Source organism: Zea mays, chromosome 6, assembly GCF_902167145.1.
Source record: "Zea mays cultivar B73 chromosome 6, Zm-B73-REFERENCE-NAM-5.0, whole genome shotgun sequence".
NCBI classification, from domain to species: Eukaryota; Viridiplantae; Streptophyta; class Magnoliopsida; order Poales; family Poaceae; genus Zea; species Zea mays.
In genome coordinates, this window is record NC_050101.1 from 11286453 (window position 1) to 11358541 (window position 72089).

General features: G+C 48.6%; 1 protein-coding gene across 1 annotated transcript; it reads left to right on the forward strand.

Annotated features, from left to right (window-relative positions):
* Positions 1-16864: 16864 nt before the first annotated feature.
* Positions 16865-47692, forward strand: LOC103630852 (replication protein A 70 kDa DNA-binding subunit B-like). Its single transcript, XM_008651900.3, has 8 exons — positions 16865-16913; positions 46065-46144; positions 46308-46581; positions 46658-46760; positions 46881-47011; positions 47077-47158; positions 47252-47375; positions 47633-47692. Exons 2-8 carry the CDS (start codon positions 46124-46126, stop codon positions 47690-47692), a joined length of 795 nt encoding a protein of 264 aa, XP_008650122.2. The 5' UTR covers positions 16865-16913; positions 46065-46123.
* The last annotated feature ends 24397 nt before the right edge of the window (positions 47693-72089 follow it).

Below are 72089 nucleotides of genomic sequence, written 5' to 3' on the forward strand. Positions count from 1 at the left end.
ATATAAGTGTACTGAAAAACTGAACGTTTGGAAGTCTACAACAACTTTTGGTAGTCAGAAACTGAAAAAGCTGAAACAAAGAGGCGGGCTTGAACGCACCGACCGACATCGCCGGGAAGAAAGCCCGCCCGTCCGTCCTCTCCAATCCACGGTCTGGTCCGGAGGTTCCGGTCTAGATGTCTGATCGTGACGATGTTCACATGTAAATCATTTGCGGCACGGGGAAGCGAGCTTCTAGGCATCCAGTTAGACCTGTTTGGTTCAGCTTTTGGTCTGATTCTAGTGGCTAGAAGCCGCTTTTAGATGTCAAATGGACTAGGCTAGCTTCTACTGGCCACGCTTTCCTGGAATCATCCCTTCAACGACACCCTGGAATCAGACGTCTGGCCGTGTCTATTGGAAGTCGCCTCGAATTCTCGGCCTTATGTTGTGTTTAGTTTAGCTGTGAGCTGTAAAAAGGCTGTTGTGAGTTATATGCTGTGAAAAGCTATTGTGAAAAATAAGTTGAAAGTTGTTTGGTTCAAATTATTGTGAGTTGTCCGGTGTAAACAAATTATATATTGTTTATATGCACTCTGTTTAACTGTCTTTTAATCAATATATCTCGTTAAAAATGATTTCACATTTGTGTTCCTAATATTTTTTACAAATAAATAATTGTTTAATTCCATTTGTAATAAAAATATTTTTATTCCATTTACTATTTAATCCTATTTTAGTATCAGTTTATTGTATACGTTTATTAATATAACGAACTTCGATAAACAACAGAAGCAGGATCCAAACTGTTTTCAAATTTGTACTAAAGAAAAGTTGTTTTCCAAAGAAACGGCCCAAAAGCTGAACTCCTTTTGTCAGCTTCTACTTTTCCAAAGCAGAAGTAGGTTTCAAAAACATAACCAAACACACCCTTAGGCTATCTTCAACAGATCCCCTATCAAATCTCCTATCTCATCCTCTGATTCAAACTTCACTCTACAAACAGTGTCATCTACAGTTCTGTGTTCCTTATTTTACACTATCCGCTGGAAACGGTCTTAGACTTGAATACTGTAATACCCTAAAATCCTATTTTGGGTAATTTAGGATAATTCATCCCATGAAGCAAATAATTGTGTTTTCAAAAAAAGATTAAATAAGAAAATTCCCTATTTGTGTTAAATTATCCTGTGTTAAACTATTGAACTATATATTTAAATCTATTCTCTAAAAGAATTAAGTTAAGATATCTCTTAGTTAAGATTTTAAAAGTATGAATTATAATTCCTTAAAACAATGATGTAAGGGGATATCTCTTAGTTAAAAGCTAGATATCTCCAAGTCTTTATAATCATCACCTCGATAAAGGATACAGTGATTTCTACACGCGTGGATCTTCTCCACACCCATAGTGAGCGGACTGATTAGTTTCTTTGCATAGTACGTGTTAGCAGGCACTTTGTTCTCCTTTGGAAGCATGTCTGCGATAATACTCAAGAACGCATCGAAGCCAGCATCAGACACACCATATCTAGCTTTTAACATCAACAGCTTTAGCATAGACCGGAGCGTCGTGAACTCTTTGGTACAACCCTTAGACTCGTCGTACAAAGGCTCTTCTGCTGCCTTCTTCAGGGACTCCATACCTTTCATGAAGAACATCGATTGATCTGTATGACGACGCAACATTGCCTCTAGCAACTCTGCATCTTCCTCATCCATAACACTTGGCAGAACATGAGGTCTATCATGTTCATTTCCTCCAGCGTAACCATGATCAGTAACATTTTGCACTACATGTTCGCTCTGTGGAAGAGGTTGGTGTGTCTCGTGAACGAACTGAAATCTGTCGTCGATGTTCTCAGGGTTTCCAGTCGTATAAGGCGAAGAGCTACCCTCTCCATGCTTTGTCCAAATTGTGTAATCCTTCATAAATCCTCGGCATACCAGATGAGATATGATTTGTTCTGTGTCATTAAATACAATAGCATTTTTGCAGTCCATGCATGGACAATATATGTGTTTTGTCTTTGTTCTCCAAGCATGGTTCGTAGCGACATCAATAAACCTATGGACCTCGGATATGTATGATGGATCTAGCCTTGATAAGTTATACATCCAGGATGTCCTCTCCATCACCACCTGTAAAAAAGTAACATAAACACACAAGAACCAACCTTTCTTAGCAACCTTCTTCCAAAATATGGCTAAAATTGAGCAAAAATGAATAAAAATTGACATTAGCAACATAAACCAACCTTTCTTAGCAATCTTTTTCCAAAAAATGAAGATCAAAACCTCTCCCCATGTATTTTGTGAAATCTGGACCTCCAAAATCGCCTTCAATGGAAGTTGGCCGCGAGATACAGCTCCTGTCGGCAGGAAGAGGGAGTATTTATAGTACTAATTTCACTGGCGGGTTGCTTAAGAAACAGCCAGTGGAAACCTTTTTTCACTGGCGGTTATCCTAACACAACTGGAAGTTGGGCTGCGAGCTATAGTTCTTGTCGGGAAGGATGAAGGGGTGAAACCCTATATCCAAAATGTGGCTAAATTTGAGGAAAATGAACAAAAATTGGCAAGAGGAACATAAAACCAAACTTTCCTAGCCATACTCTTCTCTCTAACACATGGTGAAGGCCTAGTTCCAAAATTGAGCAAAGATGAACAATAATTGGCAATTAAAACATAATTAAACCAACCTTTCATAGCAACTAATAAAAACAATCTTAATTACCAAACCTATCTTCTTCTCTCTCCACACAACACATGAACCATTCATTAAACAACTTAATATGTCATGGATAAACTGATTTGAGAACTAAACATGAAAAAGGAGAGAGGATAGACAAAATCTAACCATATTAAACAACTTTATTTGAGGGAATAGAGAAAATAACCTAGCTATACACTTTCTCTCAAATGGTGAAACCCTAGATCCAAAATGTGGCTAAAATTGAGCAAAAATGAATAAAAATTGACATTAGCAACATAAACCAACCTTTCTTAGCAATCTTCTTCCAAAAAATGAAGATCAAAACCTCTCCCCATGTATTTTGTGAAATCTGGACCTCCAAAATCGCCTCCAATGGAAGTTGGCTGCGAGCATACAGTTCACTGTCGGGGGAAGAAGAGGGGTATTTATAACAGACAGTTCACTGGCGGTTGGCTTTAAAAACCGCCAGTGGAAACCTATTTCCACTGGCGGTTATCTTAACACAACCGCCAGTGGAAATAGAATGTTTCCACTGGCGCAACCGCCAGTGGAAACATTCTATTTCCACTGGCGGTTGTGTTAAGATAACCGCCAGTGGAAATAGGTTTCCACTGGCGGTTTTTAAAGCCGGGCCCACCTGTTTCTTTCACTGACGTTTGATAACGGAAACCGTCAGTGAAAAGTTGAACGTGCCGCAGGCTTTGAGCTCTTTTCTACTAGTGACTTCTAATTTAACAACACATTCAAAATAATGTTTTCTTTAAAATGAAGAATATGTGTATGGCATATTTGAAGCAATTGGCTAAATAAATGAATTATATACATAAATAAATTACGCCTTGCATCCACGCTAGACTTTTTGACTGTGCATAGAATTTGACATATGAAATTTGGAAACCTAACTCAGGTTTGAATTTGGATATTTCAAATAGAAATTAGAAAAAGGAAAAAAACAAGGAAATGAAAACAAATGGGAAAATGGGTCATCCGCTTGGCCACCCCCTTGCACCAAACCCATTTCCCTCACTCCCTCACGTTTAGCCCAGGAACATATTTGCACTCTAGCTGGCCCGCTTGATAACATTTATTTTTTTTCTTGCTATGCACGTACTTGCATCCTGCATCCGCATGACGCTGGCTGGTAGAGCCTCTACAACAGATACCTCTTCTATCGGAGCTCGTAACAAACTCAGCGCGGATGCTGCGAGTTGCTGCAACCACCATTACCGGTCGTGCCGAAAATCACGCTAGGAAGGATAATCCCTGCCGGACTCATCCAAGTCCAGGCATATATATATGCACCACAACGACTTCTCGCCTCATCCAAGGCCCCGTAAAGTGCTATCGTTCAGCCAAGAACGCCTCGTCGAGGCAAGCAGTGGGAGACCGCCGCCATAGATGAACTACGCTCCCCACCTGGGACCACACCTTGTCCACGTCGCGCGTGCTTGTGGCGTCGTCGTGCAGGGGGAGCATCAGGGGAGCCTGATATGGTTCGTCGGAGACTAGCGAAGGCCACGGACAGCGTCATGCCCGTCTTCGCTTCACCTTCGGTGAGCCGCCCTCTATTATTCTTGCTATTACATCTGCTCTCGATTATGGGTATCGGTGTTCAGATTGGGGCACAGGGTAGTTAGTTCACCTATTGCCGGTGCTGGCTTCGTCGTGGTCTAATGGCGCCGCCCGGCTGTCGATATGGCTAGGGGTAGGGGATGATGCACCAGTCGTTCGATCTGAATGGACGGACAAGATTAGATAGCCAGCGAACGCTTCGGCGTTTTAAATCCAGTTCACTGACTTGATCATGAACGACTGGATTAGCGTCAGTGTACCGGTTCGTTGCTGGGAGACTTCAGCCCTTGATCCTGGATCAGACGGCTCCAATCCAGTGCACTTGTTCAGCCAATACAGTTTTCTAAAGACGTCCCTGTGTTATAGGGAAATTAACCCGCCATCTGTTCCTATTTAAAGAGTGTAGCAGCCAGGTCCATGAATTTATAGAATACACCCTGACCTTATAGAAAATAATGTCCGCCATCCAAAGGGTTCGATTGATTATGAAATTAAATCCCGAAAATATTTTTTAGTATAAAAATAAATCCAAAGACTTGTTTAATTCATATCTAATCTATTTTAGTTTCTTTTTGATCCATTTTAGTTGCAATAAATTCATGATAATATTGTTTACCATCTAGTAACCTCATTTTAGTATGAAACATATGGTTAAATTTATGCGCTCAATTTGTTTTGGATCTGCCACTTAAAACTTCGGAAAATCATAACTTCTTTAACCGTAACTTTGATTTTAGTAGTTCTCGATCCCACGATCTCGTAGCGACACGTAGAATATTCTTATACAATTTGTTCATATGTTTGGTGTGATGTTAATTTTGCCTATACCATGTTTGTTTGTATTGCTACGACTAGTGCGAGGTTACGAGTCACCTGAAGAGCAAGTTGATACCTGGAATCTCAAGTCCCAGACAAGTTGTGCCCTTGATCACTTCTTTTTACCCAGTCATGTTCTGATTAATCATAATGATCTGCATAGGTTAATTTTGATGGGACTCAATAGGTTACCCCAGTTTGACTATCTTTATACTTTGATTACCACTGGACTTTGTGGGTAGTACTTGCTATTGTTTTATGTGGTTTTGGGTATGGAGATACACTATTCATGATTACACTTTTTATTATCTGTTTATTATTTACTGTTTATGATAAGATCATTATGTTAATTGGAACATGGAGAACCACCCGGGAAAACAGTGCTACCACAAGGGTTTATGGACGCCCTTGGCTGATTAACTAGGAAAGCTAGTGGATGATTACCTTTCCCGAAAGGGGCAAGGGCAGTAGGGGAGTGGTCAGTGTAGGGAGGTCCTTGGTTGATTTTGCTGCGATGGCGGTCAGTCGAGGGACTCATGCACTGGAGCTTCCTATAAACTGTAGCGGGTTTTCTGAAGCTAGTGGAACTTTGTAAAGGCCTCGTAGTGTTACCCTGCCTCGCCTCCTCGGTAGAGGTGTATGGGATTGGTCGTCTCTTGGCAGATGGGTAACATGACTTGTGGGTAAAGATGCGCAACCTCTGCAGAGTGTAAAACTGGTATACTAGCCGTGCTCACGGTCATGAGCAGCTCGGACACTCACATGATTAATTTATGAAACTAAATTCAATTTGTCATATGCATTGCATCGCAGGTGATGTTGTTACTTTTGTTCTACTACTTAATTGGGTTGGTATTTACTTATACTTAGTAATTGCTAATAAAATTTTGACTAACTTTAAAAGCAATGCTCAACTCTAGCCATCCTCTTTGGTAAGCCTTACACTTCACATGAGCTCCCACCTTTGGCGAGTTCATGCACATTATTCCCCACAACTTGTTGAGCTATGAACGTATGTGAGCTCACTCTTGCTGTCTCACACCCCCCACAGGTCAAGAACAGGTACCATAGGATGAGGCGCTTGGAGGATGCTGTGACGAGTTCGTGAGAGGTCTAGGTCGTCGTCTCCCAGTCAACCTTGGGTTGCTGGACCGTTGTCTCCTTATAATGTAATTATTTATTTTGTATAGAACTCATGTTATGTAGTAAAGATGTGACATTCGATCCTGTGCCATGATTCATCATATGTGTGAGACTTGGTCCTAGCACACCTGGTGATTATGTTCGCGCCCGGGTCTTTGTGCCCCAAAACCCGGGTGTGACAAATACCCATTCCTTGGTCAGCAATTAGGCTATTCTGTTGTTTGTGTGGTGCTAAAATAATTTAGGGGGTGTTTGGGAGTGAAGTTTTTTTCACAGTTTTGGAAAACTACTACAATATTTTTTAATATTACAATATTGTATAGAGAATGGTGTTTGACAAGCTACCTAAAATCTCAATTTTTAAAACAGAAGTATTGCAAATACTGTAGTTGTTTTAAGGTATTCTAAACTTAGGTTTGGACCTCAGTTTTAAAAATGCAGCATTTTAAAATGTGGTATTGTCATGACTAAAATATACTGTAGTATTTTAGAAACTGTGGTTTTTAAAAACTTTGTTTCCAAGACCTTAGTCGTCGTGAGTAAGCTTCGTTAACATGTGTACGTGTGCAAGTACACAGTAATCTGGTGACATGACAGACTATTTATTATGAGAGAGATGAAATGAGTTTCACGGGGATAAAACTAGATATACACGGTTACCTAGACATGTTGTGTCTTGCATGTTTCCTATGAAACCATATCAAATGAAACTGTACACTCACAATGGAAAGTTTCATCCATGGTTTCGTTTGTTCCATGCTTATGTGGCACTTAGGAAACATAAATACGGAACCTTTCATTCAGAATGGACCTTAGGTGTGTTTTACACTTGGGAGAACTGTGTCGTGGTATCTATATTGTACATGCCCTTGATTAGTAAGCGGATCGCAAAATATGCGCACGTATGTATTGTGCAGTGGACACTTGAAAAATGCATGCTTGAAACGATTGCTCGGTTCAAAGGCTCTTAATGAAGTTTTTATTTAATTGTCATGGATAGGGATTTGAAAACTTAATACTAACCAGTTTGCGAAACATACCACCTGGGTCGCTGACAACTCAGAGTTCCGACAAGCTCACTGCCTCGCCTGCACTGCACTGGTGCGGTCATCACAGGACGGTCGGCCTGCCCTAGTCCTACCCACGGCATTGCGGCAAAACATTAGGTTCCTTAAAACCCGAAGCCTTTTCGAGCTCCCCCCGCGTTTCATGGTCTCTCGGCCTCGCGTGCGCGGACGCGTGCCCAGGCCCCGGAGCGGCCTCACGCCCACGTTTCACGCGCCTTGTGTCCCTTCGCTCGCCCTGAACACATGCATCTCAACTCCCCAGGGACATCATGTCCTTGTCCCGTCCATCGCCGCGCGAGGTATGGCCGTCCCTGCCCCTCTGGTGAGGCCGAGCATCGCAATCCGCGGACAGACCCAGCGTCGCGTCCACTCTGACCCATCACGCTTCATCTGCCGCACTGGAGCCACCACACCTTCGCCCACCGCACGGGAGACGCTCCATCGCTGCTATGGTGGGCTCTATCATCGAGAGGACCCAGGCACGGTTGTAGGCTTGCAGCGGGCAGACGACACGGTCCGCCGCATGGCCGTCATCGTCGTACCCACCACCCGACGGCTGCGCACGGTCTCCAGATCTAAACAGGGAGGCGACCCAACGGCTACGCACGGTCTCCAGATCTGAACAGGAAGCGGCATGGTCGCCGTTGGCTGGCACTGTTGCCCTGCTTCGACCCAATCGTGCTTCGTCCACCATATGGGAGCCGCATGGGACCGATCCACCTTCACCTTCTGCATGGGAGCCGGTCTGCCGCTGCTATGGTGGCCCCTGGCTCCGTGCGGACCCACGTGCAGCTGCAGCAAGCAGGGGATGCAGCCCTTTGTGTGATCCTCGTCGGTGAACCCGGCACCCCACGGCTGCATACGCTTCAGCACTGCAGCGACATAGTCGCCGACGCTGTTGTCCTCTCCACAGAAACTGGGTTAGTACCTTCCTTCAGTTTATTATTAGCCGCCCTACACCTCGTCCCTACTTGACATTTTAGAGACCTACCTCTACCGTCGTCCTCAGTACAGCTCTTCTTTATTTTGTGGTTCTTGCCGGACACCATTCTCAACACTCCCGCTTTGCCGCTGATGGCGTTCGCGACCTAGGTGTTGTGAAACCTTCGTGTATCCAGGTTAGTTCACCTATTGACCTCTGCTTGTTCATCTCGTTGATCTGGTTGTTGGGAACCTTATTACTTGTAATCTAGATTTTTCTTATTTGCATGTCTGCAATCAGGTTCACACTCTTCACCTATCCAGATGTGCATACTGGTGTTCTGCATATTCTAATCTCGATATTTAGGTCCATCGCTTGTCAGTTGCACATTGTGGTTTTCTGTCTTTCATATTTCACGCTTGCACTGTACCTGCTATTGATTAGAGTTTTCTCCATTTGATGTTATTGATGGGTTATCCTTAGGACCTCCAGGGCCCATGTCCATGTTACTAGGTAACCAGGGACTAGATTGCTTTGTTGAAGTCGGATCCATCTGCCATTCGTCCATTGCATTATTGGCAACAGACTTGGATTCATGGCCATGTGCTAATTTCTCACTGGACTCTAGATCCTCTATGGCTACACTATAGCCTTCAACCAAGACATCATGAACCTTCAAGACAATTTTCCACTCCAGCTTTGTATCTTTAGAATCTATATACACTATGATGAGTCCTCCGTAATTTCCTCAAGGCACTAACAGAGCATTTTTACTGATATCTTCTAGGGAGGGAAAGGAATAACAAATCTAAGACCTAATCTTCAGGTATGTTTTGTCCATAGTGTTCTTATATAATTAAAGACATTACCTGAATCACATTTGGTGCAAGAACCGTAGGAATATTTGCTCCATTTCATTTGTAGCGCAACACCATTACATAAATTCGCTAGGTCTCCTACCAAAAATATTTTCCAAAGCAAGTTAATCTAACAATATTTTACAGAATTTTGAAACTTACATCTCATGCATTAGTAGCTCTGGACCAAACATCTATAACTAATGGGTTGATGCTTGGACATGCAGAACCATATGTAGCAACAAGGAAAGTTGGCAGCATTATTTTTCCATAAATATGACTATCAATAAGGTAATCCAGAACCAAAAAATGTGTAGAGCTGCGAGACCCTTGAACGGGTACAACAACGCAAGTTATAGCTACCTAACTCAATGTTGTAAATTAAGGATCTGGTTACCTAAGATTCATCCATAGGGGTACCATTGATATCAGTCTTTCCATTTGATGGTTCAGTTTCATTTGAAGATGGATTTCTGTCATTAGCCTTGTTCTCATTGTCAGATTTGGTAGATTCTTGTCTTTGCTCGTCCATTAAATAAACATGTAATATTAAGGTATTTGGTAAATATCCGTTGACAAGATATGAATAAAAGTGAAAAAGTCGTCTGTTCCAAAAAGAAGTATTGCACAAAAAGTGAACCTATCAATCATAGATAGTTTGGATTTTGATAAAAAGACACTCTAACCTTGTTGGTTTAGCAAGTTTTATCAATATTAAGAAATCACAAATTTGAAAGGCACACTATAATAATGAATGATGAACTATGCAATGAGTGAAAGAACAAAATAGATGAAATCATACCGGCAATCCATACACATGAATACTAAAACGTAACAAGTATCCACCAAAAAGGACCACTAAAAAAATAGTGTAGACTGTACAACTTATATATGACAGATGTAAGAGGTAGATAGTCTACTGACAGCCATGTAAAGCAGTAATCTTATGTTGCTGGGAAGCTGATGGACCATTTAAACCCTTCTATATCTCTTATTTCCTTTAGTTAAACCACCATTCTGCGTACCAACTGAAGCAGTCTTCAGTTGCTGGAAAGCTGATGGACCATTTAAACCCTTTGGAGAGCGTCCACTTGATTGCAATGCGGCATGCATTTCTAGCCTTGTTCTGTGTAGAAGAGAGAGGATGTGATAGTGAAGGGCCCGAAACAGAGGGTGCCATTAGTATTTGAACTTAATAATAAAATTAAATAACAGAAATGCCAACCAGAAGGTAACCTAGGCTGGCCAGGGCCATATAGCACATTAGAAGTCAGAAGGAACCGCGGACTTGGGATTCCCCTGCCACTGCTGATCAGATGCCGCCTCTGCACACTAATTACCTCCAAGTGTACAAGTTCAACAATTACAACCTCACAGTCATAGTGCTCATTATGTTAGCAATCAAACAGGCTGCGGGCAAATGTGTTATTGAAATGAACACCAGCACAAACAAGGTCTGCCTTGCATCATTTGCAGAAAGTAAAAATACAGCTGCAATAGGAAACTAAGTAATTTGTTAACCCTTGAACGCTTATTCACCGGATGACACTTCCCCACGTCGTTTGCAGAGAAAAAATAAATAGAAGATCCTTTCATATGGCGTAACAGAATTGCCAATTTGAAAGAGCATGTTCACAGAATTCGATGCAATGATGCAAAAAGAACTCCATGCCAACACCACGGCCTCTAATTTATGGTAGCTTATAAAGGGGTGGGGATGTGTGTTTGTGTCGCTGACTATTGGGGAAAATGTATATCCACTTTGTTTTGTGAAGTTGTTTACCTAGAACAGGTGCTATTTCCAGAAACAAAATACATGTAGTCATCGTTTGTAGCGAGTTTTTTTAACGGCAAATTCAGCTTAACGCTCAACTCTGATGAAGAGTACATTTACCCTTGCATCTTATTCGTTGCATGCAGTGTTACACCATCTAATTGATTTGGTGCCTTTGTTCCTTCCTGCGCAGATAGCTTTTGACAGAGTTCGCAGAAGGCTGCTCGTCGCTGATTCCTTTTGGGAGGTTAGTTCCTTGTCGTGCCTTTGCACTCCTCCCTTGTGGTTTGTAGACGGCTATGACTTCTCTTGCTACACACACTGCGCTCAGATTATGTCAGTGATATACTTGTTTTCAGTGGTATAGTATTTTGTTTATGTTCTTCTACACGCTGCACATAGGGTGTGTTGGTGTTGTGCTTCTGTCGTTCTGGTGCATTATTGTGTTTTCCTTGAAATGGTGGAGTCAAAACTGTGAAGTGTATTGAACCCAAATCCCATGTGTGGCTTCTTTTGGGTACCTTCACATAACTATTTTTAATTAAGTGAACTCCGTTATCCACATGTTGATCACATTTCCTTGGCTTCCTACTCGGATATTTCAGGAACTTCAATTTTTTTATGCTTATGTGCAGTTAGGTGCTGGGTGGTAGCCTCTGATTTAGGTTCACTGCCAGTTGCCTAGCCTGCTTAGAGTTTTGTAGTTTTTGGTACGATCTAAATATTTTGTAAATAAATTCTGAATTGTATTCTAGCGTATTTTCTAGGGTTGTTACTTAGTGTTTTTACATGTTCTTGCTTCATGAATTTTATGCGTATGTGGCTAATTGTTTGCCTAAGTTTGCTATATGTTTTAGTATGTATATGATATAGTTAACCATTGATTCAGTTTCCTTGCGTTTGTTTGAAAGGCGTATGGTACGTGTTTTTTTATGTGGGGGCATCTCTATTACAGTTCACGTGCGCGCTATTCATGTTCTACAAGTGCTAGGTGTGTGTGTCACGTGGTACATGTCGCGGTGTGCCCATGGTTGATGCTCCATATGCACGTGTTGCCCATTCGTATGAAACAAGGCGACGCAGGTGGCTTGCAAGCGCACGCGGTATGTCGTCTTAATTGTGTTACATTATTTGGTCGACTTGCCGGCACACGCTGACCGGAATTGTGTTGCTGCTTTTAAATATATATTAGCAATAATACCCGTCCCAAAGCAGGCGATAGATCCATAATGGACTTCCCTTCATCGTTCGCCGAATCGAATAGACACTGCCTCCGCAGTAGGCTGCACTACATGCGTTCTGCACAACACACACATATCACAATTCCTCTCGAAAAAACATACATTGATGCCCTAAGAGGTATGTGCTTCCCTTCCTTAGCTGGTTGTTTCTTGTGTTTCACTACTTAATATCCATCATTCTTATCTGTTCTTCGTTCTGTAGACGCCTACCCGAATAGATCGTACTATGGTGGCCCCGAGCACACCTGTCGATACTGTGGTGCGGTTTTTTTTGTTCCAGGAGCATGTAAAAAGCGATTCATCTATAGCACAACGAAGACTTGCATACAATCTCTGTTGCAAGGGGGAAGATCAATTTGGAGCCTTACAAAAGGCCACCATATGTGCTTGCTGATCTCTTGTCATTTGATGGCGATGCACGCTCGAAAAGATTTTTGAGGCTTATTCGCGCGTACAATTCACTCTTTGCCTTCACCTCCATTGGTGCCGCTATAGACAAAGCGATAAACAATGGTACTGCGCCTTATGTTTTCAAGATAAATGGAATAGTACATCATCGTATCGGCACCTTGCTTCCATGCCGTGGAGCGATGCCTAAATTTGCCCAATTGTATATTCATGATACAAACCACGAGACACAGAATAGGCTAAACATGTTCGAGGTCGATGATGGTGTCACTGAACAACCTGAACGTGAAATAACTATGGCTTTGTTGGCCATGTTAAATGACAATAACAAACTTGTCAAAGTGTTTCGATATGCAAGGGAGCGATTGGAACAAGCGGGTAACCAGAGGATAACACTCAGGCTGTTAGGCTATGATGCTAGACAAGATGTCCAATACAATCTTCCATCCAGCGGCGAAGTCGCTGCCATCGTTGTCGGCGACTACATCGCCGATGAATACACATATGATGTCCTTGTGCGCGATAGAAATTGCGGGCTATGATGTGTCTCATGCTTGCATTCGTCCTACATGGCTTTGCAGTACCCTCTATTGTTTCCATATGGTGAAAATGGTTACCATCTTAGCATTCGGTACTGCGTTGATGAAGAAAGTGTTGGGACCAAACGAAAATACGTAACAATGCTTGAATTTGTAAGAAGACATTTACATTACAGATTACATGAGTCAAACCCGTACACGTGTTATGGTAGGTTAAGTGCTCAGGTCATTGTCGACGAATATTCAACTATCAAGGGCTCTAGGTTACAATTCATAGTCGACCATCAAAAAGACATGCGGTCTGAATCAGTACAAGGAATAGCTGATGCCGTTGACAGAGGGCTAATTAGTGCGGACGCTGTTGGCAGTAAAGTGATCGTGCCTGCGAGTTTCATTTGCAGTAGGCGATACCATGTTATGAATTACCAAGACGCGATGGCTATTTGCAGAGTGTACGGCCCACCAGTACTTTTTTTGACTTTTACATGCAACCCCAAATGGAGGGAAATTGCGGATGCGTTGTGCTTCGAACCGGGTCAGCAACCATGCGATCGTTCAGACTTAGTTGTATGAGTCTTCCATATGAAAGTCGATGAGTTCATAGCTGATATAAGGCAGGGCGTGACATTCGGACCAGTTCTTGCGGTCTTGTATACTGTTGAGTTCCAAAAACGAGGCTTGCCACATATACATTGCCTTGTGTGGTTGGCTGCTGGCGCAAGAGTTTGATGCTTCTGTTGTCGACAATTTTATATGCGCTGAGATTCCGGATGTGAACACTAACCCGCTTGGTTATGCTTTAGTCGACGAATTCATGATACACATGCCATGTGGTGAAAGCAACAGGAATTGCCCATGTATGAAAAACAACAAATGCTCAAAAAAATTTCCAAAATATTTTCAAGATGAGACCACCATAGACGACTTTGGTTTTGCGCTCTACATGCTTAGAGACGATGACAGACATGTCGTCAAACGTGGCATTCGACTAGACAATAGAAGTGTTGTACCGTACAACATGCATCTTCTAAAAAAATACAATGCACACATAAACGTTGAATGGTGCAACAAGTCTAACATGATCAAGTATCTATTCAAATATGTTACAAAAGGAATTGATAGTGCAAAAGTATATTTTGAGTCCACTGCACAAACACAAAACCATTCGCCCGGTTCTCATCTTGCCCCGCCAAATAAGATCCAAGAATACGTTGATGCAAGATACCTATCTACGTGTGAGGCTCTGTGGCGTGCATTTGAATACGACATTCACTTTAGAGTGCCTTCTGTTGAACGATTGGCTGTACACCTTCCTAGCCTAAACCATGTGCACTATGAACCTGGAACAAATTTAGAGGACCTAATATCCAACCCTTTAGCGAAAAGTACGATGTTAACTGAATGGTTCGAGGCTAATTTGAGAAATGAAGAGGCCAGACACCTCACATACTGCGATTTCCCCAAGGAGTGGACATGGGATGCCTCAAACCGATTATGAAGGAAAAGGTCACGTTGCGCTAAGATTGGCTGTATGTACTACATGCACCCTGCATCGGGAGAACTGTATTATCTGCGCATGCTCCTGATGATTGTCAAGGAGGCCACAAACTTTGCTGACGTCAGGACATATAACGGACATGTACACTGTACGTTTCGTGCTGCATGTGAGGCTCATGGTTTACTTGAAGGTGATAATGAATGGATCCTTTTGTTCGATGAGGCGATTGTGTCCGCATCTGCGTACCAACTTAGACAGTTGTTCGTCACTGTGGTTTTGTAATGTTCCGTGGAAACGCACGTGCACTGTTCGACAAATACTGGCATTACTTTACGGATGACATGTGTTGTAGACTTAGAGACGTGACTGGAAACCCAAACTACAAAGTCCCTAAAGAACATCTCATGTCCTTACTTATACAAAACCTTACGGACATTTTCGCAAACAGTGGTGGGAACATAAATGATTACGACCTACCAAGATTCGCTAATCATTGCCATTATATGGGTGAAAACAGATTAATTAACGACGAGATGGATCCTGATCCTTTGATGTTGTCCATGCATGCTTCATCTTTAGTTGCGCAATTGAATGATGACCAACGGAAAGTGTACAACAATATAATTGGATGTGTTCACAGTAGATCACCTGGTTTCTTCTTTGTTTGCGGCCATGGTGGCACAGGAAAAACATTCCTATGGACCACTTTAATTGCGAGTTTACGTTCCGAGAAGAAAATAGTGCTAGTTGTCGCATCGTCAGGCGTTGCCTCTCTTCTACTACCTAAAGGACGCACTGCACATTCAAGGTTTAAAATACCATTTGACATAAACGATGCTAGCACATGTAACGTGAACCGGGGGACCATGCTTGCTGAGCTTATACAAATTGCCACTCTGATTATACGGGATGAAGCGCCAATGACACACCATCGTTGCTTCGAGGCTCTAGATAGAACTATGCGAGATATTCTTTCTGAGCAAACACCTTCAAATGCAATCCTCTCATTTGGTGGCAAGATTGTTGTTCTTGGTGGCAATTTCCGTCAGATTTTACCTGTCGTACGAAAGGGCTCACGGTCTTCCATAGTTAATGCATCAATTACAAATTCGAAGTTGTGGTAGCACGTTGTCCTCTATAAATTATGCATGAACATGCGCCTTCTTGGTCCCTCCTTGGAAGAAAATGATCGTAACGACCTCATATCTTTTGGTAAATGGGTTCTATCTATAGGTGATGGTACACTTCCTGCCAAAAAAAGGACTGGTGATCATGAACCCACATGGATCACAATTCCCGATGACTTGCTTGTCCAAACTAACAATGATAAAATAGTCGCGATTGTATCTGAAGTATACCCAGATTTCTTTATGAATTACGATAAACCAACATATCTAGCCTCGCGTGTCGTTATATGCCCAAACAATGCTACAGTCGATGATATTAATAACTACGTTGTTTCGCTTGTGCCTGGGGAAACCGTGTGCTACCTTAGTTGTGACACTATATCAAAATCATCAGAAAGAATACCAGATTTCGATGTGCTCTATCCTACTGAATTCTTAAATTCGATTAATGCAAACAATTTCCCATCTCACGAGCTTATGCTGAAAAAGGGTGTCATAATTATGTTGTTGAGAAACCTTAATCAAAGCATGGGCCTCTGCAATGGTACACGACTACTCGTTACCGAGCCTGGACAACGTATATTGAGATGCATTACTCTCACAAACTCTAATGTGGGTGCTGCAGTTTTAATACCAAGAATAACTCTCAATACTACTGATGTAAAAAGGTCGTTCACACTCCAGAGAAGGCAATTCCCAGTACGAGTATGCTACGCAATGACAATTAATAAGAGCTAAGGACAAACCCTATCCAGGCTTGGGCTTTACCTCAAGGAACCATTCTTCACTCATGGACAACTTTATGCGGCCGTATCTAGGACTACATCCAGAGGTAGCCTTAGAATCCTGATTGAGAATGAGGACAGTTCGTGCGGGGTATAGACTCGAAATGTGGTGTACCACGAAGTCCTCGCTGTCGCTGAAGTGGCTGCCATACTAGCCACCTAATTTTTCATCCATCTTTTGTGTTGTACATAGCAATGATATCTAAATAATCCAACGTTGTTGCTACTCAGACGATTGTGTCTCTTTTCATGCTTGTTATCTTCGTTTTTTCTTGCTGCGTGTACAGTATCTTTTGCTTTGAGGTAAAATTGTTCTACTAATGTGCAATACGTATACTAGCCTTATCTACTTCCCTGCTGCTGTATTCTCTAATGTTTATGCCATTTTGGGGGTCAACACTGCAGATGAGAGATGTGTTGATTCCAAGCCTGCAGTGTGGGAACTTATCTGTGACGATATGCGTCCGTGTTTCTGAAGCGTCCCGATCCTTTGGGACTCAAATGTGAAACAATTACTAGTCCCAGGAGGCTAGTAAACACATTCCTTACTTTAAATAGTACAGAGTTTAGATAAAGGTTATTACAATACCGGGGTACAAGCTCTAGAGAGCCAAAATAAGAAGCGCAGTAGGAAAAATATACTAGCCCAAGCCACAGGCAGAACTGGGTGGAGACACAGCCCTCTCAATCAAGCATAGCAGAAAAAAAGTCTTCGGCTGCTGAAAAACATAAATAAATCTGGGTGAATACACTAGGTATTCCGCAAGCCCACCCCGCTCCCGCAGAGAGAAAGAGACCTATATTATACATGCTTTATTTGGTGGAGTTGAAGTCACTCATCATTTTCTTAGAGAAAGGCAGTTGCTGAAAGGTTTTTCCCAAAGTCTTAGGGCTTGTTTGGGACAAAGGGTAATGGAGGGGATTGATGGAGTTATAATCCCTCACTATTCAAAATTAAGTAGTAGGGGATTCTAACCCCCTCAATCCACTCCATTACCTTTAATCCCAAACAAGCCCTTAAAGGTAACCAAAAACTCGACCACCACTGAGCTTCCCGCTCTAGTGGCCTTAGTTTCTTTCTCAACACCCATTTAACCACACATTTCCCTTTTCATGTAACTCATAGAAAAATCTCTAATTGTCATGCCATACCAGACTCGTCCATACCAGTGGACACAGACTATTCGAATAGGTTTCAACTCTGCGCAGAGGGGTACACTTTACCCACTAGCCCGGTTTCTGCGATCTCACCGTCGCGAGACCCGAATGCCGGATCTCTTTCCTTCCTCGTACGTCCTAACCTTAACGGTTATCCGGAAGGAGTCAGGCCACCACCATGTCCAAACCGGACAAAACATTCCCCCTCCTTATCCTTCCGGTGCTCCCCAGCCTTCTTAACCCTGGGGTTGGACCGCACGAGTTCGGATTGAGTGACTGCCCACACAGTCTCGAGTGGTTGTACTATAAAAGAGTACAGGTAGTGAAAATGACAAGTCGGTCCTTATATGAGGGGACAATCCTTCTGCTCACGCCTAAACCAGCTGAGCCAACACCTTAGGCCCTCCCCTAAACCAGGGAGTCCCTGATCATCCCACTCCCAAGGTGATGAGGGTGAGTACCCTTCATCGCATAACTTTTTGAAAAAGAGACTTTATTTGAAGAAACACATTGCCCTTCTTCCCGATCCATATTTTGTATCTAGAATGTATATGTCAATGCGGGCCATCTCTCACTCACAATGCAATTTTCCCCCTGAATTCCCGGCCTAGGCAGTGGTAGAGAGAATAGGTAATTTATGCATCAAGGGAAGGATGGACTTGCCTTCGTCGAAGCTTTCCTGGCACAAAAGATCTACTTCCAGGAGATCAGGCTCCGGCCCTTCTTCCGGGGCTACGGGTTCCGGATCCGCGGTCCCCGCTTCTTCTATTAAAATAGTCAATAAACAATACATCAACAGTAGTCTACTAATTGTAGTGTGTCATTTACCAACATTATTATCACTTAGGACTTTTTACAAATTATTTGGATAATTTTTGGTGCATAAAATATTGAAGAAAACTAATTAAATGAGAAAAGGGTGGAAAAAGAAAAAGAAAAAGGGATTTCTTCTCTGCTGGGCTGGGGGGAGGGTTTTTGGCCCACCCGGGCGCGAACGCGCGCGCGGGCGCGCTTGTGGCCCACGGGCGAGGGAGACGGCCCGGGTGCGCGGGGACGACGGCGTCGCTGCGGGCCCACTCGTCAGCGAGAGCGAAGGGGGGGGAAACGGCGCTACGGCCAGACGGCGTGGGCGAACCGGCCGAGTGGGGGAGAAAGGCCGGTCGCCGGTGGGCTCGACGGCGGTTTGCCGCCGGTGGCCCGGTTCTTGGTCCACGGGGAGGTGGCTTAGCACGGGCAGAGGCTGGCGATTCAAGGGGTAGGCTTAATTCGGCCAGAGGGGGTTGGGAGGGGGCTGTCCGCGGGGAGGTGTGAAAGGGAAATGTGTCCTTGGCCATTTCTAAGTATTTTGGTGATTTAGTGTCTAACACTAGTGCTTAAATGTAAAATGGTGGACAAAGTACAAACCAAGGAAAAGGTATGTTTCTCAGACTTAGTACATTGTTTTATGGACTAATGTATTGTGTCTGAGTGCTGGAAACAGGAAAAATCGAATTGGAAATGAGATGGCTTTGTTCAGCCAAGTCTGCTCAGTCTGGGAGCACCGGACTGTCCGGTGGTGCACCGGATAGTGTCCGGTGCGCCAGGCTGGCTCGAGCAAACTGGCCGCTCTCGGGAATTTACCGGCGACGTACGGCTATAATTCACCGGACTGTCCGGTGTGCACCGGACTGTCCGGTGAGCCAACGGTCGGCCGGGCCAACGGTCGGCCGCGCGATCTGCGCGGGACACGTGGCCGAGCCAACGGCTAGAAAGGGGCACCGGACTGTCCGGTGTGCACCGGACATGTCCGGTGCGCCAACGGCTCCAAGTCTGCCAACGGTCGGCTGCGTCTGTTAAGGAAAGAAATCTGGCACCGGACAGTGTCCGGTGTGCACCGGACTGTCCGGTGCGCCAGTCGACAGAAGGCAAGATCAGCCTTCCCAGATTGCTCTTAACGGCTCCTAGCTGCCTTGGGGCTATAAAAGGGACCCCTAGGTGCATGGAGGAGTACACCAAGCATTCCTACAACATTCCTAAGCACCAAGACATCGATTTCGCGCCTTTGATTCTTTGCGATAGCAATTAGAGCTCTAGTTGAGTAGTGAACTCTTTGAGTTGTGTTGTGAGCTCTCGTTGCGACTTGTGTGCATGGTGTTGCTGTGATTTCTTGTCTTGAGTGTGTTGCTAATCCCTTCCTTGCTCCGTGCTTCTTTGTGAATTTCAAGTGTAAGGGCGAGAGGCTCCAAGTTGTGGAGATTCCTCGCAAACGGGATTGAGAAAAAGCAAGCAAAACACTGTGGTATTCAAGTGGGTCTTTGGACCGCTTGAGAGGGGTTGATTGCAACCCTCGTCCGTTGGGACGCCACAACGTGGAATAGGCAAGCGTTGGTCTTGGCCGAACCACGGGATAACCACCGTGCCATCTCTGTGATTGATTTCTTGTGGTTATTGTGTTTTGACTCCTCTCTAGTCACTTGGCTATTATTGTGCTAACGATTAACCAAGTTTTGTGGCTTAAGTCTTCAAGTTTCACAGGATCACCTATTCACCCCCCCCCCTCTAGGTGCTCTCAATTGGTATCGGAGCCGTTCTCTTCACAAAGGGACTAACCGCCCGAAGAGATGGATCCTAAGGGGAAGGGTATCGTGATCAACGATAAAGAGAAGGAATCTTTTGTCAACGAGCCGAAGGATGACAAGCCTACCGACTCGGGCTCGGGCCATAGACGGAAAGATGGGAAGAAGAAGAAGACAAGGCCCATCAAGGAAATTGTCTACTACGACGACAGCGACGAGTCATCTTCTTCCCAAAAGGACAACGACGACAACGACTACGAGAGGAGGAAACCGGTTAATTCGAACTTTTCTTTTGACTACTCTCGTATTCCGCAAAGTTCAAATTCACATTTGCTCTCCATTCCTCTCGGCAAGCCTCCACACTTTGATGGGGAGGACTACGGATTTTGGAGCCACAAAATGTGTAGTCACCTATTCTCTCTCCATCCAAGCATATGGGAGATTGTTGAAAATGGAATGAAGTTTGATAGCTCGGATAGTCCTATTTTTATTAATGAACAAATTCATCGAAATGCACAAGCTACTACTGTGTTGTTAGCCTCCTTGTGCAGGGACGAGTACCATAAGGTGAGCGGCTTGGACAATGCCAAGCAAATCTGGGACACCCTCAAGATCTCTCATGAGGGGAATGACGTCACCTTGCTCACCAAGATGGAGCTGGTAGAAGGCGAGCTCGGAAGATTTGCGATGATAAGGGGCGAGGAGCCAACCCAAACATACAACCGGCTCAAGACCCTTATCAACAAAATAAGGAGCTATGGAAGCACGCGATGGACGGACCATGACGTCGTCCGACTATTACTAAGGTCCTTTACCATTCTTGATCCTCATTTGGTGAATAATATTCGTGAGAATCCCAGGTACACCAAAATGTCGCCCGAAGAAGTCCTTGGAAAATTCGTAAGCGGGCGAATGATGATCAAGGAGGCGAGGTATGTGGACGACGCGTTGAACGGTCCAATCCATGAGCCTCAACCCATTGCTCTCAAGGCAACAAGGAGCAAGGAGGTGTTACCTAGCAAGGTGGCGCAAGTTGAGGCGGCAGGGCTCAATGATGAGGAGATGGCCCTCATCATCAAGCGCTTCAAGACGGCGCTTAAGGGTCGCAAGGGACAGCCAAGCAAGACCAAAGCCAAGGGGAAGCGCTCATGCTTCAAATGCGGTAAGATTGGTCATTTTATTGCTAACTGTCCCGATAATGAAAGTGACCAGGAACACGGGAGCAAGAGGGAAAAGAAGAAAAATTACAAGAAGGCCAAGGGCGAGGCACATCTAGGAAAGGAGTGGGACTCGGATTGCTCCTCCTCCGACTCTGACAATGAAGGACTCGCCGCCACCGCCTTCAACAAGTCATCCCTCTTCCCCAACGAGCGTCACACATGCCTCATGGCAAAGGAGAAGAAGGTATGTACTCGAGACGGTACTACTTATGATTCTTCTAGTGATGATGAGTCTAGCGATGAGGAAATAGATTACTCTAGCTTGTTCAAGGGATTGGATAGAAATAAAATTGATAAAATCAATGAATTGATTGATGCCTTGAATGAGAAGGATAGACTCTTAGAGAAACAAGAGGATTTGTTGTATGAAGAACATGATAAATTTGTAGAGGCACAAAAATCCTATGCTTTAGAAGTTAAAAGAAATGAAATGCTTTCTTTTGAACTATCTACTTGTCATGAAACCATTTCTACTTTAAAAAGTGTTAACAATGATTTAAATGCTAACTTAGAAGTAGCAAATAAATCTAATTCTTGTGTAGAACATGTTATGATTTGCACTAGGTGTAAAGATTTTGATATTGATGCTTGTAGTGAACACCTAGTTTCAATTTCCAAATTAAAAGATGAATTGGCTAGTCTTAATGCCCAACTTAAGACTAGCAAAAGTGATTTCGATAAGCTAAAATTTGCAAGGGATGCCTACACGATTGGTAGACACTCCTCAATTAAGGATGGGCTTGTCTTCAAGAGGGAAGCCAAGAACTTAACAAGCCATAAGGCTCCCATCTCCGCCAAGGAGAAAGGGAAGGCCCCTATGGCGAGTAATGCTAAAAAGAACCATGCCTTCATGTACCATGATAGAAAATTTTCTAGAAATGTTCATGATGATAGGAGTTGTAATGCTTATAATGCTTTTGACTCTCATGCCATGTTTGCTTCTAGTTCTTCCTATATGCATGGTAGAAATATGTTTAGAAGAAATGTTGTTCATCATATACCTAGGAGAAATGTTGTCAATATTTCTAGGAAAGTTAATGAACCTTCTACAATTTATCATGCTTTTGATGCTTCATTTGCAATTTGTAGAAAGGATAGAAAGGTGATTGCTAGGAAATTAGGGGCAAAATGCAAGGGATATAAAACTTGCATTTGGGTCCCTAAGGAAATTGTGACTAACCTTGTAGGACCCAACAAGAGTTGGGTACCTAAGACCCAAGCCTAAATTTGCCTTGCAGGTTTATGCATCCGGGGGCTCAAGTTGGATTATCGACAGCGGATGCACAAACCATATGACGGGGGAGAAGAAGATGTTCACCTCCTTCGTCAAGAATAAGGATTCCCAAGATTCAATCATATTCGGTGATGGGAATCAAGGCAAGGTAAAAGGGTTAGGTAAAATTGCTATTTCATCTGAGCACTCTATATCTAATGTGTTTTTAGTTGAGTCTCTTGGATATAATTTGTTATCTGTTAGTCAATTATGCAATATGGGATATAATTGTCTTTTCACAAATATAGATGTGTCTGTCTTTAGAAGAAGTGATGGTTCACTAGCTTTCAAGGGTGTATTAGACGGCAAACTTTATTTAGTTGATTTTGCAAAAGAGGAGGCTGGTCTAGATGCATGCTTAATTGCTAAGACTTGCATGGGCTGGCTGTGGCATCGCCGTTTAGCACATGTGGGGATGAAGAACCTTCACAAGCTTCTAAAGGGAGAACACGTGATAGGTTTGACTAATGTGCATTTCGAAAAAGATAGACCTTGTGCAGCTTGTCAAGCAGGTAAACAAGTGGGAGGCTCTCATCACACCAAAAATGTGATGACCACATCAAGACCTTTGGAGATGCTTCATATGGACCTCTTCGGACCCGTCGCCTATCTAAGTATAGGAGGAAGTAAGTATGGTCTTGTTATAGTTGATGATTTTTCCCGCTTCACTTGGGTATTCTTTTTGCAGGATAAATCTGAAACCCAAGGGACCCTCAAGCGCTTTCTCAGGAGAGCTCAAAATGAGTTTGAGCTCAAAGTAAAGAAGATAAGAAGCGACAACAGGTCCAAATTCAAGAATCTTCAAGTGGAGGAGTTTCTTGAGGAGGAAGGGATCAAGCACGAGTTCTCCGCCCCCTACACACCTCAGCAAAATGGTGTGGTAGAGAGGAAGAACAGGACGCTCATTGATATGGCGAGGACTATGCTTGGAGAGTTCAAGACCCCCGAGTGTTTTTGGTCGAAAGCCGTAAACACGGCTTGCCATGCCATCAATAGGGTCTATCTTCACCGCCTCCTCAAGAAGACATCGTATGAGCTACTAACCGGTAACAAACCCAATGTATCTTACTTTCGTGTATTTGGGAGCAAGTGCTACATTCTAGTGAAGAAGGGTAGAAATTCTAAGTTTGCTCCCAAAGCTGTAGAAGGGTTTTTGTTAGGGTATGACTCAAATACAAAGGCGTATAGAGTCTTCAACAAATCATCGGGTTTGGTTGAAGTCTCTAGCGACGTTGTATTTGATGAGACTAATGGCTCTCCAAGCGAGCAAGTTGTTGATCTTGATGATGTAGATGAAGAGGACGTTCCAATGGCCGCAATACGCACCATGACGATTGGAGATGTACAGCCTCGGGAACAATTGGAGCAAGATCAACCGTCTTCCTCAACTATGGTGCATCCCCCAACCCAAGATGACGAACAGGTACCTCAAGTGGAGGCGCATGATCAAGGGGGAGCACAAGATATTCAAGTTGAAGAGGAAGAAGCACCTCAGGCTCCTCCAACCCAAGTTCGAGCGATGATTCAAAGGGATCATCCCGTCGATCAAATTCTGGGTGATATTAGCAAGGGAGTAACTACTCGATCTCGACTAGTTAATTTTTGTGAGCATTACTCCTTTGTCTCTTCTATTGAGCCTTTCAGGGTAGAGGAGGCCTTGCTAGATCCGGACTGGGTGTTGGCCATGCAAGAGGAGCTCAACAACTTCAAGAGGAATGAAGTTTGGACACTGGTGCCTCGTCCTAAGCAAAATGTTGTGGGAACCAAGTGGGTGTTCCGCAACAAACAAGACGAGCACGGAGTGGTGACAAGGAACAAGGCTCGACTTGTGGCAAAAGGTTATGCCCAAGTCGCAGGTTTGGACTTTGAGGAGACTTTTGCTCCTGTGGCTAGGCTAGAGTCCATTCGTATTTTGCTAGCATATGCCGCTCACCATTCTTTCAGGTTGTACCAAATGGATGTGAAGAGCGCTTTCCTCAATGGGCCGATCAAGGAGGAGGTGTACGTGGAGCAACCCCCTGGCTTCGAGGATGAACGGTACCCCGACCACGTGTGTAAGCTCTCTAAGGCGCTCTATGGACTTAAGCAAGCCCCAAGAGCATGAGTTTAGCAGGGTGATGACGCAGAAATTCGAGATGTCGATGATGGGCGAGTTGAACTACTTCCTTGGGTTCCAAGTAAAGCAACTCAAGGACGGCACCTTCATCTCTCAAACGAAGTACACGCAAGACTTGCTGAAGCGGTTTGGGATGAAGGATGCCAAGCCCGCAAAGACTCCAATGGGGACCGACGGACACACCGACCTCAACAAAGGAGGTAAGTCCGTTGATCAAAAGGCATACCGGTCAATGATAGGGTCATTACTTTACTTATGTGCTAGTAGACCGGATATTATGCTTAGTGTATGCATGTGTGCTAGATTTCAATCCGATCCTAAGGAGTGTCACTTAGTGGCAGTGAAGCGAATCCTTAGATATTTAGTTGATACGCCTTGCTTCGGGCTCTGGTATCCAAAGGGGTCTACCTTTGACTTGATTGGATATTCAGATTCCGACTATGCTGGATGTAAGGTCGATAGGAAGAGTACATCGGGGACGTGCCAATTCTTAGGAAGGTCCCTGGTGTCATGGAATTCTAAGAAACAAACTTTCGTTGCCCTTTCCACCGCTGTCACACCCGGGTTTTAGGGGTCCAAAGCCCGGGCGCGAACATAATCACCAGGTGTGCTGGGACCAAGTCTCACACATATGATGAATCATGGCACAGGATCGAATGTCACATCTTTACTACATAACAGGAGTTCTATACAAAAATATATAAATAATTACATTATAAGGAGACAACGGTCCAGCAACCCAAAGTTGACTGGGAGACGACGGCCTAGATCTCTCTCACGAACTCATCGCAGCATCCTCCATGCGCCTCATCCTGCTGTACCTGTTCTTGACCTGTGGGGGGGTGTGAGACAGCAAGAGTGAGCTCACATACGTTCATCGCTCAACAAGTTGTGGGGAATAATGTGCATGAACTCGCCAAAGGTGGGAGCTCACGTGAAGTGTAAGGCTTACCAAAGAGGATGGTTAGAGCTGAGCATTGCTTTTAAAGTTGGTCAAAATTTTATTAGCAGTTACTAAGTATAAGTAAATACCAACCCAATTAAGTAGTAGAACAAAAGTAACATCACCACCTGCGATGCAATGCATATGACAAATTGAATTTAGTTCCATAAATTAATCATCAGAGAGTCCTGAGCTGCTCATGACCGTGAGCTCGGCTAGTATACCAGTTTTACACTCTGCAGAGGTGGTACCCTTTACCCACAAGTCATGTTACCCATCTGCCAAGGGATCGCGACTTCCCATACACCTCTACCGAGGAGGCGAGGCAGGGTAACACTACGAGGCCTTTACAAAGTTCCACTAGCTTCAGAAAACCCGCTACAGTTTATAGGAAGCTCCAATACAGGAATCCCTTGTAGGACCGCCATCGCAGCAAAATCCTCCCGAGGGCCTCCCTACACTGACCACTCCCCTACTGCCCTTGCCCCTTTCGGGTAAGGTAGTCCTCCACTAGCTTTCCTAATTAATCAGCCAAGGGCGTCCATAAACCCTTGTGGTGGCACGTGTTTCTCAAGTTAAGCTCTATGTTCCAATTAACATTTAATGATCTTGTCATGAACATAAATAAAATAACAACATAATTGGAACATAGATATAATGAAATATTAACCCAAAACCATATAAAGCAGTAGCAGAACTACCCAAGTGATTCAGGGGTAAACAAGGTATTCAGGATAAACAAACTAGGGTAACCTATTAGGTCCCATCAAAATTAACCTATGCAGATCATTATGATTAATTAGAACATGAGTGGGTAAAAGAAGTGATCAAGGGCACAACTTGCCTGGCACTTGAGATTCCAGGTACCAACTTGCTCTTCAGATGACTCATGACCTCGCTCTAGTCGTAGCAATACAAACAAACATTGTATAGGCAAAAATTAACATTACACCAAACATAAGAATGAACTGTGTGATAGTAATCTACGCGCCGTAACGAGATCGTAGAAATAAGAACTACTAAACTCGGAGCTACGGTTATTAAGTTATGAATTTCCGAAATTATTTAGTGCTTAGAATAGATTAATCCAAATGAACAATTTTAATTTAAGTTTCATGGCTAAATAGTGTTACTAGTTGATAGACAATATTAATACAAAATTATTGCAACTGGAATGACTCAATTTGGAGTTAAAATGAATTAACTATGAATTATGCAGGTTTATGGAATTATTTTCATACTAAAAACCTATTTCTTTATTAATTCCTGAATATCCTAAGTGTTCTGGACTGGGCACCAAATAATACAAAACTCAGGGTCCAATCTGTATCAATTCCCTAGACTCAATGATCATCGCCCACGGACGGCGGGTTAATTCGTATAAAGAGCAGGGGCTCTTATGCAACAAACCCACGGCGAAGGGGTATTGGACGATCTAAGCTGCTGGATCACTCATCAAGTGCCCAGATTAGAAGTTGAATCGGTAGGTAACCAGGGGCATTGGATCAAGATCTGTTGGCCCCGAGTTAATGAAACCGGATCCACCGTTTATCTCACAATCTATGGCCATGATTTGATGAATCAAAGGGGTACCAAGCGATTTAATCGAAGCCGTCCACTAGCTGATCTATGGCCACGAGCCCATCACCCACCACAGCCGTTCATCACCGAGCATGCGGTTCGCGAGCTTCTTCTTCCCCAAGACGAACTGTGGTGGCGTGAGCACCCAGGGTGGCGGCGCCCAGAGCCCGATGGTGGTTGCCATGGCTGGCCACCCTTTTAACGTGTTCTGGGGCACGCCGGTGAGGTCGAGATCTGTGTGGCATCGACAAGGAGGAGTTCAACGACATTGCGCAGGGGCTTGGCGTGGGAGGTGTAGCTCGCTGCGCACGATGTCGCTGTAGCAGTCCGGCAACAGGGAAGAAGCCCGCAGTACAGGGCGCGGCAACCAATGCGTAGGAGCACACTCGGCCGCGAAGCTTAGGTTATTCATGGACAAAATCTTAACCAGGCGGTGGTGAGTAGGCAGGGACGACTCATACTTACAGAGACGACGCGCAGCGACAGATCCACAACAAGGCTCGGGTGTGAGACCGATGCACACCGCGGTGAGCGATTTCTGTTCACCCCGGAGACCTTCCCGCCAAGCGATGCTTTGAAGACTTGCGACCCAGCTGCGGTCGAGTCGTGATGAGGATGCACACGTGGTTGATACCAGGAGATCCCCACGGAGGGCTTCATATATAGGGGCGAGAGCCGCAGTCAGCCGACAACTTGCCGGCGGGAATCGCGGCAGAGTCCGCGGCAGCGCGAAGGAGATATGCGTGATTCTGTTGGGAACAAACGGTCTGCGGAGAGGGCCCACGCGTCGGTGACAGGCAAACGTGAGAGGAATTGGTCCTTTGACCGCCATCTGGGCCCCATCCAGCAGTGGCACAAAAAGGGAACGCGCAGAGATGAACCGAGGGTGACAAATCGGGCCCACCCGTAGGTGTCCAAGGCGCGTGCGCGATATCTTCTTGGCCAGTGGGCCCCACACGACGGTGACTCAGCGCAAAAACGCGTGGGAAACACCAGTTGGGCCGCGCAGAGGGAAATGGGCAGTGGGCCGAATAGGGTAGCTACTACAGTTAGATTTTTCTTTTCTTGTGTTCTATTTTTGAGTTCCAAATGCATAACTCAATTTCAATTTACATGCAAGATGCAACAATTCAAAATTACCCAGCGTGGGATGCAAGCCCTATTTAATTTATATATTAATTATTTATTTATGAAAAATGCTTTAAATGTAGAACACACATATAAAACTTTTGTTGCAAAAACTATCACTCTTTAAATGTAAGGTATAATTAAGAGCTCATTCAAAGATTCATTAGTTATTACTTACTTACTTATAATAAATATTCCCTATTGTAAAATCTCTATTATGAAATAGTTTAACGTAAATGTTCTTATTTACATAGATCATAGAATAGATAATTAATGATCTTTCTACTTATCTTTTTTGTTTGTCATTCTAGTTTAAATTCAAGATTTTAACATTATCATTTTTGTAGGAAAGGTAACTTCCAATGTATAATTCTTTGTTAGGAGACACTTTAATTTAATCCTTTTTTAAAAAAAAATTCCTAAACCCAAATTTATGATTTTGGGATGTTACAAATTCTACCCCCTTATCTTTCTTTTCCTTAATTGAGTACACACAAAAAAAAATCAAATACTTCCCACAACACTAACATATAAGTATACTTATTTATTTATCTTGTTATTTTTCTCTTACACAAAATTTGGGCATTACAAATCCTACCCCCCTTAACAGAAATCTCGTCCCCGAGATTAGTAAGAAAAAGGGATGCAACTAGTTTGGTTTGAAATTTAGTTTCTCATTTGGTTTAGGAATCAAAAGTTTTTTTTATACACGTTAGTAGATGATTTGGAAAATATGGATATATATTTGTCTAGCCATTTATTAGGTTAGACGAGGTATGGTTATGACAAGTATAGGTTGTGGCAAGGAAGAGTATAATAAGGAAAGACTTCATCTAGAACTATGGATCTTGATTCCGCTGACGATTCAACTTGATCTTTGAAGACTTGGGTTGATGCTTTTCCTCCCTTGATGTGGTTGGTCTTCTTTGGCCCTCAATCCTGGAGTTGCCATCCGAGTTGAGTACATATGGCTAAGGACATATAGCTAGGATAGCTAGGGTACATGAGGTAGTTCGGTTTAAATAGAGTTTTACTTTGCTTTTGGGATATCTAGATTAGACAGCTTATGATGTAGGACAAGTTGTTGTTTACGGACGAGTTAGTCCAACGTATTAATTTAGGGTAAGATATGTTTATAGAATTAGGGCATAATTTATGTCGCCAACATTATCTAACTTATTAAAGTAACTCAATTTGGATTAGATCATGTTAGATTAGATGGGATCTAGATCAGATTGGTATAACTAGATAAGATCTATTTATTTTAGGCTAGATCATGGTTGTTACTGTAGGTATGCCTATTAGAACAAGATAAATCCATAAGGATAAGGTAGAATCTTTTGAGGTCAGCTAGATCCATTAGGATGACATAAAATCTCTTCAAGATAAGATGAATCTATTAAGATAAGAGAGAATCTTTTAAGATAAGATAGATATGTCTAAAATAGATACACTTTGATGGAGGATAATCTAGTTTTTTTATCTTATGAATTTTATTTATTTATATTTATGCCTATATGTATATGCAGATGTAATTGTGGACATTACTCCATAACTCATCACACTCAATCAAAGATCCAAATCAGACAAGTATCATAAGAACAAACATTCAAGCATACAATTATTTTCAAACATAGTTTTGATTTTGTTCCTAAGAGTAGGTCTCCTATTTAAAAGGTCACTTTTGGCACAGGATTTCAAAGTGTGAAATCCACATTTGTCTTTAGAAAGAAAAGATAAGAATAATCAGAGTAAGCGGAATTAGATGAGAAAAGATTAAGAAAAGTTTAGAAAAGATCAGAGTAGCAGAGGTAAGTAAATATTGGTTGTCCAGTTCTATCTAGGTTTCGTCCTACAGTCAACAATCCTCTGATACCACTTCTGTCACACCCGGGTTTTAGGGGTCCAAAGCCCGGGCGCGAACATAATCACCAGGTGTGCTGGGACCAAGTCTCACACATATGATGAATCATGGCACAGGATCGAATGTCACATCTTTACTACATAACAGGAGTTCTATACAAAAATATATAAATAATTACATTATAAGGAGACAACGGTCCAGCAACCCAAAGTTGACTGGGAGACGACGGCCTAGATCTCTCTCACGAACTCATCGCAGCATCCTCCATGCGCCTCATCCTGCTGTACCTGTTCTTGACCTGTGGGGGGGTGTGAGACAGCAAGAGTGAGCTCACATACGTTCATCGCTCAACAAGTTGTGGGGAATAATGTGCATGAACTCGCCAAAGGTGGGAGCTCACGTGAAGTGTAAGGCTTACCAAAGAGGATGGTTAGAGCTGAGCATTGCTTTTAAAGTTGGTCAAAATTTTATTAGCAGTTACTAAGTATAAGTAAATACCAACCCAATTAAGTAGTAGAACAAAAGTAACATCACCACCTGCGATGCAATGCATATGACAAATTGAATTTAGTTCCATAAATTAATCATCAGAGAGTCCTGAGCTGCTCATGACCGTGAGCTCGGCTAGTATACCAGTTTTACACCCTGCAGAGGTGGTACCCTTTACCCACAAGTCATGTTACCCATCTGCCAAGGGATCGCGACTTCCCATACACCTCTACCGAGGAGGTGAGGCAGGGTAACACTACGAGGCCTTTACAAAGTTCCACTAGCTTCAGAAAACCCGCTACAGTTTATAGGAAGCTCCAATGCAGGAATCCCTTGCAGGACCGCCATCGCAGCAAATTCCTCCCGAGGGCCTCCCTACACTGACCACTCCCCTACTTCCCTTGCCCCTTTCGGGTAAGGTAGTCCTCCACTAGCTTTCCTAATTAATCAGCGAAGGGTGTCCATAAACCCTTGTGGTGGCACGTGTTTCTCAAGTTAAGCTCTATGTTCCAATTAACATTTAATGATCTTGTCATGAACATAAATAAAATAACAACATAATTGGAACATAGATATAATGAAATATTAACCCAAAACCATATAAAGCAGTAGCAGAACTACCCAAGTGATTCAGGGGTGAACAAGGTATTCAGGATAAACAAACTAGGGTAACCTATTAGGTCCCATCAAGATTAACCTATGTAGATCATTATGATTAATTAGAACATGAGTGGGTAAAAGAAGTGATCAAGGGCACAACTTGCCTGGCACTTGAGATTCCAGGTACCAACTTGCTCTTCAGATGACTCATGACCTCGCTCTAGTCGTAGCAATACAAACAAACATTGTATAGGCAAAAATTAACATTACACCAAACATAAGAATGAACTGTGTGATAGTAATCTACGCGCCGTAACGAGATCGTAGAAATAAGAACTACTAAACTCGGAGCTACGGTTATTAAGTTATGAATTTCCAAAATTATTTAGTGCTTAGAATAGATTAATCCAAATGAACAATTTTAATTTAAGTTTCATGGCTAAATAGTGTTACTAGTTGATAGACAATATTAATACAAAATTATTGCAACTGGAATGACTCAATTTGGAGTTAAAATGAATTAACTATGAATTATGCAGGTTTATGGAATTATTTTCATACTAAAAACCTATTACTTTATTAATTCCTGAATATCCTAAGTGTTCTGGACTGGGCACCAAATAATACAAAACTCAGGGTCCAATCTGTATCAATTCCCTAGACTCAATGATCATCGCCCACGGACGGCGGGTTAATTCGTATAAAGAGCAGGGGCTCTTATGCAACAAACCCACGGCGAAGGGGTATTGGACGATCTGAGCCGCTGGATCACTCATCAAGTGCCCAGATTAGAAGTTGAATCGGTAGGTAACCAGGGGCATTGGATCAAGATCTGTTGGTCCCGAGTTAATGAAACCGGATCCACCGTTTATCTCACAATCTATGGCCATGATTTGATGAATCAAAGGGGTACCAAGCGATTTAATCGAAGCCGTCCACTAGCTGATCTATGGCCACGAGCCCATCACCCACCACAGCCGTTCATCACCGAGCATGCGGTTCGCGAGCTTCTTCTTCCCCAAGACGAACTGTGGTGGCGTGAGCACCCAGGGTGGCGGCGCCCAGAGCCCGATGGTGGTTGACATGGCTGGCCACCCTTTTAACGTGTTCTGGGGCACGCCGGTGAGGTCGAGATCTGTGTGGCATCGACAAGGCGGAGTTCAACGACATTGCGCAGGGGCTTGGCGTGGGAGGTGGAGCTCGCTGCGCACGATGTCGTTGTAGCAGTCCGGCAACAGGGAAGAAGCCCGCAGTACAGGGCGCGGCAACCAATGCGTAGGAGCACACTCGGCCGCGAAGCTTAGGTTATTCATGGACAAAATCTTAACCAGGCGGTGGTGAGTAGGCAGGGACGACTCATACTTACAGAGACGACGCGCAGCGACAGATCCACAACAAGGCACGGGTGTGAGACCGATGCACACCGCGGTGAGCGATTTCTGTTCACCCCGGAGACCTTCCCGCCAAGCGATGCTTTGAAGACTTGCGACCCAGCTGCGGTCGAGTCGTGATGAGGATGCACACGTGGTTGATACCAGGAGATCCCCATGGAGGGCTTCATATATAGGGGCGAGAGCCGCAGTCAGCCGACAACTTGCCGGCGGGAATCGCGGCGGAGTCCGCGGCAGCGCGAAGGAGATATGCGTGATTCTGTTGGGAACAAACGGTCTGCGGAGAGGGCCCACGCGTCGGTGACAGGCAAACGTGAGAGGAATTGGTCCTTTGACCGCCATCTGGGCCCCATCCAGCAGTGGCACAAAAAGGGAACGCGCAGAGATGAACCGAGGGTGACAAATCGGGCCCACCCGTAGGTGTCCAAGGCGCGTGCGCGATATCTTCTTGGCCAGTGGGCCCCACACGACGGTGACTCAGCGCAAAAACGCGTGGGAAACACCAGTTGGGCCGCGCAGAGGGAAATGGGCAGTGGGCCGAATAGGGTAGCTACTGCAGTTAGATTTTTCTTTTCTTGTGTTCTATTTTTGAGTTCCAAATGCATAACTCAATTTCAATTTACATGCAAGATGCAACAATTCAAAATTACCCAGCGTGGGATGCAAGCCCTATTTACTTTATATATTAATTATTTATTTATGAAAAATGCTTTAAATGTAGAACACACATATAAAACTTTTGTTGCAAAAACTATCACTCTTTAAATGTAAGGTATAATTAAGAGCTCATTCAAAGATTCATTAGTTATTACTTACTTACTTGTAATAAATATTCCCTATTGTAAAATCTCTATTATGAAATAGTTTAACGTAAATGTTCTTATTTACATAGGTCATAGAATAGATAATTAATGATCTTTCTACTTATCTTTTTTGTTTGTCATTCTAGTTTAAATTCAAGATTTTAACATTATCATTTTTGTAGGAAAGGTAACTTCCAATGTATAATTCTTTGTTAGGAGACACTTTAATTTAATCCTTTTTTAAAAAAAATTCCTAAACCCAAATTTATGATTTTGGGATGTTACAAATTCTACCCCCTTATCTTTCTTTTCCTTAATTGAGTACACAAAAAATCAAATACTTCCCACAACACTAACATATAAGTATACTTATTTATTTATCTTGTTATTTTTCTCTTACACAAAATTTGGGCATTACAACCGCTGAGGCCGAGTACGTTGCCGCAGGACAGTGTTGCGCGCAACTACTTTGGATGAGGCAAACCCTCAGGGACTTTGGCTACAATCTGAGCAAAGTCCCACTCCTATGTGATAATGAGAGTGCTATCCGCATGGCGGAAAATCCTGTTGAACACAGCCGCACAAAGCACATAGACATCCGGCATCACTTTTTGAGAGACCACCAGCAAAAGGGAGATATCGAAGTGTTTCATGTTAGCACCGAGAACCAGCTAGCCGATATCTTTACCAAGCCTCTAGATGAGAAGACCTTTTGCAGGTTGCGTAGTGAGCTAAATGTCTTAGATTCGCGGAACTTGGATTGATTTATAGCATACTCCCTCCAGTGCAGTAAAGGTAGTCGTTTAGGACATGATTGTGCATACCAAGGAGTGATTAATTATCATAGAGTTTTCCCTGTTTGCCCCTATTAAATAGGGATATGGGTGCATTAACGTCACTAAAACAATCAGGCTTGATTGGTTGCTGCAGCAGCTCCAAGGCATTCTAGACTGGAGGTCTCAAGTTCGATTCCTCTTAAATGCATCTTTTTTTTGCAATTACTAGGGGCAACAACGTCCAAATCCCAGACCCACGCGTGCTATGACTTCTTTTTGTGCACGCTCGGTCACGCGCAGGATGACTTCTTTTACTGCACCGGAGGGAGTACATGTGTATATGCCTTTGATCATGTTCCTTATGCATTTTGTTGCTTAATAATGGTGCTCAAGTTGTACAAACACTCCCTGGACCTCACAAGTCCGTTGCAAAGTGATGCACATGTTTAGGGGGAGATGTGTTACAACTTGACCCTTTGAGACTAACCATGTGCTTGAGTTTGCTTGTTTTAGTCTCAAAGGAGGTTGAAAGGGAAAAGGTGGACTTGGACCATGAAAGACTTCCACTGCACTCCGATGAGAGGGTAACTTATTCCAAGTTCATCTTATGTACTCTTATTGCCTTTGAATTCTTATTGAAGATTTTGGTGAGGCAATGGGGTTCTTGGGCCAAGATTAATCCCGTTTTGGTGCTTGATGCCAAAGGGGGAGAAAATAAAGGCCAAAGCAATAAATGGATCAGCTACCACTTGAGAGATTTTGAAAATAGTAGATTAGAGCTTTTGGGTGTCAAAACTCTTTTATTGTCTCTTATGTCAAAAGTTGGCCTCTTGTAGGGAGAAGTGTTGATTATGGGAAAAAGGGGGAGTTTTTGAAATCCTTGATCAAATTTCTTTGGAAAACCTCTCTTTATGTCTCTACAAGTGGATTTGACTTAGAGATAGGAATTTGAGTTTGATTTGCAAAAACAAACCAAGTGGTGGCATAGAGTGATCCATATATGTCAAATTTGATTCAAAACAACTTTGAGTTCTTAGTTGAATTGATTTTATACTTGTTCTACTTGCTTTATGTTGTGTTGGCATAAATCACCAAAAAGGGGGAGATTGAAAGGGAAATGTGTCCTTGGCCATTTCTAAGTATTTTGGTGATTTAGTGTCTAACACAAGTGCTTAAATGTAAAATGGTGGACAAAGTACAAACCAAGGATAAAGGTATGTTTCTCAGACTTAGTACATTGTTTTATGGACTAATGTATTGTGTCTGAGTGCTGGAAACAGGAAAAATCGAATTGGAAATGAGATGGCTTTGTTCAGCCAAGTCTGCTCAGTCTAGGAGCACCGGACTGTCCGGTGGTGCACCGGACTGTCCGGTGCGCCAGGCTGGCTCGAGCAAACTGGCCGCTCTCGGGAATTTACCGGCGACGTACGACTATAATTCACCGGACTGTCCGGTGTGCACCGGACTGTCCGGTGAGCCAACGGGCGGCCGGGCCAACGGTCGGCCGCGCGATCTGCGCGGGACACGTGGCCGAGCCAACGGCTAGAAAGGGGCACCGGACTGTCCGGTGTGCACCGGACATGTCCGGTGCGCCAACGGCTCCAAGTCTGCCAACGGTCGGCTGCGTCTGTTAAGGAAAGAAATCTGGCACCGGACAGTGTCCGGTGTGCACCGGACTGTCCGGTGCGCCAGTCGACAGAAGGCAAGATCAGCCTTCCCAGATTGCTCTTAACGGCTCCTAGCTGCCTTGGGGCTATAAAAGGGACCCCTAGGCGCATGGAGGAGTACACCAAGCATTCCTACAACATTCCTAAGCACCAAGACATCGATTCCGCGCCTTTGATTCTTTGCGATAGCAATTAGAGCTCTAGTTGAGTAGTGAACTCTTTGAGTTGTGTTGTGAGCTCTCGTTGCGACTTGTGTGCGTGGTGTTGCTGTGATTTCTTGTCTTGAGTGCGTTGCTAATCCCTCCCTTGCTCCGTGCTTCTTTGTGAATTTCAAGTGTAAGGGCGAGAGGCTCCAAGTTGTGGAGATTCCTCGCAAACGGGATTGAGAAAAAGCAAGCAAAACACCGTGGTATTCAAGTGGGTCTTTGGACCGCTTGAGAGGGGTTGATTGCAACCCTCGTCCGTTGGGACGTCACAACGTGGAATAGGCAAGCGTTGGTCTTGGCCGAACCACGGGATAACCACTGTGCCATCTCTATGATTGTTTTCTTGTGGTTATTGTGTTTTGACTCCTCTCTAGTCACTTGGCTATTATTGTGCTAACGATTAACCAAGTTTTGTGGCTTAAGTCTTCAAGTTTCACAGGATCACCTATTCACCCCCCCCCCTCTAGGTGCTCTCAAGGTGGCGGAGCTGCGCGGCGGGGATCGCCGCCGGTGGGCTCTGGGTGAGGGACTGGGGCTGGGAAGTGGTGCTTCGGGTTCGTGGCTTCATGAGGGAGCTGCTCGGTTCACTTAATTTCTCGCTGGACCAACAGAGAGGGAGAGAGAGGAGGGGGGAACTCACCGGAGAGGGGGAAGACGGTGGTGTTCCACGAATTGTGCTCGGGCGAGGGGAGGAAGGTAGTGGCTGAGGCCGGTGCGGGGAAGGAGGTGCCTGGGTGGCCTTTTTATAGGCGCCCGAGGGAAGGGGAGTGGCGGAGCTCGGTTGGCGCCGGTGAGGTGCACAGCGCTGGCATTAATGCCGCACAGTGCCACCGATGAGACTCCACGGCGGGGCGGTACCGGGCAAGGACGTTGGTCAAGCGGGGAGGACGGGGCGGTGCCGAACTCTTCCTGTGCGGAGAGGGGACGGCGATGGAGGGGACGGCGGTGAGGGGACGGCGGAGCGTCGTACGCGGGGAAGACGACGCGGCTGACCGGTGGGGCCGGTTTGCCAGTGAGGGAAAACGCGCGAGCGAGAGGGGCTGGCGGGTGGGGCTAGCGTGTCAGCGACAGCGGGTGACGGGAGCGTGCAGGCGGTTTCGCGCGCGAGCAGGCCGGCTAATGGGCCGAGGGGGGGGAATGCGTGGGCGCGCGGGAGGGGAGGTGGCCACGACATGGGCCAGAATTGGCCTAGCAGGGGGGAGCTCTTTTTCCTTTTCCTTTTTACTTTTAATAACTCATTTCATTTTTGTTTCTTTTTCTTTTTGCACAAAATTATTTAGTGGATATTCTAGGTGTTGGAAAATAAAATCTAAGTGAGGTGCTTGTGATCAAACAAAGTGTATGCATATGATGGGAAAAATCTAAGGGAGTTTTGGAATAGAGGATGAAAAGAGGGGAGGGGTAGATTAGGGTTTCAAACCTGGGTTAGAATTTTGGGACATTACAAACCTACCCCACTTAAAGGAATCTCGCCCTCGAGATTCAGACGGGGCTCAAGAAAAGGTAAGGGTATTCCCTCCTCAGAGAGTCCTCACTTTCCGAGGTGGCTTCCTCTTCTCCATCTCTGCTCCACTGAACCTTACAGAGTCTTACTTCTGAGTTGCGGGTCCTTCTGACTGCTGAGTCGAGAATCTTCACTGGCTTTTCCCGGTACTGGAGATCCTTTTGAATCTGAATTGCATCTGCCTCGATGTGGTTTTTTGGTACTTTTAGGCATTTGCGGAGCTGAGACACATGGAACACATTGTGAATATCTGACATGGATTCTGGTAGCTCAAGACGGTATGCTGCAGGTCCCATTCGGCCAATGACGGGGTAGGGACCGACGAAACGTGGTGCTAGCTTTCCTTTCATTTGGAACCTTTTGACACCACGCATCGGGGAGACCTTGAGATAAACGAAATCTCCTTCCTCAAATCGGATCTCTCTTCGTCTGTTGTCTGCGTAACTCTTCTGTCGACTCTGAGCTTCAAGTAACCTTTTGCAGATCAAGGCAACTTTCTCTTCGGCTTCTTTAACAAAGTCGGGTCCTTCTAGTGTCCTTTCCCCTACATTGGACCACATTAGGGGAGTCTGGCATTTTCTTCCATACAGTGCTTCGAACGGTGACATTTTGATGCTAGCCTGATGGCTGTTGTTGTACGAGAATTCGGCGTACGGCAAACTGGACTCCCAATCCCTGTCGAATGTTAACACACAGGCTCTTAGTAAATCTTCGAGGATCTTGTTGACTCTTTCTGTTTGACCATCTGACTGGGGGTGGTAAGCGATGCTGAAATCTTGCTTGGTGCCCATTGCTTGCTGGAGGCCCTTCCAAAATTTTAAAGTGAACTACGTTCCTCTATCTGACACTATCTTCCGCGGAATGCCATGGAGCCGGACTATCTCCTTAAGGTATATTCGGGCAAGGGCGGCTCCTCCAAAAGTGGTTTTTACTGGAACGAAGTGGGCCACCTTGGTGAGACGATTGATTATTACCCAGATAGAATCATTTCCTTTCTGCGTTCGGGGCAGTCCGGTCACGAAATCCATGCCTATTTCTTCCCACTTCCATTCAGGCACTGGGAGGGGTTGCAGCAGGCCTGCAGGCTTTTGATGTTCGGCCTTCGTTCGCTGACAGGTGTCACACCGGGCTACATACTGTGCTTTTTCCTTTTTCATCCCTTTCCACCAATATCTGGCTTTGAGGTCCAGGTACATCTTGGTGGGTCCTGGGTGGATGGAGTAAGCTGAGTTGTGGGCTTCATTGAGCAGGACTTCCCGTGCCTCTCCCATTGGTACACACAGGCGGTTCTTGAACCAGAGGACTCCTTGCTCATCTGTCCTAAGGTCCGGAAGTTGCTCCTTGCGAGCTCTCTCCATAAGTCTGGCTGTCTCTGCGTCCAGGCGTTGAGCCTTGCGTATGAGATCTTCTAGAATTGGCTTGACTTCTAGGCTACCGTTGTCTCCCAGACATGCATTTAGCTGAGCTGATTCTTTCTTCCAATCTTCTAAAAAGTTGGTTCCTTTAATCCCGAAAGGTTTTCGGCTGAGGGCGTCTGCTACCACGTTGGCCTTCCCGGGGTGGTAGTGGATTTCGAGGTCATAATCCTTGATCAATTCAAGCCATCTTCTTTGACGGAGGTTGAGGTCCGGCTGCATGAAGATGTACTTCAGACTCTTGTGATCAGTGAAGATGTGGCATTTGTTCCCAATCAGATAATGCCTCCATATTTTCAGGGCGTGAACTATGGCTGCCAATTCCAAATCGTGGGTAGGGTAGTTCTGCTCGTGGGGCTTGAGTAAGCGGGATGCATAGGCAATAACTTTCTCATTTTGCATCAAGACACACCCTAAGCCTTGCCTTGAAGCATCATAGAAGATGACGAAATCCTGGTGTATATCTGGCAGTGTCAAAACTGGCGCGGTTGTAAGCTTTTCCTTGATGATCTGGAAACTTTCCTCACATTTTGGAGTCCACACAAACTTATTGTCCTTTTTGAGGAGTTCGATCATAGGTTTTGCTATGCTGGAGAATCCTTTGATAAAGCGGCGGTAATACCCCGCCATTCCCAGAAAGCTTCGTACTTCACTGACGTTGGATGGCTGTTTCCATTTTGAAACGGCTTCTACCTTGGATGGGTCCACTTCTATCCCTTCTGCAGTCAAGATATGCCCCAGGAAAGCTATCTTTTCTAACCAGAACTCACACTTGTTGAGCTTAGCATAAAGTTGATGTGCCCTGAGTCTTCCGAGGACGATTCGAAGGTGACGCTCGTGGTCCTTGCGATTCTTGGAATAGATGAGGATGTCGTCGATAAAGACCACGACAAACTTATCTGATTCTTCCATAAATACCTTATTCATGAGGTTCATGAAAAAGGCGAGTGCGTTTGTCAGCCCAAATGGCATCACTGTGAATTCATATTGCCCGTATCTGGTGACAAATGCAGTCTTCTGAATGTCTGCTTCCATGATCCTCAGTTGGTGATACCCTGATCTGAGGTCTATCTTGGAGAAGTATTTGGCTCCCTGTAGCTGGTCGAAGAGGTCATCGATCCGAGGGAGAGGGTACTTATTCTTGATTGTAACTTCGTTCAAGGATCGATAATCAATACACATTCTCATACTTCCATCCTTTTTGGTAACGAAAAGGACGGGTGCTCCCCAGGGAGACGAACTAGGACAGATGTACCCTTTTTGTTGCAGCTCTGCAATTTGGAGTTTTAATTCTGCTAACTCTGTGGGGGCCATGCGGTATGGTCTCTTTGCAATGGGCGCAGTGCCAGGAATGAGATCTATATAGAACTCCACTCCTCTTTCGGGTGGCATTTCAGGCAACTCTTCTAGAAATACATCCTCAAACTCTTCGATTACGGACATGTTTTCTGCTGCCAGATTAAACATCATTGGATCGTTGGCGGGCGGCTGGGCTTGACAGGAAACTGCCTTCCCTTGGTGATCGGTGAGAAGGACGGTCTTACTTGCGCAGCTGATGATACCCTTGTGCTTAGTTAGCCAATCCATTCCTAGGATCACATCAATCCCTTGGGATGGCAAGACGGTTAAGTCCGCCAGGAACACTACCCCACTTAAGAGAATTTTGACTTGGGAGCACCTGAGTTGGCACAGGAGGTCTGATCCCGGGGTTCGGGTGACCAAAGGGATGGCTAGGGGTGTAGAAGGGATGCCATGCTTTTCCACAAACTTAGTGGCTATAAAAGAATGGGATGCTCCTGAATCAAAAAGCAAAGTAGCGGGAGTAAATTCAACAAGGAACTCACCGAGCACTACTCCCGGGGCTTGCTGGGCTTCTTGAGCGTCGACGTGGTTGACTCGGGCTCTGCCCTGGTACTGAGTCCTGCTCTGCTGGCTGTTGGAAGGAGGTGCCTTGGAGGTAGGTGCCGAGGGAATCTTGGGGCCATTCACCGAGTTGGAGTAGGTCGGTCCGGGTGCCTTCAACTGAGGGCAGTTATTCTTGAAGTGACAGGGGTCTCCGCAGTGCCAACAGGCATTTGCTGGCGGTTGGTTGCTTGCAACGGAGGGTGCCTGAAGGGAGCTCTGACTCTGCTGACTGTAGCGCGATGGAGTGGGTCCAGATGGTTTATTGAAGCTTGGTCCCCTGGGTGGGAGCCCAAAAGTTCGAGCTCTCTGGTGACGTTCTTGCTGTTGAGCTCGGAGAACTTGGAATTTCCTCTTGAGGTGCCCTTTTTCTTCCTCTTTTGCCCTTTCCACTTGGATAGCTTTGTTGGAGAGGTGAGAGAAGTTGAGGAAGTCTTGGCTGGCGAGGATGGTCTTAAGCTCGGGTCTTAGTCCTTTCAGAAAATGGGCCATCTTCCTGGACTCGGTGCTGACATCGTCAGGCGCGTAACGGGCCAACTCTGTGAACTTGTGCACATACTCACTGACTGTTCTCCCGCCTTGAGTTAGCTCCCGGAATTCATCCTCCTTGAGTTGAACTATCCCCTAGGGTACATGGTGCTCACGGAAGGCTATTTCGAATTCTGCCCAGGTAGCATCTCTGACGGCCTCACTGAAGGTGTCCCACCATGCTAAAGTCATTCCTGAAAGCTGATGAGCTGCCAGTTGGACACGCTGATTTTTGGGGCATCCGATGGCTTCCAGCTTCCTCTTGATCGTGCGAAGCCAGTCATCTGCATCGAGGGGATTGCTGGACCCCGCGAACGTGGGAGGCTTGAGTCTCAAAAATTCTCCCATCCTGTCCTGTGGCCTTCCACCACCTGGGCGCCTTCTAGTGAGGACTTCAATGAGTCGGGTTTGATTGGCTAGAACTTGGGCTAAGTCTAGTGGTAGATCCGGAGGTGCGGGGAGGTGGGTCTCACTCCCTTCTCCGCCAGCTTCTCCTTCGGCTCTCAGAGGACAACCTGCTCCAATCCCGGAGGCGGTAGGCGTGGTTTTATCCGAAGCCATCTGCCATGGGAAGAGAGTCACTATCATGCACATGCCATTTTTTTAACTAGTTATTTTATTCATTACATGAGGCCATTACATAATACAACACACAACTACCATAAGCTCATTACACACGCGTGCTATCTAGGGTACTCCCGAACTCCTTCTCTAAAGTGTCCCCAAATTCCTTAAGAAGGTCATCAAGGCTGGCCAGGGACATCTCCTCGGTGTCGGACGAGTTCCTTAACCCGGCAGGGGGTAGGGTTGGAGGGGTTTCTTCCTTCTGCTCAGTCTGACATCCTTGGCTTTTGGTCTTCTTGCGTATTTTTCTTGCGGGGGCAAGCTTCTTCAATTTCTTGTCATAGTCCATCTTCAGGGTGCGGTAAGCCTCACGGGTATTGGTTTCCTCGCCTTCAGCTATTGCGAGGCTCTCTTGAAGGGACGCCTTTTCCCCTGAAAGTTCCCTGACTTTTTGCTCCAGGCTTTCTACCCGGGAGGTTAGGTAGGTGCAGTGGAGGGTGAGGTCATCATATTGGCTATCAAGGGTGTGAAGGTATCCAGCCATGTAGACGATGGTGGGATCATCCTCAATAGGATCTCCTCCCGACAGGGCCTGAAGTCTTTTCCTCCAGGTGGGGGTATTCTTGTTGCTGGATGGAAAGTAGCGAAGGGGGGTTTCAAAGATCACCTTGTTGTAGTTCTGGCATAGTTGTCGGAGGGCTGTTCGGGCAACATTATGGAAAGTATCTGAAAAGCGGTATCCGGTAAAAGTGACTTGGAAGGAAGGATGGTTCGGATAGTTTCGGCTTTCTCCCAGGTAGACTGCCATAGAGCATTTCTCCATTCCACCTTCAAGATACTCCTTCCAGACGTATTCCGGCTTCTTGCGGATTCCCATGCGAAGCGCACAACTTCGCAAAAGATGTGGGAACCCTTCCACCTCTGAGCAGTAGGATGTCCTAATGGCCAGAGAGTCTTCCATCTGGAATAGGAAAAGAAGGGTCTGTTAAAATCGGGGGGGAGGAGAGAAGACTTTTCTTGGGGAAAGAGGTATTTTCTTTTTAGGGCAAGTTTTAGGGTCAGGGCTGCGACCTACGGCCAGTCCTATGGGCTCCGATACCACCTGAAGCATCCCGATCCTTTGGGACTCAAATGTGAAACAATTACTAGTCCCAGGAGGCTAGTAAACACATTCCTTACTTCAAATAGTACAGAGTTTAGATAAAGGTTATTACAATATCAGGGTACAAGCTCTAGAGAGCCAAAATAAGAAGCGCAGTAGGAAAAATATACTAGCCCAAGCCACAGGCAGAACTGGGTGCAGACACAGCCCTCTCAATCAAGCATAGCAGAAAAGAAGTCTTCGGCTGCTGAAAAACATAAATAAATCTGGGTGAATACACTAGGTATTCCGCAAGCCCACCCCGCTCCCGTAGAGAGAAAGAGACCTATATTATACATGCTTTATTTGGTAAAGTTGAAGTCACTCATCATTTTCTTAGAGAAAGGCAGTTGCTGAAAGGTTTTTCCCAAAGTCTTAAAGGTAACCAAAAACTCGACCACCACTGAGCTTCCCGCTCCAGTGGCCTTAGTTTCTTTCTCAACACCCATTTAACCACACATTTCCCTTTTCATGTAACTCATAGAAAAATCTCTAATTGTCATGTCATACCAGACTCGTCCATACCAGTGGACACGGACTATTTGAATAGGTTTCAACTCTGCGTAGAGGGGTACACTTTACCCACTAGCCCGGTTTCTGCGATCTCACCGTCGCGAGACCCGAATGCCGGATCTCTTTCCTTCCTCGTACGTCCTAACCTTAACGGTTATCCGGAAGGAGTCAGGCCACCACCATTTCCAAACCGGACAAAACATTCCCCCTCCTTATCCTCCCGGTGCTCCCCAGCCTTCTTAACCCTGGGGTTGGACCGCACGAGTTCGGATTGAGTGACTGCCCACACAGTCTCGAGTGGTTGTACTATAAAGGAGTACAGGTAGTGAAAATGACAAGCCGATCCTTATATGAGGGGACAATCCTTCTGCTCACGCCTAAACCAGCTGAGCCAACACCTTAGGCCCTCCCCTAAACCAGGGAGTCCCAGATCATCCCACTCCCAAGGTGATGAGGGTGAGTACCCTTCATCGCATAACTTTTCGAAAAAGAGACTTTATTTGAAGAAACACATTGCCCTTCTTCCCGATCCATATTTTGTATCTAGAATGTATATGTCAATGCGGGCCATCTCTCACTCACAATGCAATTTTCCCCCTGAATTCCCGGCCTAGGCAGTGGTAGAGAGAATAGGTAATTTATGCATCAAGGGAAGGATGGACTTGCCTTCGTCGAAGCTTTCCTGGCACAAAAGATCTACTTCCAGGAGATCGGGCTCCGGCCCTTCTTCCGGGGCTACGGGTTCCGGATCCGCGGTCCCCGCTTCTTCTATTAAAATAGTCAATAAACAATACATCAACAGTAGTCTACAAATTGTAGTGTGTCATTTACCAACATTATTATCACTTAGGACTTTTTAGAAACTATTTGGATAATTTTTGGTGCATAAAATATTGAAGAAAACTAATTAAATGAGAAAAGGGTGGAAAAAGAAAAAGAAAAAGGGATTTCTTCTCTGCTGGACTGGGGGGAGGGTTTTTGGCCCACCCAGGCGCGAGCGCGCGCGTGGGCGCGCTTGCGGCCCAGCTACGGCCCACGGGCAAGGGAGACGACGCGGGTGCGCGGGGACGACGGCGTCGCTGCGGGCCCACTCGTCAGCGAGAGCGGAAGGGGGGAAACGGCGCTACGGCCTGACGGCGTGGGCGAACCGGCCGAGCGGGGGAGAAAGGCCGGTCGCCAGTGGGCTCGACGGCGGTTTGCCGCCGGTGGCCCGGTTCTTGGTCCACGGGGAGGTGGCTTAGCACGGGCAGAGGCTGGCGATTCTAGGGGTAGGCTTAATTCGGCCAGAGGGGGTTGGGAGGGGGCTGTCCGCGGGGAGGTGGAGGAGCTCCGCGGCGGGGATCGCCGCCGGTGGGCTTTGGGTGAGAGACTGGGGCTGGGAAGTGGTGCTTCGGGTTCGTGGCTTCGTGAGGGAGCTGCTCGGTTCACTTAATTTCTCGCTGGACCAACAGAGAGGGTGAGAGAGGAGGGGGAACTCACCGGAGAGGGGGAAGACGGTGGTGTTCCACGAATTGTGCTCGGGCGAGGGGAGGACGGTAGTGGCCGAGGCTGGTGCGGGGAAGGAGGTGCCCGGGGCGGCCTTTTTATAGGCGCCCGAGGGAAGGGGAGTGGCGGAGCTCGGCGGGCGCCGGTGAGGTGCACAGCGCCAGCATTAATTCCGCACAGCGCCGCCGATGAGACTCCACGGCGGGGCGGTACCGGGCAAGGACGTTGGTCAAGCGGGGAGGACGGGGCGGTGCCGAACTCTTCCTGTGCGGCGATGGGACGGCGATGGAGGGGACGGCAGTGAGGGGACGACGGAGCGTCGTACGCGGGGAAGACGACGCGGCTGACCGGTGGGGCCGGTCTGCCAGTGAGGGAAAACGCGCGAGCGAGAGGGGCTGGCGGGTGGGGCTGGCATGTCAGCGAGAGCTGGTGAGGGGAGCGTGCGGGCGGTTTCGCGCGCGAGCAGGCCGGCTAATGGGCCGAGGGGGGGAATGCGCGGGCGCGCGGGAGGGGAGGTGGCCGCGACATGGGCCAGAATTGGCCCAGCAGGGGGGAGCTCTTTTTCCTTTTTCTTTTTTACTTTTAATAACTCATTTCATTTTTGTTTCTTTTTCTTTTTGCACAAAATTATTTAGTGGATATTCTAGGTGTTGAAAAATAAAATCTAAGTGAGGTGCTTGTGATCAAACAAAGTGTATGCATATGATGGGCAAAATCTAAGGGAGTTTTGGAAGGATGAAAAGTGGGGAGGGGTAGATTAGGGTTTCAAACCTGGGTTAGAATTTTGGGATGTTACAGTTTCTTGGTTTTGGGACTTTTCTGATCCTCAGGATGATGCAAGGCTGCTACACTGTGATATGGTGTTGCTCGACGAAGAGGTAAAGTAGCAACAACCTCTACCAGCTTATTGTTGCATCTCACCAGTTTGCTTCAACGGTTTTCTCCCTTAATATGATAATAGAGAGCCTAATGTGCCTTCTTTTTACTAGCTGAATTGTTTCTACTCTTACTAAAGTTGAATCTACATCTTTCTATATCCAGGGAAATAACATACATGCTACGACATACCCACCCTTCATAGAGAAATTCAGGCCACTCATAAAAGAAGGCAGCGTGTACAACATGACATACTTTCGAGTTCGAGCATCGAACAGCTTGTACAAGCCAGTTCTAAATGATATCATGATTACCTTCACGAATTGGGCAAAGTTAGAGCAGGATATTGAGATTCCTCCTGCATTTCCTACACTTACCTACTCCCTCACTCACATAGAGCAGATCCATTCGCGCATCAACCATAAAGACTACTATACAGGTAAACGTTGTTACCTATATACTTAAACGCTTGTTTTCCTTTGCTAATATTGTATATACTGCTCGTTTGAAAGCAGATGCCATTGGGATAGTTACTTCAGTCTCGAATGTTTCGCCACATCGCTCCAAAGGACAACAAGCTTCCAGCTTGAAGAGGAACATTTCCATATGCAGTGCAAGGTTTGGACTACATGGTTGTTCTTACCTTGTGTTCTGCTAGATGTATGGTATGTATTTTGGCGTTGTATTACATATACATTGTTTGTGACTCATGTTCCATGCTCGAACTGGAAACAATAGAGGTGCTTCGGTCAATGTCGTGTTGTGGGGTGCCCAAGCCACCCTATTCCCAGGAGAGCGCATATACGAAGATGGGCAGAATTCCCCACAGATTATGCTATTTGTTGGCACACTCGTAAAAAAATATGCAGGTATATTGACGTAACACTTAGTCTTTTTCCGACTCCCATACATTTATACCTTCTGCCCTTTTTAGATGGCCTTTGTCTGACTGGAAGCTCACCATGTAAGTGGTACATCAATCCATCCATTCCTGAGGCAGAAACCCTTATGTCCAAGTAATGCTATCCTCTTGTTATCAAATATATGCACATGTTTCCTGGTCTTGCCTTTTTCTAATGGAATGCTTCTACAAATACAATGCAAACCAGCGCACGCGGTGATCATAAACCAGTGAAGTGGAATGCAACTGTTACTTCGAGCCAGCTTATATCTCCTGTTGCTCAGGAGCAAAAGGTGTCCTACATCAAGTATCTCTATCCCTTTGAAAACAAGGTACACGACATACCCAGTACCTATTCTATTCTGCTGTCAATAGCTTCCAAATATACACATAATGCATAAGGTTACTTCATACTTTGTGCTCCAGATTTCCAGTCAATATAAATTAGTTGTGTGGATAATGTTTTACTGCTGTTCTTTATTTTATTTCTATGACCTACGACACTGAATATCATTGGGTGGCATGCGTTCGCAACTTGTAGCCCAAAAGAAATCATAGTATGTCATATAACAACAACTTCAAATATCAGGAGAGCATATCTAATAAATCTAAAGCAGGAGGGATTGACGTCATAGGTGACAGCACCTAGAGGGGGGGTGAATAGGTGATCCTGGAAAACTTAAAACTTAAGCCACAAAACTTGGTTAAGTGTTAGCACAATAATCGCCAAGTGGCTAGAGAGGAGTCTCAACAAAACACAATAACCACAAAGATATCAATCACAGAGATGGCACGGTGGTTATCCCGTGGTTCGGTCAAGACCAACGCTTGCCTATTCCACGTTGTGGCGTCCCAACGGACGAGGGTTGCAATCAACCCCTCTCAAGCGGTCCAAAGACCCACTTGAATACCACGGTGTTTTTCTTTGCTTTTTTTAATCCCGTTTGCGAGGAATCTCCACAACTTGGAGCCTCTCGCCCTTACACTTGAAGTTCACAAAGAAGCACGGAGCAAGGGAGGGATTAGCAACTCACACAAGACACAAAGATCACAGCAAGTACGCACACACAAGACCCAGACTTGAGTTCAAGAGACTAGCACACTAGAACGGAGCTCAAATCACTAGAATGTCGAACAAGTGCGCAGTGTGAGTGATCAAGAATGCTTAGGAATGCTTGGTGTACTCCTCCATGCGCCTAGGGGTCCCTTTTATAGCCCCAAGGCAGCTAGGAGCCGTTGAGAGCAATCTGGGAAGGCAATTCTTGCCTTCTGTCGTCTGGCGCACCGGACAGTCCGGTGCCCGATTTCTTTCCTTCTACGGCGAAGCCGACCGTTGGCAGCCAGAGAGCTATTGGCGCACCGGACATGTCCGGTGCACACCGGACAGTCCGGTGCCCCCTTCTAGCCGTTGGCTCAGCCACGTGTCCCGCGCAGATCGCGCGGCCGACCGTTGGCCCGGCCGACCGTTGGCTCACCGGACAGTCCGGTGCACACCGGACAGTCCGGTGAATTATAGTCGTACGTCGCCGGTGAATTCCCGAGAGCGGCCAGTTCGCTCGAGCCAGCCTGGCGCACCAGACAATGTCCGGTGCACCACCGGACAGTCCGGTGCTCCTAGACTGAGCAGAGTCTTGGCTGCTCGAGCCAAGACAATTCCAATTCGATTTTTCCTGTTTCCAGCACTTAGACACAATACATTAGTCTCTAAAACAATGTACTAAGTCTGAGAAACATACCTTTATCCTTGATTTGTACTTTGTCCACCATTTTACACTTAGGCACTTGTGTTGGACACTAAATCACCAAAATACTTAGAAATGGCCCAAGGGCACATTTCCCTTTCAATCTCCCCCTTTTTGGTGATTTATGCCAACACAATATAAAGCAAGTAGAACAAATACAAAATCAATTCAAATAAGAACTCAAATTGTTTTGATTCAAATTTGACATATATGGATCACTCTTTGCCACCACTTGGTTTGTTTTTGCAAATCAAACTCAAATTTCTATCTCTAAGTCAAACACACATGTTAAGACATAAAGAGAGTCATTCCAAGAGAAATTGATTCAAGATTTCAAAAACTCCCCTTTTTCCATAATCAACACTTCTCCCCACAAGAAGCCAACTTTTGACAAGAGAGACAATAAAAGAGTTTTGACAAACCAAAAGCTCTATTCTACTATTTTCAAAATCTCTCAAGTGGTAGCTGATCCATTTATCGCTTTGGCCTTTATTTTCTCCCCCTTTGGCATCAAGCACCAAAATGGGATTAATCTTGGCCCAGAACCCCATTGCCTCACCAAAATCTTCAATAAGAATACAAAGGGAATAAGAGTACATGAGATGAACTTGGAATAAGTTACCCTCTCATCGGAGTGCAGTGGAAGTCTTTCATGGTCCAAGTCCACCTTTTCCCTTTCAAACCTCCTTTGAGACTAAAACAAGCAAACTCAAGCACATGGTTAGTCTCAAAGGGTCAAGTTGTAGCACAGCTCCCCCTAAATATGTGCATCACTTGCAAAAAGGACTTGTGAGGTCCGGGGAGTGTTTGTACAACTTGAGCACCACAATAAGCAACAAAATGCAGAATGAACATGATCAAGGGCATAAATACATGTATGCTACAATTCAATCTACATTCCGCGAATCTAAGACATTTAGCTCACTACGCAGCCTGCAAAAGGTCTTCTCATCTAGAGGCTTGGTAAAGATATCGGCTAGCTGGTTCTCGGTGCTAACATGAAACACTTCGATATCTCCCTTTTGCTGGTGGTCTCTCAAAAAGTGATGCCGGATGTCTATGTGCTTTGTGCGGCTGTGCTCAACAGGATTTTCCGCCATGCGGATAGCACTCTAATTATCACATAGGAGTGGGACTTTGCTCAGATTGTAGCCAAAGTCCCTGAGGGTTTGCCTCATCCAAAGTAGTTGTGCGCAACACTTTCCTGCGGCAACATACTCGGTCTCAGCGGTGGATAGGGCAACGGAGGTTTGTTTCTTAGAATTCCATGACACCAGGGACCTTCCTAAGAATTGGCATGTCCCCGATGTACTCTTCCTATCGACCTTACATCCAGCATAGTCGGAATCTGAATATCCAATCAGGTCAAAGGTAGACCCTTTTGGATACTAGACCCGAAGCAAGGCGTAGCAACTAAATATCTAAGGATTCGCTTCACTGCCACTAAGTGACACTCCTTAGGATCGGATTGAAATCTAGCACACATGCATACGCTAAGCATAATATCCAGTTTACTAGCATATAAATAAAGTAAAGACCCTATCATTGACTGGTATGCTTTTTGATCAACGGACTTACCTCCTTTGTTGAGATCGGTGTGTCCGTCGGTTCCCATCGGAGTCTTTGCGGGCTTGGAGTCCTTCATCCCAAACCGCTTTAGCAAGTCTTGCATGTACTTCGTTTGGGAGATGAAGGTGCCGTCCTTGAGTTGCTTCACTTGGAACCCAAGGAAGTATTTCAACTCGCCCATCATCGACATCTCGAACTTCTGCGTCATCACCCTGCTGAACTCTTCACAAGACTTTTGGTTAGTAGAACCAAATATTATGTCATCGACATAAATTTGGCACACAAACAAATCACCATCACATGTCTTGGTAAAAAGAGTTGGATCGGCTTTCCCAACCTTGAAAGCATTAGCAATTAAAAAGTCTCTAAGGCATTCATACCAAGCTCTTGGGGCTTGCTTACGTCCATAGAGCACCTTAGAGAGCTTACACACGTGGTCGGGGTACCGTTCATCCTCGAAGCCAGGGGGTTGCTCCACGTACACCTCCTCCTTGATTGGCCCATTAAGGAAAGCGCTCTTCACATCCATTTGGAATAACCTGAAAGAATGGTGAGCGGCATATGCTAGCAAGATACGAATGGACTCTAGCCTAGCCACAGGAGCAAAAGTCTCCTCAAAGTCCAAACCTGCGACTTGGGCATAACCTTTTGCCACAAGTCGAGCCTTGTTCCTCGTCACCACCCCGTGCTCGTCCTGTTTATTGTGGAACACCCACTTGGTTCCCACAACGTTTTGCTTGGGACGAGGCACCAGTGTCCAAACTTCATTGCGCTTGAAGTTGTTGAGCTCCTCTTGCATGGCCAACACCCAGTCCGGATCTAGCAAGGCCTCCTCTACCCTAAAAGGCTCAATAGAAGAGACAAAGGAGTAATGCTCACAAAAATTAACTAATCGAGACCGAGTAGTTACTCCCTTGCTTATGTCACCCAAAATTTGGTCGACGGGATGATCCCTTTGAATCGTCGCTCGAACTTGGGTTGGAGGTGCCGATTGTGCTTCTTCTTCCATCACATGATCACCTTGTGCTCCCCCTTGATCATACGTCTCCTCTTGATGAACCTGTTCATCGTCTTGAGTTGGGGGTTGCACCTTTGTCGAGGAAGAAGGTTGATCTCGTTCATCTTGTTCCTGTGGCCGCACATCTCCAATCGCCATGGTGCGTATTGCGGCCGTTGGAATTTCTTCTTCATCTATATCATCAACATCAACAACTTGCTCTCTTGGAGAGCCATTAGTCTCATCAAATACAACGTCACTAGAGACTTCAACCAAACCCGATGATTTGTTGAAGACCCTATACGCCTTTGTATTTGAGTCATAACCTAACAAAAACCCTTCTACAGCTTTGGGAGCAAACTTAGAATTTCTACCCTTCTTCACTAGAATGTAGCATTTGCTCCCAAATACACGAAAGTAAGATACATTAGGTTTGTTACCGGTTAGAAGCTCATATGACGTCTTCTTGAGGAGACGATGAAGGTATACCTTGTTGATGGCGTGGCAAGTCGTGTTCACGGCTTCCGACCAAAAGCACTCGGGGGTCTTGAACTCTCCAAGCATCGTCCTCGCCATATCGATGAGCGTCCTGTTCTTCCTCTCTACCACACCATTTTGTTGTGGTGTGTAGGGAGCGGAGAACTCGTGCTTGATTCCTTCCTCCTCAAGAAACTCCTCCACTTGAAGGTTCTTGAATTCGGACCCATTGTCGCTCCTTATCTTCTTCACCTTGAGCTCAAACTCGTTTTGAGCTCTCCTTATAAAGCGCTTAAGGGTTCCTTGGGTTTCATACTTATCCTGCAGAAAGAATACCCAAGTGAAGCGGGAAAAGTCATCAACAATAACTAAACCATACTTACTTCCTCCAATGCTTAGATAGGCGACAGGTCCGAAGAGGTCCATATGTAGCAGCTCCAGGGGTCTTGATGTGGTCATCACATTCTTGCTGTGATGTGCTCCTCCCACTTGTTTACCTGCTTGACAAGCTGCACAAGGTCTATCTTTTTTGAATTGCACATTAGTTAAACCTATCACGTGTTCTCCCTTTAGAAGCTTGTGAAGGTTCTTCATCCCCACATGTGCTAAGCGACGATGCCACAGCCAGCCCATGCTGGTCTTAGCTATTAAGCATGCATCTAGACTGGCCTCCTCTTTTGCAAAATCAACTAAATAAAGTTTGTCGTCTAATACACCCTTAAACGCTAATGAACCATCACTTCTTCTAAAGACCGACACATCTACATTTGTAAATAGACAATTATATCCCATATTACATAATTGACTAACAGATAGCAAATTATATCCAAGGGACTCAACTAAAAACACATTAGAGATAGAGTGCTCATTTGAAATTGCAATCTTGCCTAAGCCTTTCACCTTGCCTTGGTTCCCATCACCAAATATGATTGAATCTTGGGAATCCTTGTTTTTGACGTAGGAAGTGAACATCTTCTTCTCCCTCGTCATATGGTTTGTGCATCCGCTGTCGATAATCCAGCTTGAACCCCCGGATGCATAAACCTGCAAGGCAAATTTAGGCTTGGGACTTAGGTACCCAACTCTTGTTGGGTCCTACAAGGTTAGTCACAATTGTCTTAGGGACCCAAATGCAAGTTTTATCACCCTTGCATTTTGCCCCTAATTTTCTAGCAGCTATCTTCCTATCCTTTCTACAAATAGCAAAGGAAGCATTTAAAGCATGATATATTGTAGAAGGACCATCCATAACTTTCCTAGAAACATGAACAATATTCTTTCTAGGCACATGATGAACATATCTCCTAGACATATCTCTATCATGCATATAAGAAGAACTAGAAGCAAACATAGCATGTGAATCATAAGCATGTGAATCATAACTTCTATAGTCATTTCTAGCATGTCTCCTATTATGATACATAAAAGCATGGTTCTTTTTAGTACTACTTGCCATAGGAGCCTTCCCTTTCTCCTTGGCGGGGATGGGAACCTTATGGCTTGTTAAGTTCTTGGCTTCCCTCTTGAAGCCAAGTCCATCCTTAATTGAGGGGTGTCTACCAATCGTGTAGGCATCCCTCGCAAATTTTAGCTTATCAAATTCGCTCTTGCTAGTCTTAAGTTGAGCATTAAGACTAGCCAACTCATCATTAAGTTTGGAAATTGAAACTAGGTGTTCACTACAAGCATCAATGTCAAAATCTTTACACCTATTACAAGTTGCAACAATTTCTACACAAGATGTTGATTTACTAGCTATTTCTAACTTAGCATTCAAATCATCATTAATGCTCCTTAAGTTAGAAATTATCTCATGGCAAGAAGATAATTCACAAGAAAGCATTTCATTTCTTTTAACTTCTAGAGCATGAGATTTTTGTGCTTCTACAAATTTGTCATGTTCTTCATACAATAAATCCTCTTGCTTTTCTAAAAGCCTATTCTTATCATTCAAGGCATCAATCAATTCATTAATTTTATCTACCTTGGTTCTATCTAGGCCCTTAAATAAACATGAATAATCTATTTCATCCTCATCACTGGATTCGTCCTCACTTGAAGAAGCATAAGTAGAGTTTCGAGTACATACCTTCTTCTCCCTTGCCATAAGGCATGTGTGACGCTCGTTGGGAAAGAGGGATGACTTGTTGAAGGCGGTGGCGGCGAGTCCTTCATTGTCGGAGTCGGAAGAGGAGCAATCCGAATCCCACTCCTTGCCTAGATGCGCCTCGCCCTTTGCCTTCTTATAGTTCTTCTTCTTCTCCCTCTTGTTCCCTTGATCCTGATCACTATCATTGTCGGGACAGTTAGCAATAAAATGACCAAGCTTACCACATTTGAAGCATGAGCGCTTCCCCTTTGTCTTGGTCTTGCTTGGCTGCCCCTTGCGACCTTTTAGCGCCGTCTTGAATCTCTTGATGATGAGAGCCATCTCTTCATCATTAAGTCCGGCCGCCTCAATTTGTGCCACCTTGCTAGGTAGTGTCTCCTTGCTTCTTGTTGCCTTGAGAGCAAGGGGTTGAGGCTCATTGATTGGACCATTCAATGCGTCGTCCACGTATCTTGCTTCCTTGATCATCATTCGCCCGCTCACGAACTTTCCAAGTATCTCCTCGGGCGTCATCTTGGTGTACCTAGGATTCTCACGAATATTGTTCACAAGATGAGGATCAAGGACAGTAAAAGACCTTAACATTAGGCGGACGACGTCGTGGTCCGTCCATCGCGTGCTTCCATAGCTTCTTATCTTGTTGACAAGGGTCTTGAGCCGGTTGTACGTTTGGGTTGGCTCTTCTCCCCTTATCATCGCGAATCTCCCGAGTTCGCCCTCCACCAACTCCATCTTGGTGAGCATTGTGACGTCGTTCCCCTCATGAGAGATTTTGAGGGTGTCCCAAATTTTCTTGGCGTTATCCAAGCCGCTCACTTTGTGATATTCATCCCTGCACAATGAAGCTAGAAGAACAGTAGTAGCTTGTGCATTCTTATGAATTTGCTCATTAATGAACATGGGACTATCCGTACTATCAAAGTGCATTCCACTCTCTACAATCTCCCATATACTAAGATGGAGAGAGAACAAGTGACTACGCATTTTGTGACTCCAAAATCCGTAGTCCTCTCCATCAAAATGAGGAGATTTACCAAGTGGAATAGATAATAAATGAGCATTTGTACTTTGAGGAATACGAGAGTAATCAAAAGAAAAGTTCGAATTGACCGTTTTCTTTTTCTCGTAGTCGTCGTCGTCCTTTTGGGAAGAGGAAGATTCGTCGCTGTCGTAGTAGACGATCTCCTTGATGCGCCTTGTCTTTTTCTTCTTCCCGTCTCTTCTTTTGTGGCTCGAGCCCGAGTCCGTAGGCTTGTCATCTTTCGGCTCATTGAAGATAGACTCCTTCTCGTTGTTGTTGACCACCATCCCCTTTCCCTTAGGATCCATCTCTTCGGGCGATTAGTCCCTTCTTGAAGAGAACCGCTCTGATACCAATTGACAGCACCTAGAGGGGGGGTGAATAGGTGATCCTGGAAAACTTAAAACTTAAGCCACAAAACTTGGTTAAGTGTTAGCACAATAATCGCCAAGTGGCTAGAGAGGAGTCTCAACAAAACACAATAACCACAAAGATATCAATCACAGAGATAGCACGGTGGTTATCCTGTGGTTCGGTCAAGACCAACGCTTGCCTATTCCACGTTGTGGCGTCCCAACGGACGAGGGTTGCAATCAACCCCTCTCAAGCGGTCCAAAGACCCACTTGAATACCACGGTGTTTTTCTTTGCTTTTCTTAATCCCGTTTGCGAGGAATCTCCACAACTTGGAGCCTCTCGCCCTTACACTTGAAGTTCACAAAGAAGCACGGAGCAAGGGAGGGATTAGCAACTCACACAAGACACAAAGATCACAGCAAATACGCACACACAAGACCCAGACTTGAGTTTAAGAGACTAGCACACTAGAACGGAGCTCAAATCACTAGAATGTCGAACAAGTGCGCAGTGTGAGTGATCAAGAATGCTTAGGAATGCTTGGTGTACTCCTCCATGCGCCTAGGGGTCCCTTTTATAGCCCCAAGGCAGCTAGGAGCCGTTGAGAGCAATTTGGGAAGGCAATTCTTGCCTTCTGTCGTCTGGCGCACCGGACAGTCCGGTGCACACCGGACACTGTCCGGTGCCCGATTTCTTTCCTTCTACGGCGAAGCCGACCGTTGGCAGCCAGAGAGCTATTGGCGCACCGGACATGTCCGGTGCACACCGGACAGTCCGATGCCCCATTCTAGCCGTTGGCTCAGCCACGTGTCCCGCGCAGATCGCGTGGCCGACCGTTGGCCCGGCCGATCGTTGGCTCACCGGACAGTCCGGTGCACACCGGACAGTCCGGTGAATTATAGTCGTACGTCGCCGGTGAATTCCCGAGAGCGGCCAGTTCGCTCGAGCCAGCCAGGCGCACCGGACACTGTCCGGTGCTCCTAGACTGAGCAAAGTCTTGGCTGCTCGAGCCAAGACAATTCCAATTCGATTTTTCCTGTTTCCAGCACTTAGACACAATACATTAGTCTCTAAAACAATGTACTAAGTCTGAGAAACATACTGTCGGCGTTTCGAGATCGGGGGGTCCCTAAGCCGACGAGTGAAATGTCGCCGCGTGCCCCAGCCCAGATGGGTCGGCGCGAGGCCGAGCGCGAAGGGGGGAAGTGAGGTGGCCGGAGATGGACGTGAGAGAGGTGGAAATCCCGCGGCCTTCGTGTTCGTCCCGCGCCCAGGTCGGGTGCGCTTGCAGTAGGGGGTTACAAGCGTCCACGCGGGAGAGGGAGCGAGCGGTCTCACGCGAGCGCCTGTCTCGTCCTCGTCCCCGCGCGGCCAACCCTCTCTAAGAGGGCCCTGGTCCTTCCTTTTATAGGCGTAAGGAGAGGATCCAGGTGTACAATGGGGGGTGTAGCAGAGTACTACGTGTCTAGCGGAGGAGAGCTAGCGCCCTAAGTACATGCCGTTGTGGCAGCCGGAGAGATTTTGGCACCCAGCTGGTGTGATGTCGTGGCCGTCGGAGGAGCGCTAGAGCCTGGCGGAGGGACAGCTGTCGGAGCTGTTGAGTCCTTGCTGACGTCCTCTTGCTTCTGTAAGGGGGCTGAGAGCCGCCGTCGTCACAGAGTAAGCGGGGTGCCATCATTGCCTATCTGGCGGAGCGAGCCAGATGGGACGCCGGTCTTGTTCCCCGTGGCCCAAGTCAGCTTGGGGTAGGGTGATGATGGCGCCTCCTGTTGACGTGGCTGGTCTGCGCCCTTAGGCTGGGCGATGTGGAAGCTCCTCCGAAGCCGAGGTCGAGTCTGTCTTCCGTGGCCGAAGTCGAGTCCGAGCCCCTGGGTCGGGCGAGGCGGAGGCCGTCGGCTGAGGCCAGGGTGGAGTCCGAGCCCTAGGGTCGGGCGAAGCGGAGTTTGTCGTCTTCCGGGACTTAGCCCGAGTCCGAGCCCTGGGTCGGGCGAAGCGGAGTTCGCCGTCTTCCGGGACTTAGCCCGAGTCCGAGCCCTAGGTCGGGCGGAGCGGAGTTCACCGTCTTCCGGGACTTAGCCCGAGTCTGAGCCCTGGGTCGGGCAGAGCGGAGTTCGCCGTCTTCCGGGACTTAGCCCGAGTCCGAGCCCTGGGTCAGGCGGAGCGGAGTTCGCCGTCTTCCGGGACTTAGCCCGAGTCCGAGCCCTGGGTCGGGCGGAGCGGAGTTTGCCGTATTCCGGGACTTAGCCCGAGTCTGAGCCCTGGGTCGGGCGGAGCGGAGTTTCCTATGGTGCCTACGGCCGGGCCTGACTTCCTGTCAGCCTCGCTCTGTCAAGTGGCACCGCAGTCGGAGCGGCGCAGGCGGCGCTGTCTTTCTGTCAGGCCGGTCAGTGGAGCGGCAAAGTGACGGCGGTCACTTCGGCTCTGTCGGCAGAAGGGCGCGCGTCAGGATAAAGGCGTCAGGCCACCTTTGCAATAAATGCTCCTGCGATTTGGTCGGTCGGCGCGGCGATTTGGTCAGGGTTGCTTCTTGGCGAAGACAGGGCCTCGAGCGAGCCGGAAATACATTAGCCGCTGGAGGGGGGCCTCGGGCGAGGCGGAGATCCTCCGGGGTCGGCTGCCCTTGTCCGAGGCTAGGCTCGGGCGATGCGTGATCGTGTCCCTCGAACGGACCGATCCCTGACTTAATCGCACCCATCAGGCCTTTGCAGCTTTATGCTGATGGGGGTTACCAGCTGAGAATTAGGAGCCTTGAGGGTACACCTAATTATGGTCCCCGACAGTAGCCCCCGAGCCTCGAAGGGAGTGTTAGCACTCTCTTGGAGGCTTTTGTCGCACTTTTTTGCAAGGGGACCAGCCTTTCTCGGTTGCGTTTTGTTCCGGTGGGTGCGCGCGAGCGCACCCGCCGGGTGTAGCCCCCGAGGCCTCGGAGGAGTGGTTTGACTCCTCCGAGGTCTTAATGCCTCGCGTAATGCTTTGGCTGGTCTGGTCGTTCCCTCATGCGAGCTGGTCGTAGCCCGGGTGTACGGTCGGGTCCCAAGTTCTCGGGCTGGTATGTTGACGCTGTCAACGGTTTGGTCGGAGCCGGGTTTGCGAGAGTAGCCCCCGAGCCTCTGCACAGGGTGAGAGGGCGATCAGGGACAGACTCGACTTTTTTACATACGCCCCTGCGGCGCCTTTCCGCAAGGAGGAGGGGGGGAAAGCGCCATGTTGCCCTCGGTGGGCGCCGAACATGGTGTCTCCGGTGAGCTGCAGGCGGGTAATCCGAGTGGACGTCCGTGCCCCATTCGTTAGGGGTTGGCTAGAGGCCCAGAGACACGCCCAAAAGTACCTGCGGGTGATCTGCCGGACCCGGTCCCCTGGCGACGGGGTCCGAGGGCTCGATGCCTCCCTCCGATGGGATTCCATTACAAGATCGTTCCCGCTGGTCTCGGAAATGTCCTAGGGTACCTCAGGAGCGCAGCCCGAGCCTTGGTTATGTATCGAACATACCCATGGTCATCCCTCGCTCTGTGTCTGAGGCGGCTGTGAACCCTTCGGGGGCCAGCCTTCGAACCCCTGATCAGTAGTGGGCGCGGAGCCCGAGTAGCCTGAGGCGGCCGTTGAACCCTTCCGAGGGGCCGGCCTTCGAACCTCTGACCAGTAGTGGGTGTAGAGCCCACGCGATCTGAGGCGGCTGTCGAACCCTTCCGAGGGGCCAGCCTTCGAACCTCTGATCAGTAGGGAGGCTCGGAGCCTGGTTCCTTCACGGGGAAGGATCCTTTTCGGGGTATCCCCCTTTCCCGGTCCCTGTTGCAAGAGAGAGAAAGAGGAAAAAAGGAAAAGGATACGAAATCGAACGACGCGGCGTACCTTTTTTAACGCGGTCATTATGGTGAAGGTGAAGCGTCGCTCGCTTCTCCTGCCAGAGGCGCCGCCTGTCCTGCCGCGGAGTTAATGCGACGGGGCGAGTGGTTCGCGGGGCGGCCGTTGCGCGTGCGCGAGCCGTTCGAGGAACGGAACACGGGCGCGTTGTCTTCACGCCATGAGAGAGGGTTCTCTCGTTGCCCCTGGATGGGACGTAAGCTTGGCTGACGACGTGACCGCTGCTCTTGCCCGCCTGCCACTGCCATTACTGCCGGCCCATTTTTGGCCGCATTGACCGTCGCGCCAGGCTGGCGCTGCTGGGTCGTGCGCTAGGTCGCCTCGAGTCACGGTATTGGTTCCGCAGTCGAGGAGGCGCGGTGGTGGCGCAAGTGGCGGTGCAGTTGTATGCACGAAGCATGCGGCGCGCCGGTTGCATGACGCGTGGGCCTGGACCTCCATGTTGGGCGTGTTGGGAGTCGGAGAAGTGCGCCCACTTGGCGCGGTTGCATGCCGCCTGCATGGCTGCCCGCCCTTTCGCCCGCTGGTCTGGGCAAAAGCGGAGAGCCGCTTGTAACCGCTGGGCGGTTGTACGCACCACGCACGGCGGTTTGGCTTCTTCTGCTCTGAGCCGGCTTGCATGACGTGTGGGACCCAGCCCCGTGCCGTAGGGGAGGACCTTGGAGCGTGTTGGAGAAGACTCAGCCCACGACGGCTGGGGACGCAAGTAGGGAGAGTCGCCTTTAAAAAGGAGGGTGACCCCCTTGGAAGGCGACCATGTCTTCGCACTCCCTTATGCATCGTGTCTTTCCACCTTCCAAGCCCCCGGATGGGGGATACCCGTCGTCTTTCCGCCTCGTCGTTGGAGGAACGCAACTCCGTGGGAGTTGGTACCTTTCAGCCATCGTTCGGCTTCAAGGATTTTCATCAGCCAGCCCGGCTGTACCCCTCCGTCGGCGGTCACCTGAGATAGTGACCACCAGCCCCTGGGTGGGGAGAAGCAAGCTGGGCTGCGATCTTGGTCCCACCCTCAGCTTCAAGGATGTTCATCATCCTCACTGGGGTGGAGGCCGGGCTGAGCCGGAGCTCTACCTCCCGCGCGGGTTCGTGGGTCGGCCTCTCCTTCGGCGTTCGAGGGAGAGGGCGCTCACTGGCCCTGCGGGCGGGTCGGACTTCGACAACGCGGGGCTGGTCGACGGCGGGCGTCGTCAGCCTCAGCGCGTCGGGCTCGTCGGCTTGGCTCCCGGTGCCCCCTCCTGCCGAAAGGCGGCTGCCGCGCCGTGTGCACGGGAGGACCGCCCAAGATATCGCGCGCTGCCAGGGCGACGTTCGTGTTCTGGGGCGGTCCTGCCTTTGCACCGGTACGGCGCCTCCGCGCGGAGGTCGGTGCCCCACTCGTCCGGGAGGACCTGAGTGGGGATCTGCCGGAGGGCTGACGGCCCCTGTCGTCGGTGCCGAGGTGGAGGCGGCTCGAGAAGTCCCTGTTGCCGACGGGATCACCGCCACCATCCGTGCTTCGGGCCTCCGGCTCTTTGTACTTGTCCTCGCCCCTCGAGCGTCGGCGTGGGCGAGGGCAAGATTGCAGCAGCATCCGCCCTGAGGCCCTCGCTGCTGCAGTTCGGCCACCCGGAGCGGGGGTCGCTGTTGTTGCTGCCGGAGCGGGCGACAGCGAGCCGCCCGTCGGTCTTCTGTTGCTCCGCAGCCCCCCCCCCCATCGAGTGGGGTTGTTCGTACCTGCGGAGGTGGAACCGGAGTTCTGTTTGTAATGGCACTTTGAATGCCAGTGTTTTTGTTCATTGTGGCTGTCGAGGCCTGAACATATATGTATTTTTTCCTCATTTTCGAGCACTAAGACTCGCATGTTGGTTGTCTGAACCGCTTCACCAAGCGTGAGTCGACCCGTGTAAAGGTGACGAGTGAGGTATCCGTATCCCGGAGGCGTAGGAGTCCCTCGGCTCGGTCAGCCTTGTTGCCCGAGGCTTCTCTTGCTCAGCTAAAGGAACCCCTCGGCCGCTCTTCGATGAGCCGAGGCCAGGGGTAGCGGTGTCAGCGCGAACAGAGGCAGAGTTGGCTCGAAAAGAAGACCTGATCGGCCGGAGCCTGGCCGGGTCGTCCGTTAGCGGGACCGACGCCGGAATTGACCTGCCGAGGCCTCGGGTCGGGCTGATGTCCTCGGAGGACAGCTGGCCGAGGCCCCGGGGTGACCGGCCGAGCCGCCTGCTCGGGCCGGGTTCTCGGGGAAGACCCTGGGGGCGATGGCCCGGGCTTGGTGATGACGTTGTCCTTTAGAGCGGAGACCCTTGGACCGCGTCACCGTCCGAGGCTAGGTCGGACCTTGCCGAAGGTGTTGTCGATGCCGAGGGTGCTGCTGCTCCCTTTAGCCGTCGAGATCCGAGCCTGCAGGATCGGATTATCTTGTAGCGTGTGTTTTCTGCGCCGCCGAGGCCAAAACACACCCTCGCCGTGTTGTAAAGCCACGTCTCTTTTCCTCTTATTTCGAGCGTCTGGACTTTTTTGTCGGTAACAGAATTGTTTGTGCGAGCGAGAGTTGCTTCTCACGGAAGGTGATGAGTGAGGTATCCGTATCTCGGAGGCGTAGGAGTCCCTCGGCTCGGTCGGCCTTGCCGCTTACGCGCACTCTTACTCGTCCATGGGGTTCTATCACCGACGCAGTCGAGAAGGCTCGAAGAATTGCTCCGGCAGAAGAGCTTCCGAGTGTGAAGACTTGTTCGGTCCGCGGAATCACTTATCCGAACGTGAGTTACTTATCGCAGAAGGTGATGAGTGAGGTATCCATATCCCGGAGGCGTAGGAGTCCCTCGGCTCAGTCAGCCTTGGTTGCTTACGTGTACTCCGTCGTTTGCGGGATCCACTTTCGAAGTAGTCGAAAAGCACGAAAGACATTCTGGCAGAAAAGATCTTTTTTCAAGGAAAATTTCGACGCAGAGGGGGTTCCCTCCCTTTTAGCCCCCGAGGGAGGGTCGGGCTTTGCCGAGGCAAGGCTGACCCTTCCTTGATGACTAAACTTTGCGTGAGAGCGAGGTATATGAACAACTTGAAAACATCTTAAGGGTAGAAGCGACATAGCTGTTGGATGTTCCAAGCGTTGTTGTAGACCTCGCCTTGACTGTTGGCCAGCTTGTACGTTTCGGGCTTCAGAACTTTGGCGATGACGAACGGCCCCTCCCAGGGGGGCGTGAGCTTGTGCCGCCCTCGGGCGTCTTGTCGCAGCGGAAGCACCAGGTCGCCCACCTGGAGGTCTCGGGACCGGACCCCTCGGGCGTGGTAGCGTCGCATGGACTGCTGGTACCGCGCCGAGTGTAGTAAGGCCCTATCCCGAGCCTCTTCCAGCTGGTCCAGCGAGTCTTCTCGACTAGCTTGGTTGCTTTGGCTGGCATAGGCCCTTGTCCTCGGGGAGCCGTATTCCAGGTCTGTGGGCAAGATGGCCTCGGCCCCGTAGACTAGGAAGAACGGAGTGAAGCCCGTGGCTCGGCTTGGTGTTGTCCTCAGGCTCCAGACCACCGAGGGGAGTTCCTTCATCCATCGCTTGCCGAACTTGTTGAGGTCGTTGTAGATCCGAGGCTTGAGTCCTTGTAGAATCATGCCGTTGGCACACTCTACTTGCCCATTTGACATGGGGTGAGCTACAGCGGCCCAGTCCACCCGGATGTGGTGATCCTCGCAGAAGTCCAGGAACTTTCTGCCGGTGAACTGGGTGCCGTTGTCGATGATGATGGAGTTCGGGACCCCGAAACGATGGATAATGTTGGTGAAGAACGCCACCGCCTGCTCGGACCTAATGCTGTTTAAGGGTCGGACCTCGATCCACTTGGAGAATTTGTCGATGGCGACCAACAAGTGCGTGTAGCCCCCCGGGTGCCTTCTGCAAGGGGCTGACGAGGTCCAGACCCCACACAGCAAAAGGCCAGGTGATGGGTATCGTCTGCAGAGCCTGAGCGGGCAGGTGGGTCTGCCTTGCGTAGAATTGACACCCTTCGCAGGTGCGGACAATTCTAGTGGCGTCGGCCACCGCCGTCGGCCAGTAGAAACCTTGTCGGAAAGCATTTCCGACAAGGGCTCGAGGTGCTGCGTGATGGCCACAAGCCCCCGAGTGTATCTCTCGGAGGAGTTCCTGACCTTCGGTGATGGAGATGCATCGCTGGAGGATGCCTGAGGGGCTGCGGTGGTAGAGCTCCTTCCCATCTCCCAGCAAGACGAATGACTTGGCGCGCCGCGCCAACCGCTGAGCTTCGGCTCGGTCGAGGGGTAGCTCTCCTCGGTGGAGATATTGCAGGTACGGGGTCTGCCAGTTTTGATCAGGCGTGACCCCGCTTTGCTCCCCCTCGACGTGCAGCGTCTCGCCCTCGGGGGCCGAGGGTACCTCGGGCTGAACCGAGGGCGCCTCGGGCCGAGCCGAGGGTGCCTCGGACTGAGCCGAGGGTACCTCGGGCTGGGCTGAGGGTGCCTCGGGCTCGGGCGTGTCGTCGATCTTGACGGAGGGTTAATGCAGGTCTCGGGAGAAGACGTCCGGGGGAACTGCTGTTCGCCCCGAGGCTATTTTAGCCAGCTCGTCTGCAGTCTCGTCGTAGCGCCGGGCGACGTGGTTGAGCTCGAGCCCGTAGAACTTGTTTTCCAGGCGCCGAACCTCATCGCAATAGGCCTCCATCTTCGGGTCGCGGCAGTGGGAGTTCTTCATGACTTGGTCGATGACGAGCTGCGAGTCACCGCGAGCGTCGAGGCGTCGGACCCCTAGCTCGATGGCGATCCGCAACCCGTTGACCAGAGCCTCATACTCGGCCACATTGTTGGACGCCGGGAAATGGAGGCGCAGCACATAGCGTATGTGCTTCCCGAGGGGCGAGATGAAGAGCAGGCCTGCGCCGGCTCCTGTCTTCATCAGCGACCCGTCGAAGAACATGGTCCAGAGCTCCGGCTGGATCGGAGATGTTGGGAGCTAAGTGTCGACCCACTCAGCTACGAAGTCCGCCAAGACCTGGGACTTGATGGCCTTCCGAGGGGCGAACGAGATTGTCTCGCCCATGATTTCCACCGCCCACCTTGCAATCCTACCCGAGGCCTCCCGGCACTGGATGATCTCCCCTAGGGGGAAGGATGACACCACAGTTACCGGATGAGACTCGAAGTAGTGTCGCAACTTCCGTCGTGTCAGGATCACCGCATACAGCAGCTTCTGAACTTGTGGGTAGCGGATCTTGGTTTCGGACAGTACCTCGCTGACGAAGTAGACTGGCCTCTGGACAGGCAACGCATGCCCCTCTTCTCGTCTCTCAACTACAATCGCGGCGCTAACCACCTGGGTGGTCGCGGCGACGTAGATCAAGAGGGCTTCTCCGGCAGCGGGGGGCACCAAGATGGGTGCATTCGTGAGGAGCGCCTTCAGGTTCCCGAGGGCTTCCTCGGCCTCAGGGGTCCAAGTGAAGCACTCGGCCTTCCTTAAGAGGCGGTACAGAGGCAGGCCTCTTTCGCCGAGGCGTGAGATGAAGCGACTCAGAGCCGCAAGACATCCCATGACCCTCTGTACGCCTTTCAAGTCCTTGATGGGCCCCATGCTGGTGATTGCTGCGATCTTCTCCGGGTTGGCTTCGATGCCCTGCTCGGAGACGATGAACCCCAAGAGCATGCCTCGGGGCACCCCGAAGACACACTTTTCGGGATTGAGCTTGACGCCTTTCGCCTTGAGACATCGGAATGTCACTTCAAGGTCGGAAAGGAGGTCGGAGGCTTTCCTCGTCTTGACTATGATGTCATCGACGTAGGCCTCGATCGTCCGGCCAATGTGTTGGCCAAACACATGGTTCATGCACCGCTGGTACGTCGCAGCCGCATTCCTCAAGCCGAACGGCATGGTGACATAGCAGTACATGCCGAAGGGCGTGATGAAAGAAGTCGCGAGCTGGTTGGACTCCTTCATCCTGATTTGGTGATACCCTGAGTAGGCATCGAGGAAAGACAGGGTTTCGCACCCAGCAGTGGAATCCACAATTTGATTGATGCGAGGCAGAGGGTAGGGAACCTTCGGACATGCTTTGTTCAGACCAGTGTAGTCTACACACATCCGCCATTTCCCCCCTTTCTTTCTCACAAGCACAGCGTTGGCAAGCCATTCGGGATGGAATACCTCTTTGATGAACCCTGCCGCCATTAGCTTGTGGATCTCCTCATCTATGGCTCTACGCTTTTCTTCGTCGAATCGGCGCAGAGGCTGCTTGACGGGTCGAGCTCCGGCTCGGATGTCCAGCGAGTGCTCGGCGACATCCCTCGGTATGTCGGGCATGTCCGAGGGACTCCACGTGAAGACGTCGGCGTTCGCGCGGAGAAAGTCGACGAGCACTGCTTCCTATTTGGGACCGAGCTCGGAGCCGATCCGGATCTGCTTGGAGGCGTCGCCGCTGGGGTCGAGGGGGACGAACTTAACCGTCTCCGCGGGCTCGATGTTGCCGGCATGACGTTTTACGTCTGGCACCTCCTTAGAGAGGCTCTCCAGGTCGGCGATGAGGGCCTCGGACTCGGCGAGGGCCTCGGCGTACTCCACGCACTCCACGTCGCATTCGAACGCGTGTTTGTACATGGGGCCGACGGTGATGACCTCGTTGGGGCCCGGCATCTTGAGCTTCAGGTAGGTGTAGTTGGGGACGGCCATGAACTTCGCGTAGCATGGCCTTCCCAGTACCGCATGGTAGGTTCCTCGGAACCCGACCACCTCGAACGTCAGGGTCTTCCTTCGGAAGTTGGAGGGTGTTCCGAAGCAGACGGGAAGGTCGAGTTGTCCGAGGGGCTGGACGCGCTTCCCGGGGATGATCCCATGGAAAGGCGGAGCGCCCGCCCGGACCGAGGACAGATCGATATGCAGAAGCCCGAGGGTCTCGGCGTAGATGATGTTGAGGCTGCTGCCTCCGTCCATGAGGACCTTGGTGAGCCTGACGTCGCCGATGACGGGGTCGACGACGAGCGGGTATTTCCCTGGGCTCGGCACATGGTCGGGGTGGTCGGCTCGGTCGAAAGTGATGGGCTTGTCGGACCAGTCTAGGTAGACTGGCGCCGCCACCTTCACCGAACAGACCTCCCGGTGCTCCTGCTTGCGGTGCCGAGCCGAGGCGTTTGCCGCTTGCCCACCATAGATCATGAAGCAGTCGCGGACCTCGGGGAACTCTCCTGCCTGGTGATCTTCCTTCTTGTCGTCGTCGCGGGCCCTGCCACCCTCCGCGGGTGGCCCGGCCCTGTGGAAGTGGAGCCGAAGCATGACGCACTCCTCAAGGGTGTGCTTGACGGGCCCCTGGTGATAGGGGCACGGCTCCTTGAGCATCTTGTCGAAGAGGTTGGCACCTCCGGGGGGTTTCCGAGGGTTTTTGTACTCGGCGGCGGCGACAAGGTCCGCGTCCGCGGCATCGTGTTTCGCTTGCGACTTCTTCTTGCCCTTCTTCTTAGCGCCGCGCTGAGTTGACGCCTCAGGGGCATCTTCCGATGGGCGGCCCTGGGGCTGCTTGTCCTTCCGGAAGATAGCCTCGACCGCCTCCTGGCCGGAGGCGAACTTGGTGGCGATGTTCATCAGCTCGCTCGCCCTGGTGGGGGTCTTGCGACCCAGCTTGCTCACCAGGTCGCGGCAGGTGGTGCCAGCAAGGAACGCGTCGATGACATCCGAGTCGGTGATGTTGGGCAGCTCGGTGCGCTGCTTCGAGAATCGCCGGATGTAGTCCCGGAGAGACTCTCCAGGCTGCTGTCGGCAGCTTCGGAGGTCCCAGGAATTCCCGGGGCGCACGTACGTGCCCTGGAAATTGCCGGTGAAAGCTTGGACTAGGTCGTCCCAGTTGGAGATCTGCCCCGGAGGCAGGTGCTCCAACCAGGCGCGGGCGGTGTCGGAGAGAAACAGGGGGAGGTTGCGGATGATGAGGTTGTCATCGTTCGTTCCACCCAGTTGGCAGGCCAGACGGTAGTCCGCGAGCCACAGTTCCGGTCTCGTCTCCCCCGAGTACTTTGCGATAGTAGTCGGGGGTCGGAACCGGGTCAGGAACGGCGCCCGTCGTATGGCCCGGCTGAAGGCCTGCGGACCGGGTGGTTCGAGCGAGGGGCTCCGATCCTCCCCGCTGTCGTAGCGTCCCCCACGCCTGGGGTGGTAGCCTCGGCGCACCCTCTCATCGAGGGCCCGACGGTCACGGTGATGGTGCTCGTTGCCGAGGCGACCCGGGGCCGCAGGCGCTGTGTTGCGCGTGCGCCCGGTGTAGACCGAGGCTTCCCGCATGAATCGGGAAGTCGCGGCATGAGGTTCCGAGGGGTACCCCTGCCTTCGGGAGGCGGAGCTCTCGGCCCGTCGGACCGCGGCGCCTTCCAGGAGATTCTTGAGCTCTCCCTGGATTCGCCGCCCCTCGGTGGTTGATGGCTCCGGCATCGCGCGGAGGAGCATTGCTGCTGCAGCCAGGTTCTGGCCGACCCCACTAGGTGCGGGTGGCGGCCTGACCCTGACATCATCGGCGATGCGGTGCTGGAAGCCCTGGGGTAGATGACGTATTTCTCCGGCCGGAGGTTGGCCCGCCCATGTCTGCCCGACGTCCCGGCGGATCGGCTCAAGCGCTCCTGCTCCCTCGTCGAGCCTGGCCTGCACCCCGCGGATTTGCTTGAGCTGTGGGTCATGGCCCCCCGCCTGAACGGGGACCACAGCTAGCTCCCGTGGGATGTCAACGCGAGGCACCGGCCTAGGGAGGTCACCATCCTCCGGCATGCGGAGATGGTTGCCTTCGGAGGGACCCCCTAGATCGACGTGGCAACATTCGCGGCTTGGGCCGTAGTCCTCGTCGCCGAGGCTACGGCTGCCGTCGGAACAGTCGGAAAGGCAGTAGTCGCATGCGGTTATGAAGTCTCGCATGGCACTGGGGTTGCCAAGTCCAGAGAAATCCCAACAGAAGCCGGGCTCGTCGTCTTCCTCGGACCCAGAGGGCCCGTAGGTCGAGACGTCCGTCAGCCGGTCCCAAGGTGACCGCATACAAAACCCCATAGGGTTAGGACTCGCCTCTATGAGAGCGTCCGCCAAAGCGAGGCCGCTTGGCGGGTTGAGGCTGAATCCGAGGGGCGTGAGATGGGAATCGGTCGGTACCTCTTGGTCGACGAGTGGTGATGAAGTCACGTCGGGGACTGACTGTACTGTCGTCTCAGGTACGAGGGTGACACTCAGCAAGGCTTCCGCGAGCGCGCTGGCGTCGTCCGTTTGCTCGGGATTGGCGTGTCGCGGGGAGATAGCGCTCGTCTTCGTCTCAAGCGCGAGGTCAATACCCGGTGCGCCCCTCGTTGAGGTGCTGGCGCTATCGACTCGCTCGACAGCCGACGAGGCGCTGCCTCCCGCTTGGCCTTGGTTGCCCCGCCTCCTCCTCCGTTAGTGGGGGAGAGGACGGGGCGAGCTCGAATGTTGTTCTTCCACCACGCGGGGAAGACGTCGTCGATTCCGCCGCCGGCGGGCGGGCTATCGGCCGCCATTGCAGCTGTCGCCCGGCGGTGGAAGGAGTATCATGTCGTAGCTGCCGTCGAGAGACATGAACTCAAGACTCCCGAAACGGAGCACCGTCCCGGGCCGGAGAGGTTGCTGGAGACTACCCATCTGGAGCTTGACGGGAAGCTGTTCGTCAACACGCAGCAGGCCCCTACCTGGCGCGCCAACTGTCGGCGTTTCGAGACCGGGGGGTCCCTAAGCCGACGAGTGAAATGTCGCCGCGTGCCCCAGCCCAGATGGGTCGGCGCGAGGCCGAGCGCGAAGGGGGGAAGTGAGGTGGCCGGAGATGGACGTGAGAGAGGTGGAAATCCCGCGGCCTTCGTGTTCGTCCCGCGCCCAGGTCGGGTGCACTTGCAGTAGGGGGTTACAAGCGTCCACGCGGGAGAGGGAGCGAGCGGTCTCACGCGAGCGCCTGTCTCGTCCTCGTCCCCGTGCGGCCAACCCTCTCTAAGAGGGCCCTGTTCCTTCCTTTTATAGGCGTAAGGAGAGGATCCAGGTGTACAATGGGGGTGTAGCATAGTGCTACGTGTCTAGCGGAGGAGAGCTAGCGCCCTAAGTACATGCCGTTGTGGCAGCCGGAGAGATTTTGGCACCCAGCTGGTGTGATGTCGTGGCCGTCGGAGGAGCGTTGGAGCCTGGCGGAGGGACAGCTGTCGGAGCTGTTGAGTCCTTGCTGACGTCCTCTTGCTTCCGTAAGGGGGCTGAGAGCCGCCGTCGTCACAGAGTAAGCGGGGCGCCATCATTGCCTATCTGGCGGAGCGAGCCAGATGGGACGCCGGTCTTGTTCCCCGTGGCCCGAGTCAGCTTGGGGTAGGGTGATGATGGCGCCTCCTATTGACGTGGCTGGTCTGCGCCCTTAGGCTGGGCGATGTGGAAGCTCCTCCGAAGCCGAGGTCGAGTCTGTCTTCCGTGGCCGAAGTTGAGTCCGAGCCCCTGGGTCGGGCGAGGCAGAGGCCGTCGGCTGAGGCCAGGGCGGAGTCCGAGCCCTGGGGTCGGGCGAAGCGGAGTTCGTCGTCTTCCGGGACTTAGCCCGAGTCCGAGCCCTGGGTCGGGCGGAGCGGAGTTTGCCGTCTTCCGGGACTTAGCCCGAGTCCGAGCCCTGGGTCGGGCAGAGCGGAGTTCACCGTCTTCCGGGACTTAGCCCGAGTCCGAGCCCTGGGTCGGGCGGAGCGGAGTTCGCCGTCTTCCGGGACTTAGCCCGAGTCCGAGCCCTGGGTCGGGCGGAGCGGAGTTCGCCGTCTTCCGGGACTTAGCCCGAGTCTGAGCCCTGGGTCGGGCGGCCGGAGCGGAGTTCGTCGTCTTTCGGGACTTAGCCCGAGTCCGAGCCCTGGGTCGGGCGGAGCGGAGTTTCCTATGGTGCCTGCGGCCGGGCCTGACTGCCTGTCAGCCTCGCTCTGTCAAGTGGCACCGCAGTCGGAGCGGCGCAAGCGGCGCTGTCTTTCTGTCAGGCCGGTCAGTGGAGCGGCGAAGTGACGGCGGTCACTTCGGCTCTGTCGGCAGAAGGGCGCGCATCAGGATAAAGGCGTCAGGCCACCTTTGCATTAAATGCTCCTGCGATTTGGTCGGTCGGCGCGTCGATTTGGTCAGGGTTGCTTCTTAGCGAAGACAGGGCCTCGGGCGAGCCGGAAATACGTTAGCCGCTGGAGGGGGGCCTCGTGCGAGGCGGAGATCCTCCGGGGTCGGCTACCCTTGTCCGAGGCTAGGCTCGGGCGAGGCGTGATCGTGTCCCTCGAACGGACCGATCCCTGACTTAATCGCACCCATCAGGCCTTTGCAGCTTTATGCTGATGGGGGTTACCAGCTGAGAATTAGGAGCCTTGAGGGTACCCCTAATTATGGTCCCCGACACATACCTTTATCCTTGATTTGTACTTTGTCCACCATTTTACACTTAGGCACTTGTGTTGGACACTAAATCACCAAAATACTTAGAAATGGCCCAAGGGCACATTTCCCTTTTAATAGGATCAATTAACGACTGACATCTCCAGTCACCAACTAAAAACAATGGTCCAGTGCAAATTATGTGTCGTACAAAAGAAGTTGGTCACATGAGCAATAATCATGTTCGTCCTACAACACTTAGATGGAAAAAGGCAGCAATGCACCAACTCTTCAATTGCTTATAACCCAAGAATTTTCAATTTAAGTAAGGCAACTCTAATTTTCAATTCAAGCAGCTATGCAAATTATTTGCCCACTTGGATTCTTACCGCTACAAACATTTATCTCCCCAAAAATGCCATTGAACCCGCAGTTTTCTATTAGAGGCAGACTGGAGTTACAACCATTTAGGTTTCAGCATAACAGATTTATTTGGCATTGCCTCTTTTTCTTATTTTCCATGCAGGGAAAGGAATTCTTGGTTACAGTCACTATAAGGAAAATTGACAGCAAGTGCTGGTATAACTCGTGCAGAAAATGCGCCTGCACAGCTGTCACTCACGGAGACTCTTACAAATGCACAAACCGTGATTATGCTAACAATGCTATGCCCGTCCAAAGGTTAGATGACGTGTCCTCGAGTTGAGCAGCACTCTTCCCTTCGTCAACTCAATGTACCAGTTTTGTGTGCATCAAACATGACATGAATCTATACAACAAGTTCATATACTATATTCTCTATCACCCCTCAGCCCCCCAACAGCACAAAAACGTTCTACCTTCCTTACGTCAATGTTTTCTTGTTTACATATTGATTCCTTTGGGACTTACAAGCCTACTATGTTAACCACACTAAGTCATTGGCACCTCTTATTTCAGGTATAAAATACTTGTCACTGCAGGAGACGAGACAACTGATACAGACTTCATTCTCTTTGGGCGCATGGCTCAAAGAATTGTCAAAAGGCCTTGCGTTATGCTCATAGCGAGCACTCCATCAGGCTTCATTCCAGATGCAATCACAAAGCTGCTTGAAAGGACGTTCATTTGGAACGTTAGCTTCTCTAGGCACACAATTAACTCTGGAAATGTCTGCTTCCAGGTCAATGCTACTGTAAAGGAACTAGGCAATCAAAATGTTGACATTTCAACATCAACCGCAGGGACACACCAGTCTTCGCTTATGTTCTCACAAGGTGCAAGCAGCAGCATGGAAGACACTCCTCACAAGACAGACACCTTGTCTTCACCTCTGACACCTTTGACGCCCCAGGGTAGCGTCACCACTACAAAGTATTTGGTACGTGTTTCAACTGCCTACATAAATGGTATGCTGCAGCATGTGTGGTTTATTCTCTACCTTGATGCAGGAAACCGTTGGCGCTGGAGATGCTGAGTGTGTGACTACTCAGTCCTCGACAACTAGGAAGAGGTGAGTCTCGATAGCAAAAGTTGTGCTTCCTTCTTGCGCATATTGTGTGTTACTACATCTTTGATTGAATCCACTAAAACTTGTAGATCATGCTCTTCGCCTGGCAAATCAATAGCGAAAAA

Excerpts from the sequence above, each read along its gene's own strand:
- LOC103630852 (XM_008651900.3), top strand. The coding sequence starts at position 46,124 with ATGGTGTTGCTCGACGAAGAG. Across the intron at positions 46,761-46,880 it reads ATTTCCATATGCAGTGCAAG|AGGTGCTTCGGTCAATGTCG; the intron begins GTTTGGACTACA and ends TGGAAACAATAG. Across the intron at positions 47,376-47,632 it reads TCTATCCCTTTGAAAACAAG|GAGAGCATATCTAATAAATC; the intron begins GTACACGACATA and ends TTCAAATATCAG.